This window comes from Mus musculus, chromosome 9 (assembly GCF_000001635.26).
Source record: "Mus musculus strain C57BL/6J chromosome 9, GRCm38.p6 C57BL/6J".
NCBI lineage: Eukaryota > Metazoa > Chordata > Mammalia > Rodentia > Muridae > Mus > Mus musculus.
In genome coordinates, this window is record NC_000075.6 from 14845586 (window position 1) to 14916502 (window position 70917).

The following is a 70917-nucleotide window of genomic DNA, read 5'->3' on the forward strand; positions in this document are numbered from 1 at the left end:
CCACGTGCACTGCGATGTACTGTGCGGGCTTGCCGGTGGCCTGCGCCAGCTGCTGGGTGAGCTCCGACAGAAACCCCTCTGGCACGGAGGCGTGGGGAACATTGGTGTTCACGATGGACATAGGCATGGTGGCGAAGAGACTGCGAGCGTGGACCGGAGGACGGTACAAAGCGCGGTGTGACCCCCTAACATCATTTTTAAAAGGCTTTCCTGGGTTCTTCTGAGGCGGGCCTGCCCCAGATCACCATGAAGCCCACTAAGGTGGGTATATATTTTATTGACTAAGGGGAAGCAGATCTCCAAAACTGGCTTGGATGAATCACACTACTGTAATGACCAGAAGGTGAATGTCCAGGTCTCCCTAAGCAGCCATTTCACCATTAGCTTATTGGTGAGGAAGGACTTTAGAGCCTAGAGTCACTGGGAGCATCCTTTCACAATGCATTTCACTCCCATCAGATAATGATGGAGTATCTATCAGGTGGGCCACTGCAAACGGGATATTCTCTCCTGCTCCTCTCTACTGCTGGTGGGAGAATAAAAGGATACAGCCTTTCTAACAGGAAGTCTAACAAATTACATAAACCTCAGAATATTTCATCTCTGTTACCTGGAATTATGTGTCTTAGATTCTATCCCAGCCTCTAATTTGGACCAGTGGAAAGCAAATGAATGAAACTGGAAGGTAAATGTATGTCTCCACATGAAGTCTAGAAAGATTATATAAAAAGATTACCAAGCATTATTCACTGAAAACTACATTATTCTATAGTATCCCACAAGATTAAAATACTATCCAGCCATTTAAAAGAAGATATTAATTCCTTTTAAGTTTTAATCTTGGAATTAAACTTTTTGAGAAAAACTTGATAAGGCTGAAAATTCTTAAGGATAATATAATCCTGACGCGAAACTGATAAAATTACATTTCCATTTTATAGATAAGCATTAAAAGTACACCAAAATGTTAATGGTAAGATGGCGGAAACAACAAAAATGTGTGCACCTGACTGCAGTTGCCTGAGGAGGACACTAGAGGGTGCCACATCCCGAAGCTGGAGTTAAAGCACGTGGTTGCTGGGAAGTCAACTTGGGTTCTTGGCTGCAAGTGCAGCCATCTCTCCAGCCCTGGGATTATTTTCTTTATGTTCTTTGGTTTTTCTCAGAATCTTTTTTTCCATAAATGCTGTTTATAGCCAGGAGAAAGGCCTTTAATACTCAGACAACAGTAGCTTATGGAGAGGGTTCTAGTTTATTCCAGTGCTTCCTGAAGAACACAGTCTGTTCTGAAGAGGCTTCGCTCTCAGAAAGCGGAAGTGAAGTTAGCTCTGCTGGGCTTCTCTTTTAATAGAGTCTATTAATGTCTCTCATAGTCTTCCATTAAATGTTTAGTAAGAGCTGGCGCTGTGCGAGGCACCAAGCCAAGTTATGGTATAAAAGGCAAAGGCAGGTGCCCGCCCTTAAGAAAGCTGTGAGAGAAGTCACCTAGAATCAGCTATTGCCCCATGTAACAACTGCTGATGAAGAGGGCCAGGCGAATCCAGCCAGGGCGGGGTCCAGGGGGAGAGGGCAGGGTGACTGCAGCCAGGGCGGGGTCCAGGGGGAGAGGGCAGGGTGAATCCAGCCAGGGCGGGGTCCAGGGGGAGAGGGCCAGGCGAATCCAGCCAGGGCGGGGTCCAGGGGGAGAGGGCAGGGTGACTCCAGCCAGGGAGGGGTCCAGGGGGAGAGGGCAGGGTGACTCCAGCCAGGGCGGGGTCCAGGGGGAGAGGGCAAGGTGACTCCAGCTAGGCAGGGGTCCAGGGGGAGAGGGCAGGGTGACTCCAGCCAGGCAGGGGTCCAGGAGCTTTGCAGAAGTCACTTGCTGTTTAGAATTTTTATTTAGCAATTAAGCAACTAGGTGTCATATAAATAGTATGGTTTTTTTTCTCACATAATTTATATTTTTTATTATTCTACCCTTAATCAAAATCTCTGGAAATGTCAGGTGGATTTTTGGAATAGTCGTAACTAGTGGGCCAAAATCTGACTCACATTCTGATCTGTGTGTTTACTGCAGGATGAGCCTTTCTTAACTCCAGCATGTCATCAGGCTTCCCACACCACAGTGGCCGTTTTCAGTCCCACTGTCTGCAAGCAAGACTCTCAAGTGTAATTGCTAGAATTTGTCTTTATCGTAGCATGGATCTTATAAAATAGAAGTCTATGAAATGAAATGGAAATGGAAAAAAAAGATAACTTTTCCTTTCTGGAGCTCAGAATAAATGTTCCCCAAAAGGTATTTTTAAAAGTCTTATTAAAGCATTTTTTCAAAAGCATATGTCAAATGACAGCTATAGCTTCATCTTCAGAATGTGACTGTGCATCTGTCTGTTGGTGCTTCTAGAAGCATCCTTTTAAAAGATTGTATCTTTTAAATTATGTTTGTTCAGTGTGTGTATGTCTGTGAGCCTGTGCAGATGTCTGACTGTGTCTCTGTCTCTCTCTCTCTCTCTGTTTGTGTGTGTGTGTGTGTGTGTGTACAATCCACTGTACATGTGGAGATCAGAGGGAAACTTGTAGGAATCAGAACTCATGGTTGAACTTAGGCAAGTCTTGGGATAGAGAGTAAGCAGTTTTATCCACTGAGCCATCTCCTGGCCCCACCTAGAAACATTTTAAATAAAATTTCAATTCAGTATTAAAAAAAAAAACACTTTAATCACCATTCTTTCTTTATAAGATGCAATATTGCTCAAGTAGCTTAAAATCCTGATAAATTATCCTTTTTCAAGTTCTGAGGGTCTTATTTGAAACAAAGCACACAGCAGGAATAACAGAAGTAGAAAAATAGCTCAATGGCAATTAGCATAAAATTACAGCTGATACTGAATGAGTCAGCATGGAGCTGTGATCCCAGAAACACCCGCTCCAGGTCTGCCTTAGAGGGACTCTCTCTGCTCCATCTGAGATCTAGTGAAAAAATGTCCAAGTGCTTAACTAACAGCAGAATCTTCTAGAAGACAGAGAGGTATGTGCTTTTGAACTTTTGTGTGTGCAAAAGCATGTGTATGTGTATGATATATGTGTTAGGTATATGTATAGGGTTCATGTGTGTGTGAAGTGTGCACATGTATGGTATATGCATACATGTGTGTATATATATGCACATGGAGCCAAAACAGGAAGCCCATATTCTTGTCTGCCACTCTCCTCTCCCCCTTACTCCTTTGAAGCAGTGTCATTCATTGAACCTGTAATTCAATGTTAGTTTCTTTTTTGTTTGGTTTTTGGCTAAACTGGCAGCCAATAATTCCCAGCAATTCTCCTGTCTCCACCCCAACTTCTCATTCTGAGGGGACAGTCCTTCATAGAACTATACATGGCTTTTATGGGTGTTCAGCTATTATTCTGGTTCCCCTGAATATGCAACATGTACTCTTAACTGCTGAGCCCTAATGTCCAGGATCCTACAGGATGGATGAAGTACCAAAAAAAAAAAATTATTATACCCTGGTACTCTGCCTGCCTCAGAACACACTCTCTGCCTGGGATCTGTACTACATGTAAAAGATGGTGTCGGGAATAAGACAATTTCTGACCTGGGAAACCTAACAGTTTAGTGGGAAAAACAGTTATGTAGCCACAACAAGATAAAAACAAGGAAAATGGAATATGAGAGATTAGATCAAGTGTTAGCAAGTACTAACATAGAGGGTGACTTGCAAGCCCTCTATTTGCTGTCCTTAGGGTCTCATAATAGAGGTGTTTAGAGATTCTTTTTAGAAGAGGCCACATTAGAACTGAGTCTTTAAGAAGAGAGGAATTGCTTCCGGTTTCCCTCTATTGCAGGGAGGTGATCCTGTGCCACAGCGCTCTGTACCCAAATACTGCCGGGAGAGAGGAGATCTCCCAGGAGTACAGACACACCTGTGAGCACAGGTAAGACCACCACTTCTGCTCAAATTCATGACCCAAGAGGGACCTGCCTAGAGCCATCAGGACACAGGAACCAAGGAACAGCCGGGAACAGGATCCTTCCAGTGTCTGTCTGCACCCTGTGCCACAGCTCTCCATATCCAAATTCCACCGAGAGAGGGCTGGTCTCCCAGGAGTACACATGGGCTTGCAGGAGAGACAAGCCACAGTCAGAGACAGTAAAACCAGCAAATCCAGAGATAACCAGATGGCAAGAGGCAAGGGCAATGGCAAATACAGGAGTGGATGCTCACAGTCATCTATTGGATGGAACACAGGGCCCCCAATGAAGGAGCTACAGAAAGTACCTAAGGAGCTAAAGGGGTCTGAACAATATGAACTAACCAGTACCCCCTAAAGCTTGTGTCTCCAGTTGCATATGTAGTAGAAGATGGCCTAGTTGGCCATCAATGGGAGGAGAGGCCCTTCGTCTTTCGAAGATTATATGCCCCAGTACAGGGGAATATCAAGGCCAGGAAGTGGGAGTGGGTGGGTTGGGGAGTAGAGTGGGGGGAGGGTATAGGAGACTTTCAGGATAGCATTTGAAATGTAAATGAAGAAAATATCTAAAAAACAAAAAACAATAAAACAAACAAACAAACAAAAAACCCAGCAAGGACAAGAACATAAGCAACAGAAACCAAGGCTACTTGGCATCATCAGAAGCCAGTTTTTTCACCACAGTGATCCCTGGATACCCCAACACACCAGAAAAGCAAAACTCTGATTTAAAGTTACATCCCATGGGGATGATAGAGGGCTGTAAGAAGGGCATAAATAACTCCCTTAAAGAAATACAGGAGAACACAGGTAAATAGCTAGAAGCCCTTAATGATGAAACACAAAAATCCTTTTAAAATTACAGGAAAACACAACCAAACAGTTGAAGGAATTAAACAAAATCATCCAGGATTTAAAAATGGAAATAGAAACAATAAAGAAATCACAAAGGGAGAGAACCCTGAAGATAGAAAACCTAGGAAAGAGATCAGGAGTCATAGATGCAAGCATCACCAACAGAATACAAGAGATAGAAGAGAGAATCTCAGGTGCAGAAGATACCATAGAAAACATTGACATGACAGTCAAAGAAAATGCAAAATGCAAAAAGCTCCTTACCCAAAACATCCAGGAAATCTAAGACACAATGAGAAGATCAAACCTACAGATAATCATTACAGAAGAGAGTGAAGATTCTCAACTTAAAGGGCCAGTAAATATCTTCAACAAAATTATAGAAGAAAACTTCCCTTACCTAAAGAAAGAGATGCCCATAAACATACAAGAAGCTTACAGAACTCTAAATAGATTGGACCAGAAAAGAAATTCTTCCCATCACATAATAGTCAAAACACCAAATGAACAAAACAAAGAATATTAAAAGCAGTAAGGGAAAAAGGTCAAGTAACATATAAAGGCAGACCTATCAGAATTCCTCAAGACTTCTCACCAGAGACTATGAACGATAGAAGATCCTGGACAGATGTTATACAGACACTAAGAGAACACAAATGCCAGCTGAGGCTACTAAACCCAGCAAAACTGGCAACTAAAATAGATGGAGAAACCAAGGTATTCCATGACAAAGCCAAATTTACACAATATCTTTCTGCAAATCCAGCCCTACAAGGGATAATAGATGGAAAACAACAACACAAGGAGGGAAACTACACCCTAGAAAAAGCAAGAAAGTAATCTTTCAACAAACCCAAAAGAAGATAGCCACACAAACATAAAAATAACATAAAAAATAAAAGGAAACAACAATCACTATTTCTTAATATCTCAACATCAATGGACTCAATTCCCCAATAAGAAGACATAGACTAACAGCCTAGATATGTAAAAAAGACACAGTATTTTGCTGAATACAGGAAACACACCTCAGTGTCAAAGACAGACACTACCTCAGAATAAAGGCCTAGAAAACAATTTTCCAAGCAAATGATCCCAAGAAACAAGGGGCAGCAGCCATTCTAATATCGAATAAAATCAACTTTCAACCAAAAGTTACCAAAAAGAATAAGGAAGGACACTTTAAACTCGTCAAAGGAAAAATCTATCAAGATGAACTCTCAATTCTGAACATCTATGCTCCAAATGCAAGGGCACACACATTCATAAAGGAAACTTTACTAAAGCTCAAAGCACACATTGCACCTCACACAAAAATAGTGAGAGACTTCAACACTCCACTCTCAGCATTGGACAGATGATGGAAACACAAACTAAACAGAGACACACTGAAACTAACAGAAGTTATGGACTAGATGGATTTAACAGATTGCTATAGAACATTTCATCCTAAAACAAAAGGATATACATTCTTCTCAGCACCTCATGGTACCTTCTCCAAAATTGACCATATAATTGCCCACAAAACATGCCTCAGCAGATATAAGAAAATAGAAATAATCCCATGCATCCTGTCAGATCACCATGGACCAAGGCTGGTCTTCAATAGCAACAATAACAACAGACACATGGAAGCTGAACAACACCCTACTCAATGATAACTTGGTCAAGAAAGAAATAAATAAAGACTTTAGAATTTAATGAAAATGAAGGCTCAAAATACCCAAACTTATGGGACACAATGAAAGCATTGCTAAGAGGAAAACGCATAGCTCTGAGTGACTACAAAAACAAAAACAAAAACAAATTGGAGAGAGCATACATTAGCGGCTTAACAGCACACCTGAAAGCTCTAGAACAAAAAGAAGCAAATACCCCCAAGAGGAGTAGACAGTAGGAAATAATCAAACTCAGGGCTAAAAATCAACCAAGTAGAAACAAAAAGAAATATACAAAGAATCAACAAAACCAGAAGCCAGTTCTTTGAGAAAATCAACAAGATAGATGAACCTTTAGAAAGACTAACCAGAGGACACAGAGACAATATACAAATTAACAAAATCAGAAATGAAAAGGGAGACTCAACAATGGAAAACGAGGAAATTGAAAAATCATCAGCTCCTACTACAAAAGCCTATACTCAACAAACTGGAAAATCTGGGTAAAATGGACAATTTTCTAGACAGATACCAAATACCTAAATTAAATTGGGATTAGATAAACCATCTAAACAATTCCATAGCCCTTAAAGAAATAGAAGCAGTCATGAAAAGTCTCCCAACCAAAAACAAAACAAAACAAAACAAAAAAAAAAACAAACAAAAAACCAACCAAACAAACAAAAAGCCCAGAACCAGATGGGTTTAGTGCAGAATTCTATCAGACCTTCAAAGAAGGCCTAATACCAATATTCTTTAAACTATTCAACAAAATAGAAACAGAAGGAACACTACCAAATTCATTCTATGAAGCCACAGTTACACTGCATATTCTCCTTTGGAATGGCATGGTTTCTGTCTATCAGGAACCTGTCATAATTTCCTTTCATAGAGGACTTCATAAGAGATTTTTTTCCCCCACCTCTATCATGTTTAATGTTCCAAATAGATTTTAAAAACGCTTGAGTACACATTACTTTTAGCTTCAGAAGACATATGTATATTTAAGAAGCATTTAACTTCTATAAATTATTTTGATGACTTTAAAAAAATGTCAATACTAGCCGGGCATGGTGGCACACGCCTTTAATCCCAGCACTTGGGAGGCAGAGGCAGGCGGATTTCTGAGTTCGAGGCCAGCCTGGTCTACAAAGTGAGTTCCAGGACAGCCAGGGCTATACAGAGAAACCCTGTCTCGGACCCCCCCCCCCAAAAAAAGTCAATACTGAGTTATATATTTTAAAATAAATTTTATTTAATTTAAAAAATTAAAAAAGAAGAGAGGATTTGGGTGGCAGAGGTGGGTCAAATGTGAAACCCTAAGTTAGAATCTCAGAACTCATATGAAGTGACTGGGTTTGATACCCTACCACTGGAGACTTGGAGACAACTGAGTTCTGGGACTCGTCTAACAAACCTAGCCTACTTGGTGAGTTCCAAGTTCCAGAGAAAGACAGCCCTGTCTCAAATCCCAAGGTGAGCAATACCAGAAGAATGACACTCAAAATTATCTTCTGGCCTTCATACATACACTTATATGTATACACACATGCACACACACACACACACACACACACACAGAGAGAGAGAGAGAGAGAGAGAGAGAGAGAAAGAGAGAGAGAGAGGAACAAGATTGTTTCTGGCCCTCAAGTGACAGGAACAGCGATCTTAAGGTAGACATAGCATTTTTCAAGTACATTAAGAAACAGGTGAGATGCAGGTGACCTCAGGTTCTCACTAGGTTAGATGGGAGACAGGGCAGTTATTAAAAAGCAAGAGAGGAATGAGAAAGAACAAGTAGTTTGTGGCTTCTTACTAAGCGTTAGTATTCCACGTGAAAATGGCCAGTTAGCTATCAACGTGAAATAGAAGTCTAGGCTTTGCATAGAGGTGGCCAGTGAGATACAGGTCTCGTGTCTGGTGAGTGACAGAATGTTAAACCAATAGAGGTGGCTGGGATCACCCAAAAGTACATCTGTATCAAGAGAAGCAGATCGTGGAGAATGGTACCCTGGAAACCTGTATTTTACAGACTAATGCTGAGCATGGGGACACATGTATGTGATTCTAAAACCCAGGAGGCAGAGGCAGAGCATCATCACACATGTGAGACCAGTCTGGTGTGTGGAGCAAGCTCCATGCTGGCTGAGACTGCAGAGTGAGAGCCACCCAAAGTGCAATGTTCTAACCACACTGGGTTCTGTTTGGATACCCAAACTATAAATGGGCCTTGGGTACACTTCCTTTTCCTTATGCCAGGCATTCTTATACTCTGGTTTCAGTGTCTTGCTTAGCTTGCCCATGGAATTTGGTTTTAGTTTTCTTGTTGTTATATATTTCTGAGCATTTCTTCAGCAGTACTTGGTATTTAGGGTTTATTTGGTTCCTTTCCAATAATGTCGTCACCTGCGGTGGGTAGTCTTGATTGTTGGCTCGACTGTTAGGAGAGATGCACAGAGAATGAGCAGTGTACACTTATGAGTGTGTCTGGTGAAGGAGTTTTCGGAGAGGACAAAGGCCTGTCCTTCATGTGGGCACAGCTGTCAAGGCTGGGCAACCCAGGTGGGTAAAGCAAGAGGAGGATGGCCGCCAGCAGGTGCAAGCTCCACTCTTCCTGAGTGTGTCTGCTTTGCTGCCATCCACTAGGGACACCAGACTCCAACTTCTTCAGCCTTTCACTGCAGACTCAAACAGCATCTCTCCAAACAGCCCCAGGCCTTCAGCTTCCTGCTGAGCTGTATCATTGGTTTCTGTATTTGGAGGCTTCCAGCTTCTTGTACTAAGCAGCTATTCGGGTTCTTTGTTTCTCCAGCTTGGAGACTTGACTAGCTTCCATCCATGCGGAGCCAATAAATCCCCTGAGGTGGTTCGAATGTGAATGGCTTCCATCAGCTCATATATTTGAATAATTAGTCTCCATTCCTTGGAACTGCTTACGAAGAAATAGGTGTGGCCTTAGAGAAGATGTATCCCTGGAGGCAAGCTTTGAAGTATCAAAAGACCCATGAAATGCTCAGGGTGTTTCTCTGCTTTGTGGTTGTGCATCGTGGATGTGGGCTCCCAGCTATTCCTTTGCTACACCATCCTGGACTTTAACCCTATGAAAATAAAGCTAAATTACACTTTTTTTTAAAATATAAGTTGCCTTGGTCCTAGTATTTTATCACAGCAATAGAAAAACAACTAAGACATTCTCTTTCACACACACACACACACACACACACACACACACACACACAATCTCTCTCTCTCTCTCTCTCTCTCTCTCTCTCTCTCTGTTGATTTTGTCTCTCTAGTGAACTCTAATCCATCAGTGATACAAACCACTTCTTCCCTCTGCCACCATTAGTATGGGATGATCCGGAAATGGAGATACTAGTATTGATGTTGAAGGGACATCATGATGTCCTTGCGGATACTGATATGTGTCTTAGTCAATGTTCTGTTGCTGTGAAGAGACGCCATGACCACAGCAACTCTTATAAAGGAACGCATTTCATTGTGGATTGGTTACAGTTGCAGAGGTTTAGTTCATTATCATCATGGTGGGGACATGGTGCCGGAGAAGCAGCTGAGAGTACTGCATCAAAATCTGCAGGCAGCAGGAAGAGAGAGCCGCTGAGCCTGACATAGGCTTTTGAAACTCCAAAATCCACCCTCAGTGACATACTTCCCCCCATAAGGCCACACCTCCATATGCCCCTCACAACCAAGCACTCAAATATTTGAGCCTATGGGGCCTTCCTATTCAAACCACCACAGTGTAATTCTCAGAAAACTCTCTTTTAATTTTTTTGCTATTTTCAATTTCTACATTTTTTATTTATTATAATTTAGAAACATTTCTTTGAACCCTTGTGTGGCGTTCTATAGGTTTTTGTATCATTTTTATTGAAATATGCTTACAAAGTGATGAACTATGATTCTTCAAGACCACTTGAAATCAACCCTAGGTTCTGTACTTGGGTATGTTTGATTGTAATTTTGACAAGAGACGTAGAATCTAAGGGCTATTTGCACATTCTGACTGCACGTATAGCCTCAGTTTTATTCAGCATGCACAAACAGACTTGGCTCCTTCAGTTATAACAGCTCCTGCCTCTCCATCTTCTCAGTGTGATGGTGACTGGCAGAGAAGCCTCTGAAGGAAGATGGAATAACTCAGCCCTGGTATGGGACTAGGCAAAAGGATACTCTTGCTTTGTTAAAGGCCAGATAGTGCCCAAGTTCAGGGTAAAAAGTGTTGCTGTGCTGGAGATCCCTGAGTGCTCAGAGACTCAGCATAGCTCTGTGCAGACTTTCTACTTAAGAGGAACTGATTGGAACTTCATGCATATTCTTGGGCATGCTTAGTATGACCTATCTCTCTAAAGCACAAGAGTGTAATTTCTACCTGTCAGCACCAAAAATGACTTACCCAGGGGCCTTCTGCTGCTCAAACCCACCTTGGCTAATTATTTGTTACTTATTCTGTCTGATGATCAATCATACAGTGCCTATTCTAACCTGCTAAACTTGTAGGACCTACCAGGTCTATCTGCAGAATTGAACGGAAACCCCTCCACTCACCATTGTTAGGATGTATAGAGCAAACTACCTTGGCAGGTCTGGACCAAGGTATGCTGCAGAGATCAGAGATCATACCATGCAGCACATATAACAAAAGAGATTTATAGAAGGGGAGTACAAGGCTATCTCAGAGTGGGAACATGAAAGAGACAGAGAGACAGAGAGACAGACAGAGAGAGACAGAGACAGAAAGACAGTGAGATAGCAAGAGTGAAAGAACCCAAGAGTAAGAGAGGGCTGTGATAGTGGGACTGTTAAAGGGTACACACATAACATTTGGTGACTGGTGATGCTGTCACGGAGTTGCTAACATTCCTCCTTTTTGTTAATTATAAAAGGTGAGGAAATAGGAAGAGGTAATAGTAAGGCAGGAATGGGGGTGCTGTGCTCTTTAGACGTCTTCCTGCTGTCTTGGGGCATTGACCTCTCTGGGGACCCAAGAAAGCTGGGATGCTGGCCAAGTCCTGGAAGAGCAGGCTATTTCACTTGGTGTCCAGACTCTGTGGGACCATCTGGTGCTAGGGACATTCAGGCAGCAGTTGGAGCAGTTTGTAAGGCTGGACCACCTGGGGCTAGCCTCTTTGAAGCTGTCGAAGATATAGATCTTGAGGGAACACGTGGAACTGGCAGGCTTCTGGAACAGATATGTATCTGGAGCAGAAGACAAAGTTGAGGGGTCTAGGGGGAATTTTTTTTTCTTAGGTGTACATTTGAAAATTTTAGGTCCATGGTTCTGGTAGCCTGGTAAGAGGAGTTCTAAGACCAGGGAAGGGTAGGGAGAGAGATCATACCCTCATGAACAGGAAGTGGGTGGGAAATTTAGGCTGCTGATTGACAGGAACATTTATCTGCAGTCCAATTGACTCACTAGAGGTGGAGTCAAGACGATGCCCTGAAGCTTGTAAGAATGTTTTAAGTGTAGAAAAAGATAAAAAGTTTCAGATATGTTAGTATTACCACTGTTTGTACTATGTATTGAAATACATTAGCAGAAAAGGTGATAAACCCACACCTTTGAGTCATTGTAGAAGCTTGGGGCACAAAATGATTCTGTGTGAAAAGCATGAACACTCTCCCCTCTACCCAGAAGAACGAGGGTCCATAGGTTAGACAGATGTTTTTAGCACAGTGAGAAGCACTTTTAAGTCTATCCTTAGAAGACAACCAAAGGAAACGGAAAATCCTGAACTTGTGACTATACTGGCAGTGAGTGCTTACCAGAGCTAGATTAATAGCTTGTCAGAACTCCACTAATCAGTGTTAAAGTTCTGAACTTTTGAAGTCTTAATGTAACAACCGCACAGAGAGGGAAAGAAATCAGAAAGGTTTTTTTCATTTTTATATACATTAAGACAATTTTTATACCTTTACAGATTGCATTTACATATCGTGGGACATCTCTTTAGACCTTCACAATGTAAGCTGTCATACCCGCAGTCCTTCTACAGACCTGGCCCCTCCTTTCCTATGAAAGCATTTACAGGAGTTACAGGTGGCTGATTACAGAGGGCAGTCGCTCTTATAAACTGAGTTTCTTTAAATAAAGGACTAATGAAAATTACATTAAGCCTGCTTTGTGAGTTTATCTCTTTTTAGACCTAGGAGCAAGGTAAACTGTGTCTAGATCTCATGTTAGCTCTAGGAAAGTGGGGCCTGAGGCTTGGTTTTTCCTTATGAAGAAAACTGAGAAGGCAGACGCCTTGGCTGCTGCTGTGCGCTGACAAGGCTATGCTAGCCTAGTTATCTACACAGTCAGAGATCTGTGGAGGATGAACCTCACCGGAGGAGGCAGGAAGTACAAAGCAGTCAGCTCTTGAATCTATTAAAAATGACAGGCTCACCCGCTGCCTGCCATCAGTCACCCTAGCTTCCTCCATGGACACTGGGGCAGGCCTCCAGGTTCCAGGGCAGCATCAGTCTTTGGCCACCAGGTTCTGAAGACTTGACAGGTTTTCCTGTGGAGCACTGGCCGGAGCACTGGCAAAGCGGAACAGTCAATTCTCCTGTGTCCTATTAGTCCACAGTTTGGACAGGGTCCTGGCAGCTGGTGAGGTGGTTTTTCATCCAGTGGTCAGCTTTGCCGCATTTAAAGCAAGCTCCAGGTTCTGTCCATCATCCTCTTTGGAGATATCCACCAGACATCGTCACCAGAGGTGCAGCAGGCTGCAGGAGCCAGAGAAGCACACAAATGCCCACCTTGAGAGCACAGCAGGCCAGACAGGAGCAGCAAAGAATTGGACTCCAGACTTTGGAACTAAATTCACAAACCAATGGTTGGTATATACCTTAGGACAGTTAGATTAGAGCTTGTTTCAGAGCAGGCACTGCAGGGGAGAACAGGTGTGTGCTGGGTGTGTACACACTGCGGTTGGCCTGTTCCTTTGCTTTTCCGGCTCCTGCTGTGTGGACTTGGACTCCCACTTTGCAACAAACTTACAGATCCATCAACTATAACTTAAAGATAGGTCATTTACAAGTCTGTGAAGGGCGTGGTGGGGAGGCAGGCAAAAGCAACAGAGATTGGAGCAGAGGAAAAAGAAATAGGAAATGGGGGACTTTTTTCTGTCCCCTGACCACTTGCTCAGCAGCATTTGGGTTGATTATCTAAGAGGTTGCTCACCAGGGTCAGATGACACACTAGATGTCTTAAGTCTGGCACTAGATGGAGCGGTCAGTGGCTCTGCAAGAGGCATCCAACAGGGGAACCAGGAGGTGGATAATGCAGTTCCCACGGAGGAATTGGGGCTTGTCTATCAATATAGGTATATACACAAGTAAAAAAGGGGGTCTATGCGAGGGACTGAAAGGGCAGGTGAGGAACAAGAGAGGGAAACCAAAGTTCACGTGACACGAAAGCAGGAAGAACTTTGACCAGAGGAAGGGGACCAGAAAGAGGAGTGATGGGAAGCCAGGATGAGGGTGGCTAAGAGGAAAGGACATATGCATCATGTGTATTCATGACACTCCCATGAAGAAACAAACCCCACTACTGTGTATGCTAACTGTAATTGTTTTAAAATGCAATTTAAAAATTCTCACTGGAGAATGGTGGGTCCAGAGATCCATGGCGGCAAAGCTACTGTTTCCAGAGTAGTGGACACAGAGTGGAGCTCTTTATTTCTTTTGCTTCTTGGATTTGTCAAGTGTTTGAAGGCTGTCAATAAAACAATAGACCTTTACTAAGCCCTCCAGTGAGTCTTAAGGTTTAGATGGAGAGGAAACATCCCAGGAACTACCCGGATCAGGAGCCACCTTACTGTAGGGAATGTGCGGAGGCTACAGTTCAGATGGAAGCCAACGTGGGATCCTCGGACTGCACAGACCCAGCCTTGCAGTGTGACTCCACACGGTCTCTAAGGGTGCTTGCACCTGTCTGCTGGCTTGCTGTACAGAAAGCTGGTGAGCGTGAGGGAGGGGGCTGCTGGAGTCTGGGCTGCAGCCGGGTAGCAGAGCCGGTGTGAGCTGCGCTGGGAACTGCGGTGCTGCGAGAGGGGAGCGGGGCAGCTGGAGCGGAGCGCGTCACGGGAGCGAAGAGACGCTGCACGGCCCTATAGGCGGAGACGCTCTGGCTCCAGCGGGAGCAGAGGTATAAAAGTGCTGCGAGCCGGGCGAGCGCCACCGAGGACCGAGGTGGGTGGCAGTCGGCACCATCAGGCTCCCTTGGCGTTTCGGAGTTTTCTCTGTGGTCCCGACTCTCCGGAGGATCTCGGTTGTCTCCCAAGTCGGAACCTGGCACGGTCCAGGTTCACTCGGAGGTCCGGGCTTCCTCTGTGCCCCGTGCCCCTCGCTCCCAGGCTCCCTCTGTGGTGTGGACTCCTCTAGCCCGGTGCGCTCAGCCCCTCGCACCCAGCCTCCAGGCACAGAGCCCGGCAGGGAGCTCAGCCCTTGTGCCTAGAGCTGCAGTGGCTGGACATGAAGGTTCCTCCTGTCCTGCTTCTCTTTCTTCTGTCCTCAGTGCGAGCTACTGAGCAACCGCAGGTCGTCACTGAGCATCCCAGCATGGAGGCAGCCCTGACCGGGCCCAACGCCTCCTCGCACTTCTGGGCCAACTACACTTTCTCTGACTGGCAGAACTTCGTGGGCAGGAGACGTTATGGGGCCGAGTCCCAGAACCCCACGGTGAAAGCACTGCTCATCGTGGCCTACTCATTCACCATCGTCTTCTCGCTCTTCGGTAATGTCCTGGTCTGTCATGTCATCTTCAAGAACCAGCGCATGCACTCGGCCACCAGCCTCTTCATTGTCAACCTGGCAGTGGCGGACATCATGATCACATTGCTCAACACGCCCTTCACTTTGGTAAGGAAAGGTCCTCCCGGGCTGTCTCTTCTCCTGAAGCATCTTTCTATCCTCGCTCCTTCTGACATTCTCTCTCTTCCAGGTCCTCCCCACCCTAGTCCTTCACCTGTTCTGCTTGGCCACCTCAGCCTTAGTTTGTGTTCCGGTCTAAATCCTGAGTCTCCTTTCTGTCCTGTCACTAATCAACCTTCCTTCCATCTCTCTCTCCCTCTTTCCTTTTTCTTTCATTCCCAAGCCAGAGTTTCTGCAGCTGGCAGCACTAATTCAATGAATCAAATGCCTGCAGTCGGCCCTAACAGACTGACCATTTCGTGTTTACCCTCCTTGCCACAGGTGTTTGGAAGTAGCAAACAGTAAATCAGGTCCCTGAAATGTTAGCAGAGGCTACTATCCTGAGCCTCTCTTCAGCGTGTGAAAAACCCACCTCCCACCCGGAGGGTGCTGCTGCTGGGTCTTTTGAGACAGCAACTGCTAGTTGCTGGAGTTTGAAATGTCTTTCTCTGTGCAAGTGGGCTAAGCTCTGTTCCCTCTGTGGCTTGTGCTGCGAGGGCTGGGACATTTGTGCAGGGGATGCAAGTGACTGCCTCTCTGGGCTTCTGCTATGTGGTGTTTACTGATGTTGTTTCTGTCCCTCAGTGACCAGGGAGCTCATGGATGGTTTGAAATTGAGGGTATGGCTGAGCAATCCAGTGCAGACAGCTCATCTCTACAGTGGAGTCATGCTCTTTTCAACTTAGGGAATAACTTGTTATTAAAGTTATTAGCCAAGCAGAATATCTCTCTATCTCCTATCTTTCCATCCACCCATCCATCCATCCATCCATCCATCCATCCATCCATCCATCCATCATCTATCTACCTCTCACACACAAACAATTGACAGACAAGATGACAGATCACTGTAAGTCCATTGGCCCATGTGAGGTCTTTCCAAATCTTCCATCTTCAAAGAATTCTCATTTTCTCTCCTATTCTTCCTTATAAGAACATCTCACATTTGGCAGATAAGGAAACCAAGGGGTAGAGGTCGTGTCCTTGTCCAAACCCACCTGCAGAATTAAGAGAACTTGATCTTTTCACTCAAGTATACTGTTGTGTCCACAAAGCCTCCAGCGGGATAGGGAATACTCTTGACCCATGTTCTGCTTCCACTGCTCTAAGACACCAACTTATCCTATTGTCCTTCAGCCTATACTAACCTATCAGTGATCATTTGGGGTCCTGTAGGCACTGGTCAGACCTAAGAGTCCCCCTGTGCCTCCTTGATGCTTAGAAAGGCTGCGTCATGACTCTCCGTAGCTCCTCCCTTGGCTTTTCTCAGAGGGTAAAGCTGGGGTGGGTCTTGGCTGTGAGCTGCAAGGCTCCAGGGTCTGGCCTTGTCACTGTTGTTTAGAGCCAGGCTGCAGGGCCAGATACACAACAGACACAAGAAGGGACAAAGAAGCAGAGACAACTGAGAGTTGAATGTCCAAGGGATGTCCTGTGAGAAGGGACTCTCTGCCCTTCCTACAGGACAAACTATAACAGCTAGGCTTTGAACCTGACCCATGGCATCTTCCCAGTCCAAACTCCTTTAAACTTCTATCCATCCATCCATCCATCCATCCATCCATCCATCCATCCATCCATCTAGGGTGTTGCCCTGTGTACACAGGTTGTGAGAACTGGGAGGGAGGGTCTTCAAATCCCTCAGCCTGTTCACGACAGCCTTCCCACTTGGGTGTGGCATTGCCTTTGGCTGCTTGGTGATGGTAACCTGCTCCGGGGCCCCTCTCCCCAGCAACTGTACTCACTGCAGTCAGCATGAAGACGGGCTCTGATCACTGAGATAACAAACAGTGGCTGATGGTTCCCATGACAGAGGCATGCAGACAGTGTAGTGGAGCTGGAAGGAGGCCGACGACCTTCATTGTAACCCCCGGGGGGTGGTGGTGGGGGGAGGCAAGAGCTGGATCTCCTGGGTTGAGATTAGTGCTCAGTACACACAGCACAGAGAGAGCAGGGAGAGCAAAAGAGAGGGGCCCCTGAAGTTCACCTTGTATTGAGGAAGCACGGAGTGGCTGGGGGAAGCTGAGGTGGGTCAGAAAGAGAGGCTGGGCCAGGTATCAGGCCTGGGACCTCCTGCAGCCTCTGTCTGGGTGAGTCTCACTTGCCAGCAGCAGTGTTCCACCGGAACAGCATGAAGGCAAGATCCGGAGAGAAGAGGGGACTTCTGGGAGGTGGTGCTGGCCCATCAGAAGCTTAGGTTTGCTCACTTGCTGAATGTAGGTGCAGGCAGAGGGGTTGAAGATGCCTTTCTCTGTAGCCTCCATGGCTCCTCCGAGCCATAGAAAAAAGCCCTGGATCTTCTTCTCCTTGTGGAGATATAGCCAGACTTGACCCACCTTTCCTGTACACACCAGACAAACACCCCACTCCTTAGTTCTCAACAGGCCCTGATCCAGGGTTGATGGCTTTTATCCCAGTCTCCACATATGTGAGTCTTGCTCCTCTTAAACACCCCCTTGTGCAGTCGTAATGGCAATTTAGAGGCTACGTATGGCATGTTGTACCTGCCCTACATCTGTTTTCTATCATGTATGATTTCTATAACCACATGTGAAATGGGGTGAAGGCTTAGAGACCCTACCGTGGGCATCCGCGCCTATGCTGAGGACAGTGTGCTCTGTGATTCAGCACACGCCGGGAAGATTTCCTTGCTGGGAAGGCTGCGAAGCTTCCTGAGAGGATGCGCCTCAGGTACCAATGAGAGGCAGAACTGTGTCCGTCAAGGCTGGCCCATTCTCTGATCTGTCTCTCACCTTCCTTTCTACTCAGACGACAGCGGGAAATGGCAAAAATCTCGGCTGTAAATCCAGGTAGTTTGAGTCCTTCTGTCCTGCTGGATTGCTGTTTCGTATCTGCTGTCAGTCAGTCCCTTCCTGTGCCCATTTCACTCCCACCTGGTGGCCTATCCTCCCTGGAACAGACATGCCTTGGTCAGAATTGATGCCCCATTTCTCCTGGGCACAAGACATTCCTCACAGGAGCTGCTCCAGGCCTGTGTAGGCATTCAGCCCTATATAGTGCTGAGGGAGGCCCTTGTCTTCCCCAAGGGTCCCATTTCTCCCCACTGTAACTTTCACCTTTCCAGGTTTTTCTGCCCAGGTTGATCAGCTGCAATATTGGCATAGACATGGGGCTGGGGTGTATGTAGTTCAGTAAGAGATCACTTACACACCATGTATGGGCTCTGCGTTGGATCACTTACACACACGCACATGCACACGCACATGCATACGCACATGCCCACGTACACATGCACGTGCACACACACGCACACACCTCTTCTAAGCACAGTGGACATGTTTTCTCACAAGACCATGTTCCATTCAACCAAGAGAGAATATTACTACACTTCAAAATGCCAGCTTCCCATTTCTAAAAATCACATTTTTAACAATTTGCTGGGCAATTTCTCCCATCTTTACAGATTTTATCATAAGCCGTTCCAGGTAGAGATTTTGAAGCCAGTTTCTAAAAATGGGAAACCTGAGGTTAAAGGCGTTTATTGGCTAAGGCTGCATGGCACTAAATAGAGATGGAAATGCCACCCCAGAGCCCGAGTTCTTCCCACGTTCTCCTGATACCTGATGGCCCAGGGCCATGACTGGGGTTTGGTGAACGGAATGGAGAAAAATAGGTTATGCTGGGGAAAACCATGTGGTCCCTGGCAGCTGGAAGATTTCTTGGCTGAGAGAGCTGAAAAGTCTCCTGAAGAGGTATTCTTCAAAGACAATTGAGAGATGGAACTGGTACCAGGCAAGGCCTATTAATTCTGTCTGTTCCCAACGTCTGTATTTTACCCACAGGTCCGCTTTGTGAACAGCACATGGGTGTTTGGGAAGGGCATGTGTCATGTCAGTCGCTTTGCTCAGTACTGTTCTCTACATGTCTCAGCACTGACTCTGACAGCTATCGCAGTGGACCGCCACCAGGTGAGAGCACCTGTCCCCAGCAGCATGCTCCCATCTCCGTCTATGCCTGGCTGGCTGGTGGGAATACTGCCACCACGGTCTGTAGGGAATACTCTCAGGACAGTGACTCATTCAGTCCCGCTGACAGCGTGTGTGCTTGCCTCCTTGTTGATCAATTTGGGCAAGGACACAAGAGATGTTAAACTCTTTGGTAGTTGCAAATGGCTATTTGCATTTTGTTGTTGAAGGGAAGGCTCTCTGCTGGTTCCCATCGCGGAACGTAAGGAATTATTTTGGTAGTAGAAAAGCAAACACAGAAAATCACAGATGGGAATAAAGAAGCAGATGCAGATAACTGCAGGTCAGAGAGGGCTTAGGTGGGACACGGAGAGTCTCTGGCCCAGACAGTGTAGTAGGAACACACACCAGTGTACTGCTAGCAGGAGAGGTGGGCTGTTAGCACAGGAGTGAGCATATGGGGTGTTGCCCCATGGGTGGTAGGCACTCAAAGAGGACCCAAGGTCATCCCTTTTGGAAGAGGCCAACTCTGGGCCCAGGTATATTGCACCCACAAACTCCATAAGCACATATTGCTGAGTGGTTTTCAACCTTCTTAATGTGTGACCCTTTAATGCAGTTTCTCATGTTGTGGTGACCTCCAGCCATAAAATCATGTTGTTGCTACTTCATAACTATAGTGCTGCCAGTGAGCAGTGTCTCAGTTTCTAAGGTCATCAGAACCATGTGTTTTCTGATGGTCGTGACCCACAGGTTGAAAACCTTGAGAACCACCGGATTAGACCATATTAAAAAGTAAGAGTCAGGTTCAGAAATGCGCACGCTTTGCCATGATCATGTGACCAAGAATGATCACATTAGGTCCAGCATGTGTCTAGCTCCAAGATCAAGCTCTTATTGCTAGAGTGTCCTGCACTGTGATGATTTAAACAGACCTACAAAGCAAGTATCCTCCAGATAAAGAACCAATGTTTGCTCTGAGAGGACCCAAGAAGCATGATACGGCCCAATAGAGAACTGGCTCCAAAGACCCACACTCAAAGTCCCCATTCAATGTGAGGAATGGCTTTCAAGTAAAAATAAATGTTCAAAGTGGACAGAGCTGCCAAGGACACAGTGTCCCATGTCACCAGCCACATCTAAGTGCATCTGGTGACAGCTTGAAAAGAGTGTTCCTGAAGGAATTTACACATTGGTTGAGGGATGGACTGCCCAAATTTGAGATCGCTCTATTTCCAAACTGCCTTGATCATGTTAGAATCAGGTCTTCCCATAGCACAGGTATGCCACAACCCGCTGAGGAAAGTTTGCACACAACTGTTCCTTACCTCTGGTTAGTCTCCACCAATTCCATCAGAGATCTGGAGAACCTCTGCCCCAGGAACGAGTCTCACATTATTTAAGCTTCTTAGAAGAGTTGATTGGCTAAAACACAATATCAATTCCAAGACACATTTTGGCTCCATGTCTGCGATATAGGTTCCCTTTGAAGTGCATGGAAATCAGTCTGGGTTGGAATTTAGTAATGGGTTTAGTGGGTGGCATCAAATCAGCCACCCACTCTTCTTGCAGTGGGTGACAAGCGATTGCTCCTTATGGTCAGAACCCTCTATACCGTCCAGGGTCTGGAACTACAGAAGATGGTCAGGCCTCGAGGAGATGGGGGCGAGCTCAGGTCCCCTTCTGTCACCTTTGTACCCTCCTCACTCTGCCCTGCTCTTTTCACTTGCAAGAGGCCTTGGGACTTCCAGGAGTCACAGAGTCTACATGACACCCTCTTCCCACCCCTGGAGGTGAGCTGCTGTGGTAGGGGTGACCTCCATTTAACTCCTTGACTGCCTAGTGCCATGCGGGCATCACCAGGGAAAGTAAAGGGTACACAGCCTTTAATAAACAAGACCTGGGCTCTTACCTGCTTTCACCCTCAGCTGTGAGACCTTCACGTGTTTTCTAGGTCATCATGCATCCACTGAAGCCTCGGATCTCCATCACCAAGGGTGTCATATATATTGCTGTCATCTGGGTCATGGCTACCTTCTTCTCTCTGCCACATGCCATCTGCCAGAAACTGTTTACCTTCAAGTACAGGTGAGAAGTGTTAGTTGGAGTAGCCTGGGGCTCAAGGGAGAGTGTACCATGCTGACCTCCAGAATAGACCTGGCCCACAGTCACTGGGACTAAACAGGAGCCCCCTCTGGATGTGACTCTCGCTGTCGAGCGCACGTGCCTCATGAGCTGTTCTTGCCAGTTCTCATCCTGTCTCGTGGCCCATGCTGAGTCCCTGCATCCTCTTTTCAACCCACCCTTGCTTTCTAGTCCGTTTGCAAGGGCAAGGCAGTAGTTACCAGGTTCTGCCACCAGGGAGTGTGTGCTCACACAGATAACCACTCAGCCCTGTTTAAAATAAGCAAGAATTCCCTGCTCGCAGAACTTAGAAAGAAAATAAGCATGAGTATATGCTTCTGAGGCAGGATTCCCTATCCCCCCACTACCCAGTTTGATCCTTAACATATGCTCCTACCAAATGGTAAACTCCTTCTTTCAAACACTCAGTTAAAAACAACAACAGAACCCACACCTACTTCATAATCGCCTTTCTCCATGGCAGACTGCACAGAAGGAAGAGCGATCTCACTTTGAACTCATGATCTCTCTGAGTCGATCCCTAACTCTGCCTCCACACTGCAAACCTGCAGTACACATTCACCAACAGTGAACCAAGGAGGGAACTTTGAGTGGTTTTGTCATCTTACAGCTTTCCCCTGGGAAACAGCTGCCTCCTCCTTCCGTTTCTAGAAAGAATGTGTAAGGAAGCTAGTAAGGCCTGGACAGGGCTAGAGGCATGTGTACTGTACCACCTGCTCTCCTGACCTTCCATCTGTTTTAATGGTTGCTCTTTGGGGTGAGCACTGATTACAAAGGGGACTCAAGAAAGAGCTGGTTTCCTAAGCAGGGACATCGCTGTTTCATTCCTTCATTGATCCGTTCATTCATCATTCATTCATTCATTCATTCATTGAATATCTGTGGACCCACTGTGTCCAAAAGGTAATGCCAGGTTTAGGGGACACAGAGTCTGGAGTCTTCCTGACCTCTATAAAATGTTCCATGGAGAGTGAAGCATGATGGGATGCTTAGGCTGCATACCAAAAAGGCTGTGACAGATTGCCCAGCCTTAGGTAGGGAGGCCAGCATTCCTCCATAGGACATGGTAATACTGACACCCTCACTCATAGCCAGTCATCTTCCTTCCTCCTCTACCCCCCAACCCCTGGCTCAGTGAGGACATTGTGCGCTCCCTCTGCCTGCCGGACTTCCCGGAGCCAGCTGACCTCTTCTGGAAGTATCTGGACCTGGCCACCTTCATCCTGCTCTACCTACTTCCACTCTTCATTATCTCAGTGGCCTATGCTCGTGTGGCCAAGAAGCTGTGGCTCTGTAACACCATTGGCGACGTGACCACAGAGCAGTACCTCGCCCTGCGACGCAAGAAGAAGACCACCGTGAAGATGCTGGTGCTTGTGGTAGTCCTCTTTGCCCTCTGCTGGTTCCCTCTCAACTGCTATGTCCTCCTCTTGTCCAGCAAGGCCATCCACACCAACAATGCCCTCTACTTTGCCTTCCACTGGTTTGCCATGAGCAGTACTTGTTATAACCCCTTCATCTACTGCTGGCTCAATGAGAACTTTAGGGTTGAGCTTAAGGCATTGCTGAGCATGTGCCAAAGGCCACCCAAGCCGCAGGAAGACAGGCTACCCTCCCCAGTTCCTTCCTTCAGGGTGGCATGGACAGAGAAGAGCCATGGTCGGAGGGCTCCACTACCTAATCACCACTTGCCCTCTTCCCAGATCCAGTCTGGGAAGACAGATCTGTCATCTGTGGAACCCGTTGTGGCCATGAGTTAGGGAAAGCTGGAAGTTGGTGGGGGAGGGTTCTTTCCTCTCACAATTGACCAGACACTAACAGAGTTGGAAAGTAACACAGAAGCAGTGAGATGCTTGGGTTCCTAGGAACCTGTCCAGCCCCATCTGATTTGCAAACTTTCTAGAAGATGCCATGAGGTGGTGTGTGTAGATCTTTGAGCAAGAGCTCTGGAAACCACCTCAGCTTCAACAGAGGCTGGTCCAGTCAACCACCTCCAATTGTGTAGCATCTGCCACCTTGCCCTTCCTACTGCTGAGCAACCACAGGGGGACTTGAGCCATACTATTGGTGGGCCTGCCCCACATGCTCAGAAAAGAACAGGCACAAAGGCTTTCTGAAGTCATTGGAACAGGAATAATCACACAGCTTCAGTGACCTTGGCTCTATCCATGACCAGACAGGACCCATTTTGGCTTCTTAAAAACAAAGAGAAATTAGTATTGCCACTTTGAAAAGTTCAGAAAAGTAAAGAAATGAGTTCAGCCCTCAATTTGTAAAAAAAGGAAAAAAGAAAAAAAAAAGAAAAAGAAAGAAAAAAGCCTGTTAATATGCTGTAAATTTATCTGTAGCTTTGCCTTCTGTGTGTGTACATTTGTACTTTTAAAATCCTGAACTACACGTGTCCATGTAGATTGTAATAATTAGCAAGAAACTGGAATATATCAGAGTATTATTGAATTCCTCCGTAATGAATGGGGCCCCTCAGTAAATGAGAATAGAAGGGAGAGGAGAGGAGAGCAAGGTGAGGGTCAACTCTGTCTTGTAACTAGCGATGGGTGGGGCCTAGCCCCACCCTAAGTGGTTACTACCAAGATGAGCAGCACACAGGAGAGCTGGGTGGTAGGAGCCCTTCCCCTGACCTCCAGAAACAAGAAGGGGTGAACCACTGTTCCTTTTTAATGGACAATGAGAGCCTTGCTTTCCAATAAGCTGGAAATAATTGTGCTTAGACACCTCATCTGCCCAAGCTGTCTAGACAGGGCATTTTTCTGTTGTCTGAATGATGAAAAAAAATTTTTCACACCAGTTCCTGAGAGAAGATTTCCCTGTCTACATCACTTGAGAAATTCATGTGTCATTTTTTCAAAACTTACCGGCTTCTTAAAGCAACTTTAGGCCTTAAGGGCCCCTTTGTCAGAGAAATCTCATTCCAGGTAGCCAGCAATTTCATCACCTTCCATATGGTATTGCTGACTCGCAGCATCACCCATTGACAGATGTGTCAGGCAGAACCGACTCTACACCCAAGCCCAGAGCGGTGGCTGCCATTGTACTAGCTTCAGATTCCCATCTCCTCACAGAGCTGTCATGGAGACAAAGCGTCTTTGTGGAGCTGAGAGGGAAACTGAGGCTTGAGGGAAAAGAGGCTCATCCAAGACTCATTTAGAACTCTCAGTTGGTAACTGAAGCACCAATTGGTTAAGCCTGATTTGGTAACAAACCTAGGGGTTTTCTTAAACTAATCAATCCATGGGAGTGTTAGAAAATTTCCAAAATTAAAAAAAGTCATCTACAGAACAGCAGATTTTTAAAGAAAAATGTCTTGGTGAGGGTAGAAGGAGATTTCCAAATATAAAGTGAGTTTTTGAGGCCACAGCTTCTGCAACTGTCCTGATCTCTGTAATGTCAGCTGGTACCTGTGAGTTGCATCTTTCCTATGGCCAAGGAGAGTCAGCCTGAGGACAGGTAGCTGCAGCACACAGTGTGTCTTCCCCAGAGAACTGTGGAAAGAGCTTCAGTCACACCTCCCTAAGGAGAGCTGAAGATAGTGCCCTGTCACAGAGTAGGCCCTCAGGGCCGCATCTCCTGTTGGTCCCTGTCTGCTCCCTTCCCCATATTCTCTGTATGCATCTGAGCAGATGTAACTGGTAACAGTGACTGTGGTCTTTGTGAAGCCTGAGTTTTTCCAATATGCTCTAAAGTGTGCTTTATTGTAAGTCACTGTAAGCGCAATAAAACCTCTTCTCTGTGTGCAGGCTGTGCTTCTTGGCCTGGTGGCCATGTCACAGATGGTAACCTTTAAACGGGGGATTAGCATGAATCATATGAGGAGGGAACAGAGAATCTCCTTGCGAAGCCCAGGATTTTATCTTAGAAAGTCTCGGTGCAGTGTAGGTGAAGAGAGCGTGGAGAGACCTCCGACTCCTCATCAGGAGCTGCCGTGTGCCCTCCTTGTGTGTCCTCCTTGGTGGTGGTACACTTGTGATGTAGGCTTGAACCCTGAGCTATGCTTGTCCTTGGTGATTTGGGAGGAAACAAAGTTGCTGGAGCCCGGAGGCCTCTCAATAGCAGAATCCCGTAGACACAGCCTCCTCTGCGTGTGCTGTGACTGATGCTGTACCAGGCCTGGAATGCCACCGTAGAGAATAACCTGATGCCATTTCATGCAACTGCTAAAGTCAGTTTTAAAGACAGATGTAAATGAGGGTGATTTGACAAGCCAGAAGAAAATTTGAAAGAAACACAAGAGATGAGAGATGGGAACTCAGGCTTGTGGATATTTCCTCATGTCGTCAATATCAGAGCCTTCACGATCATGACCTCAGCCTCCCTGCCTTCTCTGGATGTCAGTATTTCTCAGAGGAGGAAACCAAGCCTCCGCAAACTTAAATAGTTTTCTAAAAATCACAGTCTAAACTGAAAAATATTACCTAGGAGGTCAAGTTCTGTGACAGCATAAAAAAAAAAATCCTATGTTTTAATTTTAATCCAGTATTCTCCAAATTTTCTTGATGGAAAGGTTTTACTTGGGTGATAAATTATGTTAGCAACCCTAAAAACTAGGGCTTGACTTACATATTTTCCAAAATTCTAGGGTGAGTCTTAATACCGCTACAGATCAGGGGTCAATGAATCAGGAGTTAGGCAGCATGACCAGGCAAAATTATTTACTCATTGCTGTGAGAACTTGGCAACTTGCCAAGGTCAGGAGCCGTCCTGAACCTCAAGGTTCTAGGGATGCTTGGAAAGATACAAATCTACCATTGCCAGTCTGATCATGTTGAGACTTTTCACTAAGACCTCCATGGTGGCGAGAGCCTGTGGAGCACTGGGTGTGTGTATCTATGAAGGTGTTTCCAGAGAGGATTTACTGTGGAAGAAAGATCCACTCTGTTGGTGGATTAGTATAATCCCTTGGATGGGGGAACTGAACTGATTACAGAGAGGAAAGGAGAAAGCTATTGGAGTGCCAGCGTTCCCCCTTCTCTGCTTCCTGGTCGGTCTGCTGAGATGAGACCAAGTAGCTCTCACCACCTTGGAGCAATGTGCTGCCAAGCCTTTGCCACTTTCATGAGCTATATACAAAAACCATGAGCCAAGAGAAAGCCTTCCTTAAATTATTGGTATCAAGTTGTGGGGCAATGGGCTATGCACAGACAGCCTGGTCCAGTCGAGCTGAGGTCTTGAATCCTGTGGGACCCGGTGGGTGGTAATTTCCACCTACATGGGAAGGTAGGAGTTAGATCATGTCTCCTGGACCTCCGGCTCCTGTCGAAGTTATTGCCCCGCCCCCACAGCCCCCACAAGAGAAGCATGTGGCTATGTAGTCACATATACAATGTCCTGAGCTTCTGGCATTCTGGCTAGACTCCTCCCCACAGTTACCTAGCAACAGCAAGATAGTAGCCCACTATAAGAGGGGCTGCTTGGCCCCTCCTCACTCTCTTTAAGCTCTCTTACTCTCTAGCCTTTCTTCTCTCTCTTTCTCTTCCCCCTTCTCTCCTCGTCTCCATGGCCGGCCTCTCCCTCTCTCTTTCTACCTTCTCCCTTCCCCCTGCCTTTCTACAATAAAGCTCTAAAACTATAGACTGTCTCTAATCATGAAGGCCCACTGTGCTTGAACGATGGGATAGGTTTTCTCTTAATGAGCCGTGTCTAACCTCCTGCCAGGAGGCCTTCCTATGCTGCAGCCACAGACGGGACTAAGTACTCTCGCCTGTGTGGGAACCACCCAGCGCCCCCTCTCCCTCTGCCCTCTTCCTTTATCTCCGAGCTGAGTTCCGCCCCCAGGGGCTCCTATTCTGTTCTCAGCTTCTCTGCCATATCCAGCGTGGGATGCTGGAGACTGGGAACCTGGTACCTGGGGCTGCCCCTGTCCACCACTCGCCGTGTGGCGTCCATGGCCTAACACATCCAGATGCCCACCCGGGGCCATGTGGAAAGTGTCCAGCAGTCCTCCCATGTCCGCCCATCCAGAACACAGAAACTCTGGCGGGACATGGGCACTCTCTCCTACTCCCCTATTCCCCACATACCCACAACCCCACATCAGGTATCTGGCAACAGCAAGAAACAAAGTAATTCAGAGCCCACCCTGGCTGGCTGGCACTGAGGGATCTGAGAAAACCAGAAGCAGGCCTGTTTCAGAGCATAGCATGAAGTTAGAAGAAAGACATGCTCTGGGGCTCTGGTGCTGGTGAGAGCAGTTGTCAGCATCTTGTTTTAGCATCTCCATGTACCCTCTATGGCCAACTGTCTCTCTCATTTCAAAGAGCAGTTAGGGAAGAGAGAGAGAAAAAGGTACAAAGCTGAATGCAGTTTTGAAAACACACAAAACAGCCATATTCAACGTACACAAATCCTGGGCTAGGTCTCTCCCAGAGTAGCAGTAAACTGTCTCACAGACTGTGTGCAATCTGCAGCTTCTCAGGGGCAAAGATTTCTCCTTTCTCCTGTTTCCAGCCTAACAGGGACCATTGTCAAATTAGTCAAGAATTTAAGGCACTCGGCTTGCATATGAGGAGGCAGCAAAGACATCACTGACCTGAGACTCACAAATTATCATTGTCGGAAGAAGGATCGGTCTCAGGACAGGATATGTACCATAGCGCTAGATATGGGTTACTCTTCAGGCTTTGGCTTCGGTTTAGGCAGCAGGTTCAAAGGTGTCTAATACATAGTGAAAGAAATTCATCAAATAGCTAACCATAGAGCCAAGAACAGGTCACACCTAGATACCTACTTAGAGGGTGCCATAGACCACGGACTGTGATTAATCCAGTCCTGACCATGTGGCCTGCCTACCACCGAACCTAACAACAAAGGGCTGAACAGAAAGCCAATGAAGACAGGGAGTTAGAGGCTCAGGGCTCCACCTTTTTACCCTGTTCTTTCCAATCAGGTTACACCTACATCTGAATTATTACAATATACAAATCAACCACATTGTTTCTCACAAGGCCCAGAGCTCTTATCAGAAGAGGACCCCGTAAGACTGTGAGAGCCAGAGATGGTACAGTGAAACAGTGTTTCCCACAACAGGACAGTTATAGGAACTCCTCCCAGTGTTTCTAACAATATGTACAGGACCTGCGCAGGATGGAACCTGATGGAATCCCAATATAGAGTTGAATGGAAGTCAGGAAGTCCCACCCCTAGCTAAGGAGCTACTGGCAACTCATAGCTGGCAAGGGAGAGTGAGTTGGTTTTTTAAAAAGGGCATGACTCGGGTTGGTCAACTATGCTTCCTCCAGCGGATGTATATGTACTTTCTAGAAGTACATGGGAAACACAAATTGGATTTGATGGTTATTTTTTTCTTAAGTTAAAGGGAGATGTAGGGAGGTTTGAAATTCTCAAAGAATTAGTAAAACTATTTTAAATAGGCAAGTAGAGCTCATTGCCATAACAACAAGGACAGGACAATTATTTTTTTTCTTCTCAGAACAAATCCTCCTTGCCTGGGGTTGAAGCTTGTCTCTTGTTTGCTTGTCTGTTCTTTTGCTCCACACCTGCAGCATCTGTTCTTGAGTGCTCCTTGCTGCCTTCTCCAGGGTGCGCCCCACTGCTTCCTGGTGTCCCCTGTCCTTGGTCTGTTTCCTTATTTTGAAAAACTCCATCCCCCCAAGAGAAAGTGCTTAGGAGCTCATAGACAAATAAGGTCTGAATATACATATATATTCAGACCTTATTTGTCTGAAAATGCACTTAAATTCATACTTAATCAGTAGTGGGTCTGATTTAGGTAATGGGTTAAAATAATTTTCTCTTACAATTTTGAAAGCATTTGAATTAGTTTTAAATTACTGCTATAACAAATTGCCACAGTCTTAGTGGCTTAAACAACAAAATTGCTCATCTTCTGGTTCTGCAGGGCTGCATGGTCGCACAGTCTGGCACACATGGGGCGAGGGGCTTTCTCTCTCCTTCTGAGTGAGGCCTCCTGGTCTTTGTAGATTCCAGAGGCCACAGGCATGCCTTGGCTCAGGCCTCCTCCCTCACTCCAGGTTGAAGCCAGCTTTTCCCAAGACCACATTCTCCTTGGGCTCTTTCTGAGATCCTGCCTCACCATCTTTTCAGGGTTGTGTGATTGTATTCCACCCACCTAGGTAATCCAAGATGCTCAGAATCTTCAATCCATTTGCAAAGATAACTCACCTCATTTGAACATACTCACGGGGCTTGGACAGTGAAGGACAGGCGTTTTGGGGGATGGTCATTGTCTTAGTCAGGGTTTCTATTCCTGCACAAACATCATGACCAAGAAGCAAGTTGGGGAGGAAAGGGTTTATTCAACTTACAATTCCATACTGCTGTTTATCACCAAAGGAAGTCAGGACTGGAACTCAAGCAGGTCAGAAAGCAGGAGCTGATACAGAGGCCATGGAGGGATGTTCTTTACTGGCTTGTTTTTCACTGGCTTGCTCAGCCTGATCTCTTATAGAACCCAAGACTACCAGCCCAGAGATGGTCCCACTCACAAGGGGTCTTTCTCCCTTGATCATTAATTGAGAAAATGCCTTACAGTTGGATCTCATGGAGGCATTTCCTCAACTGAAGCTCCTTTCTCTATGATAACTCCAGCTGTGTCAAGTTGACACAAAACTAGCCAGTACAGTCATTTTTCTGCCTACAAGGCTGCATTTTCTCCTGCTCCAAAACCTGATGCTTTCCTTTCTCTCTATGTCACTCAACAATATATGTTGGAGCCAGCTTCTGTGCCTCCCCAAGGATGTGTTGTGGCATTGGCTCACGGGTTTTAAGAAAGGAGGGACTCAGGGCCTTCTACCGGGCATGAGCTGCTTTCATGTTTGCAATCTGCCAGCTGTTTAGTATCTCAACTGTGCTTGGCAGCTCAGCAATCCATCCCAGAACACACTCATGGACACACAGTACATGCACAGGAGCCCAGCTCGCCTGATTGCATATTCTCAGAAGTCCAGTCAGCTGGAAGGAATGCTGCTTAGCCTTTGCACCAAGAGTGCCAACACCTCCCCATCCAGCAATGCTGTCCTGATCCTTAATGCCCTCAAAATCCATGAAAGAAGGCAAACTCCAGACCAATTTTCTTGAAAGTATATGGCCTGCTTCTACCTGGGGGATAAATTTGTTTTTATATAGCTTGGGTACATTGTCCCCCAAAGACTGATTTGTGGTGGAAGCTTAGCCCTCTAAGCAGCAATGTCTCCAGGTGACTAGACCACAAGGACTCAGATCTTGTGAGAGATTAAACCATCAGTGTATTCATAAATGAGCAGACTACAGGAGGCAGTAGACACTGCAGAGGTGAGGCCAAGTTGTACAAAGAATGTCACTAGGGGCACAGTCTTGAAGAGTGTAGGCTGTGTCCAGTCCTTCGAACTTGCTCTCGGCCACTCTTCACTCAGGTGATTCCAACAGAGCACCTTTCTCTTTGCTACATTACTGAAGCAGTGACACATTTACCCAACCTGCTATGATTGCCCTGAGCAGAATCAGACTCATGCTCACAGTGGTCCAGTGCTGGGTTTTCTTGCCTTGTTTCTGCTATTTGGTAGAAAGGACTCATTTTCCCATCACTGAGTCTGATCTTGTCCTAGACACATTCCCTCACACTAAGGGTCTCCCCTTCACTTATTGTGGCTACTGAAGTATGTTAAATGACTTTTGTCAGTGGCTGTTACCTCCTTCCAGCCTAGCAAGGCTGGCTGTGACCATCCCCCGCCCGCTTAAGCCGAGCCACCTGCTGTGCTGCTCCTTTGATGTGCCACTACCTGCCTGAGGCCTAACCGGTTCTCTTCCAAGAATCTTCCGGAGTTAGCACCTAACTGAACTGCGATCTTCCTGAGTTCCCACTAAAAGGCTGACCTATCTACTTCAAAGGAACTTTGCTTGGCCAGGGACGGGCCTCCCCTTTTCTTTATAAAGCGTGTTTGCTGACATTAAAATTGAACCTTGAGCAGAGCCTTGTCTTGGTTCCGTCCTTATCTCGCGCAGCCTAGCCCCTCTTCTCTTCCAGGTTTCCAAAATGCCTTTCCAGGCTAGAACCCAGACCTGTGATCTGCTGGCCGGACACAACAAGTAGTCACATGGTTTGGTTTTCTTCTTTATTCGATGGACATGGCATATCATATTCATGGAGCTCTAAGTATGATCTATGGGTGAGGACATGGCCACAAGGACTGAGCCTTGTTGAACATATCTAGTTCTTTTCTTTTTTTATATGCATTGGTATTTTGACTGCATGCATGTCTGTGTGAAGGTGTCAGATCCCTTGGAACTGGAACTACAGACAGTTGTGATCTGCCTTGTGGGTGCTGGGAATTGAACAGGGTCTTCTGGCAGAACAGCCAGTGCTCATTGCCGCTGAGCCATCTCTCCAGCACCCTATACCGAGTTCTTGGTTGGCTTCTCTTACCTTTTTCTTTAAAAGATGTAATTAATGAATATAATATCATTAATAATAATTGTTATCTATAACCAGTGGAATTATGCTGCCTTCGGACACTGAAATTTCTTTGTTTAAAATTGTCAGTTTCCAGCCTCTACTCTGCTCCCTAGAGGTTTCTACTATTGGAATATTTTGAATGGTAAGCCAGGATTTGGGTAACATTTATACTCTGATGTTGGAGCTCAGTCTTTCTGCACTTTTCTATCGTTTGTAATTTCCCTTTCAAATGACTGTTCTGATTGAACACATCTCCCTTTTTTGGCATTACTTCTCTTTTTAATTGGCCTGCTGGGGATAGGTGCTGTAGCCTAGCTTGTTAGGGCTGCTGAGCCTAGGTTCCTACCCTAACAACTCCATCAGCTCTCCAGCTTCAGCCAGCCAAGTGCTGGGAATACAGTCCTTCCCTACCACACCCAGCCCGATAGTTCTCTGCTGTCACTCAGTCTTGTTCTTTATGTAATTGTTCCTTTAGAGGAACAGGCTGAATTCTCAACGCCACCGTGAACTAAGTCCCACCCTTTCCACTTGAGATTTTAAAATAATTTCTATTTTGCCACAAAAAGTCATCATCCGCTAATAAATACATTTTCCTTTAAACTGTTGGAGTATCATAGTAGCTGGATCTTCTCTTCCTCCTCCTCCTCTTCCTCCTCCTCCTTCTTCTCCTTCTCCTCCTCTTCCTCTTTCTCCTCCTCCTCCTTCTTCTAATTGGCATGGGTAGGTCTATCTCAGGGTGGCTTCTGTTGCCTGGCCTTCCTCTAGAGCTGTGGTTCTCTACCTTCCTAATGCTGTGACCTTTTAATACAGTTCCTCATGTTGTGGTAACCCCCACCAACCATAAAAATATTTTTATTGCTACTTCACAATAGTAATTTTCTTCAGTTACAAATGGTAATGTGAACATTCAATCACCAAAGGGGTCACATGGGACCCACGGGTTGAGAACCATAGCTTTAGTGGCACCCATTGTTATCAATGCCCCAATTTCCCTAGCTTTTTACTCATTACTTTAGAAGAACTCCTCTGACCTAGCCCTTCCATTATTCATCCATCTGAATGAATTTTTAAGATTGCTTTCAGCTTAGGCTGTTTGTACTGATAATCATTGTGAATTTGGCTCATATCTAACCATGAGGCTGGTTTTGATTTTAGGTTTCTTGTAGGCTACCTTATTTCCATGCTTGAATCAAGATGTAACAGGAGCTTCCTCCTTACCTCTTCATGCCAGCCAGGATTTAATGATTCCCCCAGGAACGGATCAGTTCCTCAGGCTAGGCAGAATCAGCGGCTCTTCACCATGCCCATATCCCTTCTCCAAGGCAGCCAGCATCAGCCTGCTTCCCTACACGTTCAGCTCTCACAGGCCCACAGCTTTCAGTGGCCTCTGCACTCTCCAAGGTGACAGAGCTTCAACACCAACAGTGCACTCAGTCCTGCCCTTCCCATAGCAGCTCTGGCCCCAATTTCACTGCTCACTACCATTGGCTGCTACAGCACCAGGGTTTTCTTGTTTTGTAATTTTAGACATCTTTTTGTTTTTATAGTAGAGAAATCTATACCACCATACCATGCTTCTTGAAAAAAAAAAGGTATACACACATACATATACATCATATACATATACATCATATACATATACATCATATACATATACATCATATACATATACATCATATACATATACATCATATACATATACATCATATACATATACATCATATACATATACAGTGGTGTAAGGCTTCCTTTTAGCATCTTTTGTGGTGCTGGAATGAAGCACTAAGGTCCATGAACACAACCCTTAAGTATTTTTTTAAAAATAATTATTTATTTATTTTAAGTATATGAGTACACCGTAGCTGTCTTCAGGCATACCAGAAGAGGACATCAGATCCCATTACAGATGGTTGTGAACCACCATGTGGTTGCTGGGAATTGAACTCAGGACCTCTGGAAGAGCAGTCAGTGCTCTTAACTGCTGAGCCATCTCTACAGCCCCAGTATTTTTTAAATCCAGTTTCTCTTATACATTTAACCGTTTAAGAAAAAATGTAGAATTTCATCAACTTAAAAACTTGTTCAAGAGTCACTCTGAACTGAAATCCAAGCAGAAAAGATGTAAGCTGCCAATAGGCCAGACAGGAGAGGGGAGGGGCAAGTTTCAGAGAAACAAACAAACAAACCAAAAGAAAAAGAAAAAGGAAAAAGAAAAGAAAAAAAGAAAAGAAAAGGAAAGAAAGGAAAAGAAAAAGGCCAGTGTGTCCAGGAAATCATGTCCAGGTGTGCCCAGGATTTGGTCAATGTTCAAAATAAAAGAAACAAAAGGGGTGTGAGGAGGAATGCTTGTCTGAGTAAGACTGGCACACAAGCAGCCTGCGATGGTGAAGTACATCATCGCCTAACGGTACAATCAGTCCTTCCCTCCATATCATGTTGTTGGTTGATTTGCTTTTGTGCGGAGAGGACTCTTGGCCACATGGCAGACAAATCTTGTTAAATTAACAACATCCCTCTCTTTAAAGACTTATTGTGGGAGCCGGGCGTGGTGGTGCATGCCTTTAATCCCAGCACTCGGGAGGCAGAGGCAGGCAGGTTTCTGAGTTCGAGGCCAGCCTGGTCTACAAAGTGAGTTCCAGGACAGCTGGGACTACACAGAGAAACCCTGTCTCGAAAAACCAAAAAAAAAAAAAAAAAAAAAAAAAAAAAGACTTATTGTGTATGAGTGTTTTGCTGGCATGTATATTGTCTGTGTCCTGTGTGTGTGCACCTGGGGCCCAGAGAGGTCAGAAGGGGGTAATGGATCCCCTGGAACTGGAGTTATCATTGGTTGTGAACCACCATCTGGGTGCTGGGAACTGAACTCAAGTCCTCTGCAAGAATGTAATTCTAGCTTAGAATGTAGGTTCTCTACCCAGGGTCACAGGAAGATTCTACATTTTGACCAGGAGGAAGTTGTATTCTTTTAATGGGCCTCAACAAAATCCAGGTACCTCTGCCTTTTCAGAGTGCAATTTAAATCCTAAGAAGGATCAAAGCTGGTGTTTATGAGTCTAGTGTGTTAGGGAAACAGGAGATAAAATCCTATACTAAATGGCCTTCAAGTCTATTGTAACATTCCCCACTCAGGCTGAGACACTGAAGTCATTTCAGAACCAGACCTAGAACATGCAGGCCCAGAGCAAGGAGGGAGACAGCCTTACTCTTGCGGGTCTCTGATGAGATTTTTATGGATACACTTTTGTGTACAAATTAACTCTTGCTCCAGACTGGCTCTCCCTGTGGGATTGTGAAAGGCAGCTTGGTTCCCAATTGAGCTCAAAACCCCGAAGACCCTGAAAGGACGGTCCCTGGGCACCAGGCTCCTATCAGTAGTCGTAGGCCCCCATGGATTTTGGACATCAGGTAGAGGATGTGACCTGTAATCATGTAGGCTCAAGACAGATCTCCATTTTAATGAGGTACCTAAAGTCCTAGAGAACTTAGCCAATAAGCTTTTCTTCCCAGACATTCCTCCCTGCAAAAGGTATTTAACCTCAGGCCCGCCCTGAGAAGTGGGGTACAGCTTTACTCATCCACTTTCTGTCATGACAATAAATGCCTTAAAACCATGAATTGCCTCTTTTCATTGGGATATGCCATAGGGAGCCATGGAGAAGGTCTTCACCTATAGAGCTGCTGTCTAATCTCCCATAAAAGCTGCAGGTCTTTCTGTGCTCCCAGTCACGGCTACCACCGAGCCAAGTTCAAGCCTGCCCCCACCATCAAGCCAAGAACTGCCTCCATGGGACCAGCGGAGCTCTTCCCCGCCCCTGGTCTTGGGCTAGAGGCAGCCTGCAGGTTGCCACTCCGTTCTCAGCTCTTCTGTGGCTTCCAGTAGCACCTGGATGTCTGAGAGCCTGCGAACTGACAGCTCCAGCCTCATTGCAGGTCCGGGGACTCCAGAGCCTCAGACTACATGTCCCCACTCCCAGAGAGATGTCCCCGAGCTGCCTTAGGGCCCAACACCTGCCCAGTAACAACGTGGGGTAAATGCGGTCACTTCCTGCGTCCTGACTCCCCCAGTGGCCATGCCCTGCCGCAAAGGGGACGTGGGACCCATAACCCTACATCCCCCACCCCCCATCTCAAGGCTTCCTGGCCCCATATCTCCCCTTTTTGTTTTATAAAGGGGAGATGCAATCACAGGAATCTGCCTCTATATATTGGGAACGGTTTGATATTGAACCAGAACCGGATTGGCAGTGACTTTTGCAATGCTATTTATCTGCTGTTTTAGAAATTTGGTGAGGCATGGTGCCAGGATGGGACCAAGGAGGGGAAGAAGCCAAGCTACCAAAGGGTTTGAGTGCCATGGGGTAGGGCTGTTGGGAGCACGGCATACCTGGAGATCTCACCAGAGATCGTTGAGCATTTGAATGCTTTGTTCTGCCAGCCCAGATTCATTGATATAGACACAGCATTCCTCTCCCAACACAATGCAAGCCCCTCCCTGTTCAGCAGTTAAGTCCAGTTCCTAAGTCAAGAACAGCCCCCTCCCCTCTCTCCCATCCACAGCTAGGGAGATGCTCTGTCACTGGAGGGACTCAAGACTGTCAGTAGTGGAAGCCATAGCCTGATCAAGCTTATCCTGGAAGTCACTGGCCAGATGGAGTGTTTGGACAAGGGCTCCATTGGTACCCAGTGAGATGGTGAGACCCAGTCCAATGAGCAGAGTGATGGAGACCTCCCTGTTCTTTTGGTCACCTCCCAGCTGTAGAGCAAGTTCTTTGGGCATATAGAGATAAGCCTAGGAAACAATCATTATTGGGGTGCAGAAACCTTGAAAAGGTTGTAGGAACTGGCAATGTTATTGCACCAAAGAAGGGGGGAGTTTAACACATACTGGCTTGGTGACAGTGACATTTCAGAAACATGTAGGATGGAGCCTTGAAGAGGGTCCTAAGAGGCAAAAGGAGAAGGATAGATTGAAGAGAGGAATGTTTTCTAATTCTCATGTGGTAAGGGCCCACGGGGTTCCTGAAGTGAGATGTTAATCGGAACAGCTGTCAACTGTGGCCAGGAGAGGGGAGTGCAGAAAAAGCATTGAGAAGAGTTAGGGTGGGTGGTTAGGAAAAGGAGGTTGGCTGTATATTGGATGTGTGGTAGTCAGGAGAGGGTGACCTGGACCTCCTTCTGGGCTCAATTCTCTTCTTGAAGAATGTCTATGTGGGTAAAGACTGACTTGAAGCCAGGGACAAACTGGCAGAAAATATGGAGGTTGGCTATTGGGTATTTGGCATAGCCATTAGGGTAGAACTTACCCACAGCGTCCATTCCCCATCATTCATCCCAGGGATTGATGACGGAAAGTTGAAAATGAGTTTTAAGTTTGGTGAACATGGTGCCACCACAACTGGTGGATTCAACTCAACATTCCCAATGTCTGCAACCCCCCATCTATGAAGCCTCCTGGAAGCAGCCACCTGGGCTGCAGTAAGTCAAGCAGAGGAAAGGGTTGGGGAGAGTGGAGATGGAAGCAGGGTGTAGGGAGACCTTAATCCGGGTCTATTATCCTTTGACTGGGCAGTCCTGGGTTCCTTCCTAGCAAAGAAATCTCCAGGGTAGGTATTGGGAGGGTTAGGAAGAGGCTGGGTGGTGACAGATCAGAAAGCATAGAGGGAAGGGAAACCTGGGGAGGACACATGGCTTGGGCAGTGGCCACCAAGTCATAGACGTCTTTCATGAGATCTTGTTATTCTGAGGGTGGGGTATCTTCTGTCTCCTCAGTCTTCAATCTGCCATTGAGAGGCAGGCCATCTTATTGGTCAGTGGGGTGGTATTAGACATTTCTAGCAAGTATCCAAATAGGCCTAGACTGGTTCTGTGAAAAAATACAAGTAAAACCCCTTCTAGTTGTAAGGAGGGAGTCTGGTCCCTTCCAAATTCCACCCAAGGGATCGTGCTATCCTACTAGGATGGGAGGAGTTATTCCTGGTATGTGGCAATAGAGGGAGACAGGAGGGTGTTTGGAACCTCTGTAAATGTCCAATATATTTAGGGTCATCACACATGGGAATGGCCAAAGTCCTAACTATAAAATCAGAGGAGGGTACTAAGCAGGGCTCTCCCTCTCTGCATCAGGACAGCACAATGCTTTAACAGTTTATTATAAAAGCAAACATTCCCTTACCACTCAGTCCAGCAATTGGACTCCCTGGCATTTACCCAGAAGATTTGCATTTTGTTTCTACAGAAACATGCAAATGAAGTTTATGAAAATGTATTCATGATTGGCAATGATGGGGAGAGGTCTTTCACGGGGTGACTAGTGGAGAAATGGGGCACATCCATGTGCGATGGTGGAATATTATTCAGTGATGAAAAGAAATGAGTTGCTAAGCCAGAAAAGGTCATGGAATGGGTCTGGAGAGGTGACCCAGTGCTTGAGAATACTGGCTGCTTTTGCAGAGGACACTGGTTCCATTTCCAGCATCCACTTGGCAGCTTACAACCAGTAACTGCAGTTCTTGAGGACACTGAGACCCACGGGTCATGTGCACACATGGTACTCACAAATACAGCCAGGCCATACATAAAATAAAGTAATAATTTTTTAAAAGAGGAAAAGACATGGAGGAAAATTTAATGGATATCATTGCATGAAAGAGAGAAACCTGGAAAGGTCAAACAGTATGACTTCAAGAATTTGACATTCTGAAATAGGTCTAGCTATGGAGTCTGTAAAAAGATCAGTGGTTTATATGCATTGTTAGTTAGGAAGGTATAAAAGGAAATGGGCTTTTACGGCAGTGAAGCTATTCCACATGATACTATAGCAGTACATATATATTATATATATGGTTCAAACCCATAGAATGTAGACCAAGAATAAAGCCTAGTGAAAGCTATGGTCTTAAGGAGGGGATGGCATGTCTATGCAGGCTCATCAACTCAGGCAAAAGAACTGTATAGACTGGGATGCTGATGGTGTTGGAGTCTGTGCATGTGTGGGTACAGTTGAGGCATGAAGGATCTTTATATTTTCCTATAATCTAAAATTACTCTGGAAAAGAACATCTAAAAACCTATATATAAACCTAAGCTTACTAATGGCTCTTCCTCAACGTCCTCGGTTTTTTGTTTATTTTTGTTTTTGTTTTTTAACCTGTTTCTCAAACTTTCTTCACTTCCCACTTTTTTTGGGGGGGGTTAAATGGTCTTTGTAAGTGATGTTCAAGTAGCCTGCTCTGGCTGACACAACACCAAACAGCTCAGGCGAGGCCGGAAGTCTCAGTGGAAGCTGTCAGAGCTGATGTCTGATGAGGCCTCTCTTCCTGGCTTTCAGTACTTTCGTCCTCACGTGACCTTTCTTGAATGAGACTGCATCTCCTCCTATGAGGACACTAGCCCTTCCTATTTATGGCTTACCTCATGACTTCATTCAAAATAACTATGTCCCTAAAGCCTCATCACCCAACAGTCACCCTGGAAGTGAGGACTGCAACAAATGAAGTTGTGAGTGTCATAACTCAGCTGAAAGCAATGTGCTTATAAACAATTTGTTGAATGTTTCCCTTCTGTTCAGCATGTTTCCATCACGTGCTTTGAAATTATGTGCAAATGGCTTCTATGCTGACTTCCAAGAAGAAGCCAGTGTATGGTTGGCCAGCCTGACTTAAAATGGGGAATGCCACTAAGGTCTCTAACTTGTAATGTTGACAAGGCATTCAATCTAGGCAGAAAGAAGTCATGAGAGATTTGATGGGATCACTACTGAGTTCTCATTCAGCTTCAATGCACATTTTAAGGAGAAAAAATAATCAAAAAGAAATAAAAATTAAGTTGCATACAGGAAGTATGCCTTTTGAGGAAGTATGATTTGGAGGGCAACCAGGGGGCAGTGTGGAGGTTTGTCAAAGGCTTTGGAGTAGCATTCACAAATGTCAAGGATCTACTGTCTCATGTCAGAGAGACAGGGCAGTGTGTTTTTCCTTCCTTTGAAGGTAAAATAATGAAAAATTCATAATGAAAATTCATTTATGAGTAGTTGGCTCTAGATCCACCCAGCACTAGAAATATCTGAAGGGCATGGACTGTGATGTCACCTTCAAACCATAGCATGTGGGGGGAAAATGCAGGAATACAAAAATCATACACACAGGGAGCCAGCCACCAGGAAAGCATGAGACCACTTTTCACAAATTTTCTGTGAGGGAAAATGATTTTTGGGCAATGAATAATTTGTGTTACTCAAAAATATACATTATTTATAATAATTGTAAATTTATCTTGGAGGTGAACAGTGAGTTTCTGTTGCCAAAGAATTGAGAGAAAAGGGGAGCTGCTTTTGATGAAGATGGAGATGTAAAGATTTAAAATAACACTTTATTTCATTTCTTTAATCTTTTCCAACTAAACTCAATAGGAAACAATGAATTGAAATTATAGCAAGAAGCAATTGTGTTCTTCAGAAAGGAGATCTTTTTAGAACAGTGTGGGATAAAGCTGGAACTGCTTCCTCAGGGAGACTAAATACTCTTTGTCCTTGGAGGAGCACTCTCTGCCCTTGGAGGAGCACTCTCTGTCCTTGGAGGTGCTCTTCTGGGAAGGAGGACTCAGTGGAGAGGCAAAGGCTGGTTGCTTCCTGTGTCTCAGAAGCTAAGAAAGGCAGGAGGTTGCAGGGGTGGGTATCCTAGCTCTGGTAGGGCCAGATAACAGGAGGCTCAACTCTGTCTCAGCCTGTTCCAGCCTATATGCAACCAAATGGTGTTCTCTGAGTCCCAGTGTCATTATCTGCAATCCAGGGTTGCTGAAGGATCAAATAGAGCTGATGAAGTGCTTGCATTATGGCAGTGGTAGTTCTATAAACGGTAGTCTCATTGATAGAAGACCCTTGACTTTGTTCAGAAAAGAAAGTGAGTAAACATTAAAGAAGCCAGCTGTGCCTAGCACTGTTACCCTCCTCCCCCCCCCCCCCCACACACACACACCTCTGCTCGACATTGGTTATTTGGCTTCGTTATTGTGACCCAACACCAGACAAGAAGCAGCTTAATGAAGTAAGGGTTTATTTGGGCTCATGACTTGAGAAGGCAGAGTCCATCTTGGTGAAGGAGGCATGGTACAGGAGCAAAACATTCAACAGTCTCAGAAGGTTGAGATGGCTGGTTACATTGTATCAACAGTCAGAAAGAAGAGAGCAGACAGCACATGGGTGTGGCTATAGGCCCCAGCCCCTCCACACTTCCTCCAACTTGGCCCTGCTTCCAAAAGGTTCCACAAACTTTCTAAAACAGTATCACCAGTTAGGAGACAAGCATTTCACACTCAAAACACAACGGTTTTTCACAAGCCTTGGTGGCTTCTTCTCAGACATCATGCTCTTTGGGAATTCTTGAGTGGCTTTTGTTCTAACTTATGACTTGTGGGTTTAGAGAGAAGCCAAAACAATTAGGGGTTAAGTTCACGCCTGCAGAGCATGCTAGTGTTGTCAAGCTTAGACTCTGACCCAAGATGCAGTGGGCATGGAAGGACACCATCCTTGACTTGATGGCTCAAAATGCTAAGTTCAAATCCCACCTCTTGGCCACATGCTGAGGAGCCAAGATCAGTTTTGATAAAATCCTTCCCATGTCAGAAGCAAAAGTTCCCATGTGGGAGTCCTACTCACCCCTTTCTACCTCCCATTCTGGCCAAGGCCTGCCAAGAATCCCATCCTGAGCAGTAAAAGTATGCCCTGCTGACTGCAGGAGAGGAGAGTTTCTGCATAAGGCTATGTGTTAGGTACTTTGCAGAGTCTCTAGCTGGAGGCTCTTACTAATATGTTGGCTCCCACGCAGACAATCAAGAGTCCTGCACTGGTTCATACGCTCCACCAGGGCCGTACTGTGGTGCAGCTGGTAGATGAGCAGGTTGGTATTGTAAAGAGGCACTCACACAAATCTGAGCATGAGTGTCCCCCTCAGTTTGTACCCATGGAATCTCATTGTTTCACCCGGTAATTGGTGGTGCTCAAACTTGCCTTCCTGTGCAGGTCTTGCAGCCTCCCATTGGCTTACCAGGCTGCATTGAGATAATTCAAAGCCAGACCCCAAAGGCCCTTATTGGACCTCTTGGACTGTTCCATTACCTACGAGAGCCTTGGCATGCCCTGTCTTTGATTCCACTATGGCAGATGGTTGACTTCAATCCCCTAAGTGTTCTGGGTTCCCCCTTCCCTTCCCCGCCAAACCATGATTTCTTCTTCCTTACCACCGAGGTTTTAAGGGTTGGATCAGGATCTCATCCTCACAGTGCAGGCTAGAAACGGTTTTAGTTACTATTCTTGCTGTGTCCAAATCCACAGCAGAAAGCAACTTAGAAAGGCTTTAGCTTAGCTCATGGTTTGAGGGAGCAGTTCACACGATGGGGAAAGTGTACAGCTAGAGCAGCCCTTGGTTGACTTCAGGAGTGTGAGGCTGTTCACACATCTGACCAGGTCCAGAGCAAAGGTAGAAGTCCTAGAGGAGTCATCTGGCGTGCTCCTTTACCCATTGCTGATAGATGTGTGTGTGTGTGTGTGTGTGTGTGTGTGTGTGTGTGTGTGTGGCTTTTTGAAGCAGGGTGTCAACTGGATCTAGGCTTGGGTGATAGCTGAGTTGGCAGCCTGCCAGCTTCCCCATGCCTGTGCCACCAGAGACAGCTCTCCCATTTTGCCCAGGCAACAGGTAAGGTTATCTCTCATGTCTGAGGCAGACGGCAAGTGGCTCTCCTGTGTTCACACCCTCAGGGCCAGCTCTTACACACTGCCTAGGCAAGAGGCAGGGTTAGCTCCTCCATTCTCATGCCCTCTAGACCAGTTCCCCTGCATCTCCGCCACCAGGGCCAGCTCTACTGTGCTGCCCAAGCAAGGTACAGGACTGCTCTCCAGAGAACTGCAGCTGGCGAGGGGCGTGGGTAGCTCTATGTAGCCCTCAGAGGTCAACATGGCCCCAGGTGGCAGCACAGACCAGGGATGTCTATATGGTCTTTGGTGGTAATATGGGCCTTGGACATCAGCACAGTCCCCTGCTGCTGCAGAGCCAGAGACCCAGACGTGACCCTCAGCACCCTCTACTCATTTTACTTCATTCCAAGATCTCATGGCATGGCATAGTGCTGTCCACATTTGAGATGGGTCTTTTTCCATCTGCAAACATGTGCAAAGATCCAGAGATTCAAATCACTAACGCACTGATCCATTTTCTGAAAAGCAGACAGAAAGCACTGGAAGACTTTGCAGGGAACAGTTCCTTCCCGAGACATGCCCCAGCCTGTGAAGTTCAGCCATTCAGCTGAACGAGTCCTGTCTAATACATCATTTCTCCTTAGGCACAGGGCTGATGGGCATGAACGAGTTAATCTCCCATGCAGTGGGCAGCTCTGCTCTTCAGCAGAGTACAGAGCGCACCTGGGAGAGAGTGGTGCTTGTGTGGAGCAATTACTCTGTTTGTGCAGGAAATAGGGAAGACAGAAGGCACCAGGCTGAAATCGCAGTTTGAGTGCTAAGCACGGGGCAGTCAGCCATTTAGCTATTAATGCATTAAACACAGGTACTTACATTGGCCAAGAACAGTGGCAGGAAAAGGCAGGAAAACTGTTAGGTGCAATCGTTTTCCTCAAAGAGCTGATAATTCAGTTCTGGGAAGTTAAGAGATATGAGTACTTGCTACGTGTGTGACAAGCATGGAGAGGAGAGAGGGTTATCCTATCCTGGCAGTGGAAGGCCTCTGAGGCCTGGAGGCCTGGCTTGGCACCTTGCACCCTTCTGTAAAGTTGCAGCTTACTGCACGTGAACTCCCTGGAGAGGGTCACCCTGGCTTCAGACACATGATGCCAGTTCCAGTGGCCCCCAGTCTGCCTGCGCACACCCATGATTGCCTGCCTGTTCACAGTTTCAGGGTTGGACAGCTTGATAAAAACATCACAGAGAACTCAAGAAGGCCCTTCAGTTACTCGATATGCTTTTGTATGTGCAAGTGTGTGAGCACACATGTGCCCACATGTATGTGTTTCTTTGTGTATGCATACGTGTGAATCGTATGAAGGTATATGTGTGTGCGTACATTGTGTGTGCCTAGGTCAGAGGACAACTTCAGTGATGTTCCTCAGGAGCCATCCACCTTGCTCTCTTTTACTGTTTGTTTGAGACAGAGTCTTCCTTCCTCTTGGCTAGACTTGTCATGCACCCCAGGGACCTACCTCCCCAGTGCTGGGATTGCAAATGTGCGCTACCATGCCCAGCCTTTAAAATGGGGGTTTTGGGGATTAAACTCAGGTTCTCACACTTGGAAGGTAAACATTTTACTGACTGAGTTATCTCCCCAGCCCAATACATGGCTTTATTATAACAGGTATGCACAGTATGAGGTGGAAGAGAGAAACATAGTTTCTGTGTCCTTCCCTTGGGAGTCAGGTTGGCACCGGCCTGGCACATCAACCTATTCGCAGGCCGGAAAGCCGCACTGAGCTGCAGTATGAAACCAGCCATGAGGACTTCAGTCTGCTTGCTTGGTGGGCATGATGGTTTAAACCACTGTATTTACCACTGAGTTCCTGTAGGCCCTTTCCTCCTTAGAGCCTCTGGCTGGACCTTCTCATGCCCCATCCTAACACTAGCTTGGGAGCTACCAGTAACCACTTTAAAGCACGAAGAAAGCATTCATCAGGAAATTCCAAGAGTTTTTAGGATCTCTACGGCAGGCTTCAAGCTAAGGAGGAGACAGATATTTCATTCAGCGCATCTTGATATAAAACATCAGCCTGCATTTTGGAAGTTAGATATCCATGGCGATATCAGCATCCCGTGGGACTTTGGGAGGCTCTGTCACCTCTGACTTGAGCCATCTTTTCTTTCTCTGTATAATTGCAGGAAGTGTCATTTCTACCACCAAGGCCATTAAAAACCCAGGCACAGAGCAGACTGCCTGGACAATAGTCATTCAGGAGCAGAAAAGGCCATAAGTTAGGATTCTTGGTTCAAAATTCAATGGCCACCTACCTGAGACACTTTTGCCAGGTCACTTAACCATTCTGGACTGTGATTTCTTACCCATAGACTGAAGAACTGAGACCTGGAAGCCAGTGGGCAATACTGCTTACTGGCCAGCATGATATTGTTCTGAGAGATGGAGAAAACCCAGAGAACCTGGGTTGATCTGGGACTCTAAGCCCTCGGTTTATCGGAGCTACTGTTGGCTGATTTGCTGTTGTTCATTTGAAACTGTGCTGATTGGTACTTTCTATAAGTCTATTGTTCTAACCATTAAATGCTTTCCGTGCCTCTGGGGAAGAGAAGCACACATATGTAGGCACCTCGCACGCTCTGAAGTGAGGCTCTGCAACTTAGGGACCTTAGCTTGGTAACTCTCCATTCACTAATGGGGACCACAATACCAGCCTCTGAGGCTGTGGTTACAATGCATGCTAATGTGTGTTGATAGTTTGTAGACAGAGGTTAATTTACATAAATCTGCTTCTGAGCACAAAGGCTTTGCAATAGGAAAGCATGCTGTGCCTTTCTCTACTCACCTCTCAGTTCACCCAAGGCCAAACAGCTCTTAATGTTGCTTATATAATTACCTTGCTTTGTTCTCTCTTACTTTATGGACCTCCAGAAAGAAAATCATTTGCCCTGTCTGACAGCTTGAGTTTAAAACATGGTAAGTGCCAACGAGTCAGGGATTACTGGAAGAGCAAAGAGGTTATTTTATGGTTATGGAATCATAAACAAGTATGGAAGGAAGAATGGCCCTGCCCTCACCATTGAGAGTCCACCACGTTCTTCCTTGATGAAAATCCACTGTTATGGTAACCGAGTGGCCACTATGGCTCTCTCCTGGTGAGTCTCTACTGCTATGATAACATTCTGACCTCCATAGAATTAGCTCTAAAATCATTTAGGAAATGGGATATACCTGGGGAAAATCTAGAGATCCAGAAGGGATTAGCATCTGGGCTAGAGTGTCAGTCACACCCCTACTTAGAGCACCAGCAAGGGTGCTTATCCAGGAAGAGAGAAATCAGAGTTTCTTTTCATTACCTCTGGCTGGAGAGAGAACCAAGGACATGGGGCCCTTTCTTCTAAGCTGCCTGGCACATTTCAATCTCCATTTTCATCATCACGATGACTACAGAACCTGGTAATCCTACATTCTTGTTAGAGACCCTGAACCTGAGGATCAGCTAAACCACACTCTGATTTCTGACCCAGGGAAGGTGTGGACTGATGAAAATCAGAAGCCACTAACAGTTGCTGATACTTTGTTACCTAGAGTTATCTATGATTTGACTGTTCCCCACCCCCAAACCGCAAGAAATCAGCCGCAACCTAGCAAGAAGTACAGCTTTGTACTTCCAGTTGCAGGTTGGTGATGCCTTGGTCAGTGATGTTGGCTTCCTTACTCTTTGTTCCCATTCAGCCCCCACCCAGAAAGCCAGATCTATCACAGAAGACGCCCCACAGTTCATCACCCTGCCCTCAGCTTCCACAGCAAACTCCCACCTGAGCATGCTAAAGCAATCCCCACAGCTTCCTCTTCTTCTTTAAATGATGAGTCCTTCCACTTCTACCTGACTCTGCATCTCTGCCAATTGGCAAGGAATGCTGGCTGGTAGCCTTGCCATGGCAACATCTGAGCCAACAGCCTTCTTGCTCTCATTTGCCCCCGGGGTTGGGGATGCCTTCTGTTTCTACCCACAGCGTCGGATAGCTTCTTGTTGATCGTTTTAGAGACAGAGCCCTATGAGCCTTCAGAGAGAAAAGAGAAGGGGGCTGTGGAATAAAGAAACCCATCCTTTTTGCTGAACCCTGACACATGGATTCAGAGTGAAACTATGACAGTCTCCTGTGGCAGGCAGTGGCAGACAACACTAGGCTGTAAGCAGAGTGCTGTCTGTAACCACCTTTCTAAGAAACAGCCCCAGAGAAGAAATTAACCTCCGATTGCTCCCCGGTGAGATACAGATGACTCGGCTCCTCCATGCTGCTGGCATCATGGGCAGCTTAGAGTAGAACCTTACTCCCTCTGTCATCTCCAGCATTCTGCTCTCTCAAGGCTGCCATCACATTTCCTAGCAGAGCCATACGTGGTAAAATCAGTTGTCAAGCCATAGATGACAAGCGTGACCCCACAAGGCCCAGCCTGGCATGAGGGAGGGGTTACCCTAAGGGAGGCTCAGGCAGGGGCATCTGGGCTCAGGAAGAGGACTATGAAGGGGTTGGATACACCTCAAGGTCTGGATAATGAACTTCATTCTGTTCCACAGACAAAGCAGATCAGTGGTCCATTAATTAACAAACATCTCTCATCTTCCCTCGGTGTGACTTTGGGGTGTGTATCTGTTACTTTCCTGTTGCTGAGACAAAACATCTGATAAAAGCAAGTTAAGGAGAGAGGGTTCATTTTGGCTCAAGGTTCAAGGGTGCAGTCTATCATGGTGGGGAATATATGGGGCAGGAGTGAGTCTCTTGGTCACATGAGGGTTCCCTTCAGGCCTCTGAATAGCAGGGAAATGAGCCACTAAGGGACAAGAATGAAACTCAGTTCAGCCCAAATTAGGTACTTATGTTGGGACAAATCTTGGAGAGTCTGGTACCAGTTTATTTTAGCCATATTTAAGCACAGCACAATTCTGGAAGTTTCCTGATAACAGTTACCTCAGTCCTTTGAGTACAGCAAAGCTTAAGGCATGTTTACATTTGTAGCTCTTTCATAAAGATGTGTTCTGTGGACTCAGAAACAGTGCTCACAATAAAGGTCTAGGGAGCATGACTGAGGTAAACACAGTGCCAGTGGGTGTCAGGATTGGCCTGGCCCTAAGATAACACAGAGGTCACTTAGGCTGTTGTGAAGTGCCATCATCCATAGGGTTGGCTTCTATGGCCTAGAAGCAACAATCAAGATTTAGGAGGAAAAGATCAGAGATAAACAAACATAGTGTTCTGGGTGATATGGGTAGAGCCTGGTTCAACAGGGAGCAGAGAACTGTAAACTCCATTTTACTCCGAGCATTCCAGGAGAAGAGCCAAGTATCTTCTCCCTTTGGAGAGAGCAGCGGCATGTTTGCGTTTATCTGTGTGCACCGTGACCTTTGCCTTCTGCATGGTCACTGCGTGGTCACATCGCACCACAGGCAGGAGGAGAGGAAGTGACGGCAGCTCCATTTCTCCTTTTTATTCTTTAGTCTGAGACCATACCTTGGATGGTGACATCGACATTCAGGGTGGCTCCTAGGCATGCCCAGAGGTGTGTCTCTTGGGTGATTCTAGATCCTATCGAGTTGATGGCCAATGTGAGGCCTCTCAGGCAGTAAAGATGGATTTTAGTTCTCCATCCCCACCCAGGGGAGGCGAGGAGACAGGCATCGGGTGCTTAGCAAAGTTCATCTAGTTGGCTGACAAAGTGACTTCATTATAGGCAAGATGGTGAGAAGGGTGTGTTTTTGGGACAGTGGTCCTGTTGAAGAGGAAGTGGCATGGTGGCCCCCACTTCCTGACATGCTATTAGCATTACTTGCAGGATAAAAAGAGAAACACCTGCCCCTTATTGCATGGGCCAGTGGCTCTGACCTGTGCATCGTCTGGTTTGCTTGTCCTCTTATCACCTCCTATCCTCTTCTGCAGTCTTGACAAGTACTTTGGATGGTGTGCCATTTTCTAAAACAGAAGGTGTGCAGAGTAGCAGAAATGCTAAGCATGAAACTTCCCAGCATGGAGTAGACTCACCACACACTGGTGTAGGCTCAGGATGCAGAATCTGAGATGGGTGTGGGAAGAAATGGCTACATTTCCTTAGCAGTGCTCTGAGACTGTTGGTGAAGCTCAGTGGTGTAGAAGGTGCCTCTTGCTGCTAGCCTTTTGAGAGCAGATAGGAGAGAGACACTGTGACATCTACTTCCCCACATCATTGTTTTAGGGACCCATGATTTGTCATCAGCATCTCTGTATTCCACTTGACAAGGCAACTCTGTTGCAGAATAGAGCAGACTTCCAAGGGGAGAGAGTAGACAGTAGCCAGAGAGACCACTGCCCCATGGTTTTCCCGAAAGGCTTTGTCCCAGTATTTGACAGTCTAGATTGAGTGTTATATAAAGAAACACCGTGTCTCGTATTTAATAAGAAAGCCTCCTGCTAGCAGGCACATCCAACCTGTACCTCATGGGCTTCATGTACCTAGAGACAGCTATGAATGTGGCCAAACACAAACTCTGAAACTTACTTAAAACATTATGATGTTTATTAGCCTTTTATTTTATAACCTGATCGAGTGGCTTTTTAAAAATAGTTTGTTTTTATTTTTAACTATGTGTATATGTATGTGGTTCTGTACATGTGAGTGCAGTACCTGAGAAGGCCAGAAGAGGGCATTGCTGGAAGTTGCCTGAGGTGATGATGGGAACCAAACTCGGGTATTCTGCCTGAGTGTGAACTTTGTAGGTGACAGTGTTGTGTAATGTTGAGACAAGAGGTTGGCCACGGCTGTGTGCAGGGCTCCTGGAGACAGCTTAGAGAGTTTCCCATTAGTGACTTTTAGGGCCATTCAGGGTGTCACACCTCTTCCTAGGACCAGAGATAAGACTCAAGATCCATTCCTCGGACTAGCAATTATTATTTTTTTCTGCTCCATTCCTTTGAGCATAAGGGTGTGATCCACCCCAGGTCACCCCCCCCCCAAGCCTGCTAACAGCTAACCAACCACCAGACACTCCCATTTTCTTTCGACTTGATCAGACTCAGCTCTTCAGCATCCAGAGCTCTGTTTGATAACAATTCATGGTGCATGCTCTGTGCTACTGAAAGAGGGCTGATTAAAACTGTCACACTAAAAACAGATATGTTGGGAAATAATCTCAGCTTCCCCGAGCTGGGGAATGGGTTCTGAACTTAGAGATTACTTACTAATGAATTAACGAACCCACGGCACCCCACAACTTCCTGTGCTGTTGTGATGCTCTGAGGGCTCCGAGGGAAGGAGGCTACACATGATTTATGCCCACAAAGGATTAGCTGAACTAAGCTATTTGAGCAATGAGCCCCTTCAGAGACCCGGCTTCCTGCAGCTTTTTGCTATAGCACCGGATTCTAGCTTAGGAAAAATTGCTCCTTCCTCCCAAAGCTCACCACTGAATGGAAGTAATCACAGCCTGCTAAGTACTAGTTCATTCTGCATGAAGCAGGCAGAGGGCCTGAGCCCATCAGCTTCACAATCAGCAGCTGTTCCAGAGTGCTCTGACATAGCCTTCATTGCTGTGGGCAGATGCAAAGCTCAGAGGGGCTTTTCTGTTGCTGCTGCCAACTTTTAGGATTCATATAATGTGTTCTTAGCCGGAAAAGAATCCTCTCTGGGTTTTGAATCTCACTCTTTGGTGGAGTTTGGTCCTCTGAAAAGTTCATCCTCCCATATGGTGGAGGAGAGATAAGCATCCTGGGCTGTGAACTTGGAAAGCTAGCCATGAGGATCAGCTGCCCAGACCCCACAGTGTGGCCAGAAAGCCCCTGAGGTTCCAGAGGTTTGAGCATCTAATCTCAGCAGATGGCCGAAGCTTGGTGCTAACTGAGCCAGCATTTTATATCTGAAGCAGTTCATTCTACACATGCATTTAAATGGTTTCTGTCTTTGTCTCCATAGGCAAAGAATGGTTGTCCCACTAACCTGTGCTCAGCCTTGGGCTCTTCTGCCTGTCTTCTGTTCCCTTGCTTCATCTCCGCTAGCACTCCTCATCTACCCCAAGTATACACCCCAGAAAACCAAATAGTTCTCCAGGTGTCTTTACCATATCCATTTCTTCTATTTTGGCTCTTCTTCTCCCTCCCAGAGTCCCCTGTGCTCCCTTTCCTAACAGATGTCTTGTCTATAGTTCTTGAAGTCTCTTTTTTATTGTTTTCTTACATTGTTGCACTACTTTTATTAAAATATCAATTTTCAAGGACAGGAATTCTGTCTGTTTCCTCAATAAGCCATTTAAGGAGACGAGCTGTAGTGAAAAGCCCAGAGAAATGTACTCAGTGTGCATCTCTATGTTGGAAGAAGGGCACAGGGGTCCAGTAACACCTCTGCACCAAATGCACCCTTCATCTTGACTTGAAGTCCAGGTTTAAACAGAGAGCAAGAAGTATGCATGATTATGCTCAAGGAGTCCCACCCATACTTGTCTCAGATGCAGTCTTCCCTGAAGATGATCTGCTAAGGTGTCAGAACTGTGTGACATCTCTTTCCAGGAAACAACATATTCCTCCTCCGGTTGGTCCCAGGCTCCAGCCTGTTCCTTCTCCTAGCCTAATACTCCTAGGGAAAGTTTATCTTATCAAGTAGTCTGATAGACAAAGATAGGCACAGTGTTTCTTTAGAATATCTTCATTCCTGACACACAGATAGCAAGAACTAGAAGAGCAGCTGTTAGCTTCCTTAGTTTTGAATGATTTGTGTGGATGGGCAGGAGGTATGAACACAAGTGTGTGGGTATGTATACGTGTGAGAAGATAAGCAGGCCAGAAAGGGGTTCTGGATTCCTCTGAGCTAGGGCCAAAGATGCTTTTGGGCTCCTGGCTTGTCATGTAGGTGATAGAATACGAACTCTGGCCACCATGATTGTGTGAAATGGAGTCATCTCTCCAGCCACTATCCTAGTTTTTCAATCTATGATTCCAAATGGGACCAAGTGGAAGAAAACAAATATTATTTTACCCAGTCATATGGGACCCAAACTACCTCATTTCCAGCATCCTCTGCCAATAGCACAGATTTCAGGGCAGACCAAAAGCCTTCCTTCTCTGCCTTTGATTCTCTGCCAAAATGCAAGTTGTAATAGGGACAGCCTTCAAACAAAGCATGTCCTGACTAATCGGCCTTCCCTGGGGCCCACTTAAGTGGTCCTCATTTACCTCCACACTCTTACTAAGCAGAGTCTTCCAGTGGACAGCCCCATCCCACATCTAGAAATTCCCAGCAGCATATAAACAAGCATTCACAAAACCAAACCAGCTCTATAAAACACACCCAGCCCTCATTCTTAAGTGTAGACGGATAAGCCGAAGTCACCAGACTTGGAAAACCAGCGGAGTACAGAAAACATCAGAGAGCAGAACAGAGCAACCTTGGGGGATGTGCATCTTTCAGAGACTAGGGACAGCTTTTGAAAAAAAAATTTAATTAGATCTTCGGTGAGACTTAAGAAGATATTACAGCCTCAAAACCCAGAGCAGCAGGCGGTGACAAACAAGGGAATGGGAAACCTCTCCTGGAAATAATTAAAAATGGATTGCTGAAATTAAAAAGATTGGAAGATGAATTCAAGAAACTATCAGGACACAGTGTAGAAAGATAGTCTGTATAGCAGAAAAGAAAAACCAGGTTAAGAGTTAACTTTGTGTGGATAAATGGTTAGGGGTGGGTTCCTCTCAGCCATGGTCTTGGAGTAGAAGACGGTGCTGGCTGGAGCTTTGAGCTAGGCGTCAGAAGTCCTTAGGCCCATGTGTGTTAGTGCTTATCCAGACAATCTGAGAGTCAACAGTTCACTTCTCTCTAGTAAAACCTCCCACTTCTCTATCCCAAAGTGGAGAGGGGCAGGAATCAGTCTCTCTAGCCATACGAGCTCTCCCAGCTTTACCAGCCTCATCTCACCCTTGCTTCCTTCCTTATTGACTACAGTTCTGCCTCATTCCACCCTGGGCCAGGCTGTTCAGTACAAGCACTGGAGCTGGGGAACAGCTGGAGATGGGGTGGGTCAGCTGGACACGAAGGTCAGCTGGAGCTGGGGGGAGGGTCAACTGGAGCGGTGGGTCAGCTGGAGATGGGGGCTAGCTGGAAATGGGGGTTGGTTGTAGCTGGGATAAGCTGGACATGAGGGTCAGCTTGAGATGAGAGTTGCCAAAGACTGGGTGTGTAGGCTAAGGATGTGCAGTCACATGGAACTTTGGGGTCTGCTGGAGATGGGAGTTAGATTTTGCTGGTTTCAAACATATCTTGGCCATGTTCTAGTCTGAAAAGTGAAGATAAAGGCTATGCATCAGTGCTTTCACGAGACTCCAATGGAAAACCTGACCTGTTACATACTTAGAGACCTTCCTGTGCATCCAGTGGTTGATAGAACCTGACTGCTTAACAGAACTAGTCTTGTTTTCTTCACCTCAGTTCTAACTCTACTTTGGTGAGTTTTACACTTATAACACTTTAAAATCATTAAAGTCTTGACTGCATGAGCAAGACACCCTCAGTTTCTCCATGGTTCTCCATTCTGAAGAGAAAGATGGGGGTGGGAGTGTCCCTGTATTATATGTTGGCTAGCTTCAAACTTAGTCAGCCTTCTGCCTCAGACTCCATGGTGTGTGTCACCATGTCTGGCTTCCTGTAGGTAATTTTGAAGGTGTATGTATTAGTTCATTTATAAGCCATGGGCAGCTCTGTTCTTTGGGGTCTCTGTGTCTCAAAGGGCTTTGAGAACATATTTTTTTGTTCTCCACTGAAATTCAAGCCTTGCTTCTCTGAAACTCTTTCAGGACCCATCTAGCTGGCCCTTTTCTTCTAGATATCCTATACAGGAGTTTGTCCTTGTTATTTCTGACAGCTGTCCCCTGCTCCAGATTCTGAGCACCACACTTGGCTTTGCGACAGAGACAGAGTTCGTGTCAAGAGAGAATCAGCATTCTTGAGAAAATACCTGCTGTGTCCTCTTGTCACAAGAAAGTGTGACAGGGAAGCCATCATCTAGCATTGGGAGGGGTTAGCTTCTGACTCTGGGAGGTTCCTAGCACACAGATCAACACCGTGGATCTACTCATAGGGAATACTTGAGGCAGTGGCCCTTCTACAAGCTAATGCTATACTTCTGTTTCAGGCTTTTGGATGTGATCTAGCAAGTGGGGCTCCCTGGGTCCCCCCTTCTTTGTTTGTAAATTAAATCATCTGGTCCAACACCTCATTTCTCTCAGTGGAAAAGAAAATCAAAGCAATCTTGACATGAAGATCAAAAGAATTGTCAAGAGTTACAGAGCAGTGGAAAGGCTTTGGGGATTTAGCTGAGTGGTAAAACATGCGCCTAGCAAGCATAAGACCAGGGTCAGTTCTCAACACGGGGGTGGGGGGTTGGGTGTATTAGAAAGTAGAAAAAAGCAGCTTAGAAGTCAAGGGTCCAAAATTCAAGACCAGCACGTCATGACTGTGGATATGGTTCAGTTGTTAGGGTACTTGCCTAGCAGGTTAGCTCCCTAGCACAGCCCGAGACCAGGGGCGATGGCATATGTGGATAAGCCCAGAACTGGAAGGTGGACGGAAGAAGATGAGGTTTAAGGTCATCCTTGAGTTCCAGGGCCAACCTGGGATTCATGAGAGTCTTTCTCAAGAAAAGAGAAGGGGAGAGAAGAAAGGAAGGGACACACACACACACACACACACACACACAGTGTATAAGAGAAAAACATTCCAAATGACAAATAAATATTAACAATTCTCATACCCCTTAATAGTCAAGGAAATTAAAATCTTAATGAAGGCAAGGCAGCTCTCTCGATGCATCTTGGATTGGTGCTCATGGGACTAGACCAGAATGACACATGGAGAGTAGAGTTTCCTAGCCTTTTATTGAAGGTACCATGATAGGACATGTCGCTTGGCTGTCAGCATTGTCTCTGTCACAAAAGAGATGGCTGTGGACAGAAGAAGCGCCGGAGTCCTATAGTAGTGCCCATTTGTAAAGGCAGGAGAAATGAGGCACCGTAGACTGCTGGGTACCAGCTGCCATCCAGACCAGTGGAGATGGAGCCAAGCATGGAGGGGACCCTGGGAGGCATGAGAAATTCAGGTGCCAGCCTGCCCCCAACATGAATAGCCTGAGGATGGAGATGGCCATGGCCCAGAAGGATCAGGAAATGTGGGTTGGAGAGGGAAGCAGGGATCAGGGATGGAACAACAGGCACAGAGAGAAGGCTGGGAGGGTGTAAGAGAGCTGTGGGGCTAAGGCAGAGCCGGCAAAGTGGAGGGCCACTTCCACGTTGGGGTTGCTAAGGGTGGGCTCAAACCACTTCTGCAGACACCGCCCACTGTTCCTGCGCTCGGGACTGGCCTTGAATGTGTTGTTCCAGATCTTCTCACACAGGTCATCCGGGGTGGGGAAGTGATACGAAAAAGGGAGGCAGGGCTCATGTGCGGGGCAGTGTTTCTTCTCTGTGGGGATTGAGAACGGGCTCCTAACTTTCCACTGTCCCTTCCCTTCTGAGCCCCGTGCAGCCTCACCCAGTCTGAGGGCCACAAGTGCGTAGTTAATCCACTCACCCTCACTCCAGTCCCAGCCATGGAGCCAGTTGGATTTACAAGTCAAAGATGAGTGGCAGGCTCGCCACCAGTCCTCACAATCCTCCTGGCACAGCGGCACGCCCCAAACCCGCTGCTCTTCCTGCCCGTTTGGGACCACCTGGATGCAGAAGAGAGGGGCATATTTTAATTCTTTACAATGTAAGTATTATTTCTTCTCTCCGCGTGCACGTGTTTACATTCTGTAAATGCAGGCGAATGTGTGTGCGTGCACGCATGCTAGCACCCATGCCTCTCTCTGCAGAGCCCAGGGAACAACCTCAAGTATTGGTCTTCAGGCACCATCCACATTGGTTCGGATTTTCTCTTTGGCCTAGACCTGACCAAGCAGGCTAGGCTGGCTGGCAAGCAAGCTCCTGGGACCCACCTGTCTCTGCCTCTGCAGTGCTGGGATTATAGCAACATACCTCCACATCTGGCTTTTTTTTTTTTTTTAAATAAGGATTGAACTAAGGTCCTCATGCATAGTGATAAGCACTTCACTGACTAAGCTATCTCTCAGCCCTAGGCATCATCATCGGCATCATCATCATCATCATCAATTATTGGATAAATGAGAACCGTGAGGCAGAGCAGCTCATTGGTCCCAGGCCTTACAGTTAGTAAGTACAGGAGATAGAATTCACACTCAGATTCATCTCATTCCACCCTGCCTTATCCTACTGGCCCTCATCAGACAGTGTCTGTCATGTTATCATGCAGGGACAGAGGCATTTTAGCTTCCTTTTCATCCCTGTCTCCAGCAGAGACCTCTGGCTCTGCTCTTATCCCTAGAGGGGCAGCATCTCCTGTTCCTACTTGCCTCCTGTAGATGCCAGCCTAGGATTGAATGGAAGGGTGTTGCATGAGTCTGCCTCCTGTCTCCTATGTCCTCACCGGCTGGATCCAAGGCCCCAGGTTGGGGGAACACTCATGGAAGCAGATGGCCTGGATGAAGTGCTTGCGACAGGCCGGGGTCAGCAGTCCACAGTGCATCATGCTGAAGTTAAAGAGCAAGGGCTCCTCAAGGTGGGCTTCCCAACTTGTGGAACGTGTGCAGCAGGCATTGTCCTCCCAAGGCCTGCACTGAGGTGGGGGCAGAAGGGCGTCAGGAGAGGGGATATGAGCACCTCTCTAGAGGAGGAACTCTAGTATCTGAAGAATGAGGCGCACCTGACCATTGACCTCCCTCCCCTCTGCCTTCTTGCCACAAAGTATAGCTTCCAGGTGTCTGCTCCAGGGGGTGGGGGTGGGGCAATAAATCCAGGAAAGCAAATAGAAAGATTCAGGAACCTGGGTGGTTATCACGGGTGGGAGGAGCTTCTCGTTGGAATGTTCCTCCTCCCACAGCCTTTAGGAAACTGACAAGGAGACAAATTAAGGTCTGTCTCGCCAGCGCATGTTGGCAGGGAGGCTTGCTCTGACCCACGGTTAGCTAGCATAGCCTCTGGGATCACCACATGACCTGTTTCCCAAGCGGCCAGAACAGCTTAGTGGCAAAGCCCTAGATGGACCCCAAATTAAGGATCTAAATGATTAGGGGTGGTGGGGTACAGAGACCACCTGGTCTGTATTTCTTCTCAAATAATCCTAAGAAGCTGCCCTAGCCCCTGGGCCAGCGCTGCTCTGTACCTCCTGGTAGAGTTCGTCTTCTGGGCCAGGTTCTTGCTTGTGGCGCTTGGAATTCATGCAGACGCTGAGCAGTTTGTCCCCTGCCAAGGTGGGTAGGACTGCCCACAACCCCAAGAGGATCTGCCACCACTGTGCCATGACCTGCCACAGAGAGAAGCCCATGGTAAAGAGAACCTAGTCTTCTGAAAGACCAGGAAGGTAACACCCACCCCACTCCTGCCAACCACCAGGCACTGAAGAGGGAGGAGGGGCTCCAAGGCTTCCTTAGGTTGCTGAAATATTCTGGCTGCTCCTAGAACCTTCTGTGTAGAGCAGCATCACAGAATGTAGAGTAAGACTTGGATCTGGCACTCATTACAAACCATTGCAGGAATGTAGAAAGCAAACTGACCAACAGGGGAAAAGAGAAGAAAAAGAAAAACAAACAAACAAACAAACAGCAGCTCTGAAGAGGAGGCCAGGCAAGGAATGGATCTAAGCTGCTCACTTAGATACAGTTTGCTAGTTTGGTAATAATATGGATTCGAAGTTTAGAGCTTTAATCCCAGCCCACAGCCAGCCTCTTGGCCAAGTAACCAATTCCCAGTAAACAGATTCTCCTTATGGCAAAAGAACATGGTGGGGTGGGATGTCAAAGCCAGCTTTATCCATCACATGCCAACCCTAGTTCTATTCCCTAGGAAGGGTCCACACCAGCTCCTCAGAGTAGTTCATCCCCACCCTGACCCTTCAACCAATGAGCTTTCCTTAGCTCATTTCAACCAACCCCAGTCTATCTCAGAGACACCCTATGTGTCAGGCTGTAACAGACAGCCTAAGACCCCTGCTGGCCTCTCAGGGCTAGGGGCTGAGGAGACTTCCACCTTTAAGCCCTCATCCTAGCACAGGAACACGAAGGCTGGCTTGTACCTTGGTGTTTGCTGATACATTTCCAGTTCTCTTCTGGGTTGTACTGGCAATGGGGGGCGGTGGTGGAGAGGCTGGACAGAGAGATCGCCCCTCTGCTAGAACAAGGGCAAACCCGGCTTCAGGAGGGCTCCAGTCAGTCCTCACTGCCAGGACTTCATGGGTCTTACGTCACCTAGGCTTGCTGGGAGCCTGCCCTACACATCAGCAGTTTAGCCGGAGTAGTAGTCTACCTCAGGATGTCTGAGATGTGACTTAGAGACCCAGACTCTTCTGCAGAACCCATCCTGAACTCCAAACCCAAGACTGTTCTTCCACAGAGCCAGCTCCAAGTTTGCACAAAGAACAACTATTCTGAAAGACCGGGAAGGTAAGATGAAGAGAGGAAAGACACCAGCCCCCTCAGCATTGTCTTCAGATGTACCTTCAAGGCAGGGCCCTCCTGTTGCTCCTCCTGATGCCAAAGAGGTGAGCGGGCTGAGGGCGCTCCACCCACTGCCCTTTTATCAGCCTTCAGCTTCTATGAGCTACAGGTGTGGAGAGCCGCCAGTAGCTAGACCTGAGTAGCCTGCCTCCAAGAGAGAGAGAGAAACAAGACCTTGTGGTACCAGAGATCCCTGAAGTGGGTGGCAAGTTCAACTCTCAGCACTGCTTCTAACCTGTGAGAACTTGGAAATAACTTAGATTCTATCAGTCTGTTGCTCTGTAATGAGAGCTGTTGGCAGAATCTGTCCGGCGGGGTGGGGGGTGGGGGTGGGGTGAGAGGGATCATGAAAAGTTCACAGCCCAGGGATGTCTTAACAGTCCTTCATCTTTTGTTCTCAGAAGCTTCCTCGGGTCCCTTCCTCTGCTCAGACCCCTGGGGCCTCTGAGTAACAGAATCCTCCCACAGCATCCGGGTCTAGCTTAGCAGCACGCAGGTGCACAGACAGGCAGCTTGGCCAGCCAAGAATTTAAGCAACAATCAAAGCTGAAACAAAAGCCGCCCCTCAGGGCCACCAGGGGCAGCCTGCATTTGCACCCTGTGCCTGGTCTGATCGCTGCTCCAAAGGTCCCATTGGAGGTGATGCCCATAACTTTGCTTGTCTTTTATGTTCTGTCTCCAAAGGAAAAGTAGCCAAAAATCACTGAAATTTCATACAAAAAGTAGTAAATAAATAAAAACATTCCTTGTGATTTCCACCAAGGAAGACAAAGTACAGCACACGGTGTTCAGCTGCCAGTCAATGTACAAAGCACATTGATTTTGTGCAGGGAAAATAGCAGTTTCCATGCGTGGGTATGGAGTACTGAACATCCACGAGGACTAGTCACGGGGCTGGAGGCTAGGGCACTGGTACACAGTCTGGCTTACTGCCTGCAAGAATACCCCAAATGAGCACTCTCTTTTGTAGGGGATACTGAGGCTCGGACAGAGGTTGATGGAGCTAGAATCTGAGAAAGGCTTGTTTGACTCCATATTTAATGCTTATGAACCAGGTGAGGGGGATGCCCCCAGGACTGAGGGGTAGAAACTATCCAGATCTTTAAAAAAATTAAACGTCACAGTCAGACTTTGGGGGTGGGGGTGTGTTGGCTTTTCCGGAACAGAGCAGTAATGGTTATCAGCCCAACTTGCATGTCTGGTCTTCAACAGAGCTGAGACTCATTTCCTGAAGCCAGAGGCCAAATGGAAAGGCATTTCTGCTTCGAGGGTCTCTTTTGTATCGGTGTCCACAGGGACAGCAGAGGCAGGTACTCACGTCTGTCCTGTATAGACACCCAGGGAGCAACAAGTCTTGACAAGTAAGCGTTTTGGAACTGAACATTAAATTTAAAATGACTGTGGATGTGGCAAGAGCAAGAATCCAAAAATGAGTCACACGAGTCATTACTGGAATGGAAAAATGTCCTCCACAAGGAGGGAGAGAGATAAGGAGGACTCTCTTAGCCACCTCCAGGACAGAGCTATAGGAATTGTGTCAAAATTGCAGCCAGCATGGATGCAGGTGCAGTGGGGGAGGGGTGATTGCAGAGAGCTCCAGGCCAAGCATCTGTCCCTAGAGAAGTGCTGTGAGGCCCTTGAACAGAGCTCATTTTGCCTTATTTTGTCCCAGTCTTCCAGAGAAATCTGTTTTCCGATTGAAGGCTGCTAAATCAGGGCTGGCTGTGGATGGAGCCACTCAAGCAGCCGAAAACAGCAACAGATTAAAGACCAGGGGAAGAGGGGCAGGCAGTTAAAGGCATTCTGAAGGGGGAGGGAGGGGCAGTGAATGGGGTGACCTGAAGTGACAGGGATGCTGGATGGTGATGCCTGTCCTGTCTTCCCACCGTTTGGGTTATCAGGTCATCCAAAGCAATGCATTTGAAGACAAACAAAAAACAAAAAAGCTAGGACACCCCAGGGTATCTGAAGTCTGCAGCCAGTGCCAAGGCCTGACAGGAACTCTTCTTCTCAAGTATCCTCCTTACCCCCTGAATAATTAAACTCCCTTGCAAGTTTGTAGCTCTGGCAGAGGGCAGCGTGCCTCTCACTCTGGATGGTTCAATCTAATGTGAGGTGTTGTTGGCTTAAGCTCCTGTTCTTCCTGCAGCAGGGGTAGTGCTCAGAGACTCCAACCAGGCTCCCTGGTTCCCTCCAAGGCAATATCCATGCAACAGTCAAAACGGTAAAACTTCCCAGGGCGTTACTCTAACATCTGCCAACATCGGGAAAGTTGAGAGAACTTCACAGTGGATACTCATCTCCAATTTGATTTTATACGTTCTGTTTTGTGTTTTATGTTAGTTTGAGCCAACCATCCATCTCTTTCTTGAGGAATCTGTCCCCTGAGCTTCTCAAAGCAGGAAATCAGTGCACTTCCAAGTAATTCAAACACATCGTTAGCCAGATAATATCTGTCATGATTTAAAAAAAAAATCCAGAATGATCCTTTAAAAACATAAAGATGGTTGCCAGATGTTCACATTTAAAATCTTTGTATACATTTAAGTAACTGTTCATGGTTTGTGGGCTTAAATTGTTTTAATTTCATGTACATTGCTGTTTAGTATGTCTATGTGAGGGTGTCACATCTCTGGAACAGGAGTTTTAGACAGTTGTGAGCTGCCATGTGGATGCTGGGAATTGAACCCAGGTCCTCTGGAAGAGCAGCCAGTGCTCTTAACCACTGACCATATCTCCAGGTCCTCACAGGCCCTATTTAATCTAGTATCCATTTATTTCTCTGTTCTAATCTGAGGTCCATTTTTTCCTATTCTGAATTAATTGTTTGTGTGTGTGTGTGTGATGGAGTGGGCATTTGTGCCATAGACTATGTATCCAGTCAGAGGACAACTTTATAAAATCACTTCTCTCCTTTCACCTACCCTTGCTTTCACAGACAGAACTCAGCTCCTTCCTTTTGCGTGCACTGCAGAGCATTTGACTCTCGAAAATCTGTAACTGCCCTGCTCCCAAAACGTGGCTCCTTGGCAAGGTTTACTCTCTCACAGTCCACTCGCCCTCAGCCTCAGTGTCTAGGGACTCCTACTCGGTTCTGGTTCCCAGAAGGGACTGCTTGCCCCTGCCCACGAGGGATGAAGCTCCTTGGTGTGGGGAGATGCTCTCTTGGGTCTGATGTTATAGCTTTGTTCCCACCGCTGCCTTTTGCCCCATGAGCACCTGTCAGTCTCCCTCAGCCTCCCTTCTGTACACAGTTCAGGCAGACACATGCCCGAGCAAGAGTCTCATGTTATGTGCCTTTAGAAAGCAGCAACACTGGTCCAGACAGCTCCCCAGTTTACTATGACCTAGCCCACCTCTCTTCTATTCTCTCCCTTTCTTTCCCATCCTCCTCCTCTCAGACATCTTTCTCCCATCTTTAAAAGTATTTCTTGTCTCCTCCCATTCTCTTATCCTTTTCCTTATATAATTCAAACCATGAGAGAACTTATTTTGAAAGGACAACATAAACCCTATTTTTCTCCATTTAAGGATCAGATCTGATTTTAAAAAGAAGGCCACAGGCACCAGCTCCATGAACAGACCATAAGTCCCAGAAACAATGTCATAAGACACCAGGTCTAGGAACAGACCATAAAATCCAGAACAAGATATAAAACCCCCTTCCAAAGAACAGCCCAGGAATAGCCACAAGAATGGGAAAATATCTTAGAATGGGCCATCTGCACTGGATAGCCCTATCTCAGCCAATGGTTAAACATTTATGACATAGGAATGCAGGCCATTGACTCCAGACCACTTGTGACACCCTAGCACCCACCAATGAGATTTTGGATTTCCCAGTCCCTCTAGAGAGTTCCCCTGGTTCCCTATAAGAAGGCTTGCGTGCCTTTGTTTGGGGTCCCCATTTCATAAAATGGTTGACCCCCACATGCTGGTTGTTTCTGCAGAATAAATGCTCTCTGTTTTTGCGTTCTATCTGAGTCTTCCTTTAGCGATTTTCAGACCCTGACATTTACTTAAAAACAAGCATGTTTTGCAGTACCAAGGACTGAATTGGGAGCCTTGCACAAGCTCCCGCACTGAGCTGTGCCATAGCCTCTTTTCTTTGTCTCCCTCTTGCTTCTCTGATCTCTCTTCCTCCCTTTCCTTCTCTGCTCCCATTCTTGTCTCTCCCTCACCCCTCTAATTCATCACAACTGCTCTCTCTCACTCCCCCTTTCTCTCTCTCTCCTCCCCCTCCTCCACCCCTCCCATTTTCCTCTTGCAATTTTCCTCCCTCGCCCCCACAAGCTCATTCTCTGATGGTGGCTGAGAATTTCTGGGTGTCAGTGCTGGGCCTCTCATCACCACTTGAAAAAGGCCCGCTTTTTAGGTCTAATCACAAAACGGAAATGAGTGTGAAGCCTACCAGGTACTGGAGAGCATCCAAGTACAGGGACGACAGATAGAAAACATCAAAGTTGTAATGGAAAGACTGAAAATTAGACACACGTTCTCTTCCTTCCGTTCACAGCCACAGAGTATGACAGTAGGTTTATATGGTGTTGCAGTATGCAGTCTGCCCCTGCATCCTGCCCTGGAAATACCCTTTGACCCCACACCTCTCACATGTCCCTGCATTCTTTTGCTCTCTTAGCCATGCTTCTAACACCCTGTATGTGTTCTCCACGGCTCCTCTACCAGGGCCTCTCAGATTCTTCCTACCATTCCATGTGATCCACTCTTGTTGAATTTGCCAGCCACCTCCATGTGTTAGATCCGATGGGCAAAGCCTGTGAGCTCACTTGCCTCTCCATAGCTTGTGACTAAGGTAATGCCCCTGCCTCCATCTGATTCTCAGGTTCTCCATTCTTGTCTTCTGCCCACATCTCAGTGTTTTTATTCCTTGAGTACCTATTTCCCCCATGAACCTGCTCTTGAGCCTTGTCCCAGCGCTGCTTCCTTTGTCTCTGGGCCTCTGACCTCCAGCATGGTTTCCTTGATTGTCTGTGTGTGGGTCCTTAAAAAGCACTCTCCAAATCAAAACAACCCTGAGATTCCACCTCACAACAGTCAGAATGGCTAAGATCAAAAATTCAGTTGACAGCAGATGCTGGCAAGGATGTGGAGAAAGAGGAACACTCCTCCATTGTTGGTGGGATTGCAAGCTTGTACAACCACTCTGGAAATCAGTCAGGCAGTTCCTTAGAAAATTGGACATAGTACTACCGGAGGATCCCGCAATACCTCTCCTGGGCATATATCCAGAAGATGTTCCAAATGGTAATAAGGACACATGCTCCACTATGTTCATAGCAGCCTTATTTATAATAGCCAGAAGCTGGAAAGAACCCAGATGCCCCTCAACAGAGGAATGGATACAGAAAATGTGGTACATCTACACAATGGAGTACTACTCAGCTATTAAAAAGAATGAATTTATGAAATTCCTAGGCAAATGGATGGACCTGGAGGGCATCATCCTGAGTGAGGTAACACATTCACAAAGGAACTCACATAATATGTACTCACTGATAAGTGGATAATAGCCCAAAACTTAGGATACCCAAGATATAAGATACAATTTGCTAAACGCATGAAAATCTAGAAGAATGAAGACCAAAGTGTGGACACTGTGCCCCTTCTTAGAATTGGGAACAAAACACCCATGGAAGGAGTTACAGAGACAAAGTTTGGAGCTGTGACAAAAGAATGGACCATCTAGAGACTGCCATATCCAGGGATCCACCCCATAATCAGCTTCCAAACGCTGACACCATTGCATACACTAGCAAGATTTTGCTGAAAGGACCCAGATAGAGCTGTCTCTTGTGAGACTATGCCGGGGCCTAGCAAACACAGAAGTGGATGCTCACAGTCAGCTATTGGATGGATCACAGGGCTCCCAATGGAGGAGCTAGAGAAAGTACCCAAGGAGCTAAAGGGATCTGCAACCCTATAGGTGGAACAACATTATGAACAAACCAGTACCCCAGAGCTCTTGACTCTAGCTGCATATGTATCAAAAGATGGCCTAGTCGGCCATAACTGGAAAGAGAGGCCCATTGGACACACAATCTTTATATGCCCCAGTACAGGGGAACGCCAGGGCCAAAAAAATGGGAATGGGTGGGTAGGGAAGTGGTGGGGGGAGAGGGTATGGGGGACTTTTGGGATAGCATTGGAAATGTAATTGAGGAAAATACGTAATAAAAAAAAAAAAGCACTCTCCATTCCTGGCCTGTGTTCCTAGACCTCCTGTAACACTTCACTCTTCTCCCAGCTTCTCCCACCTGCTGCTCTCTGTTCCCTCTCGGTTCTGCTTTCTCATGTTGATTAATGGGACCCCTTCCCCATAGTCCCCTGGGCCAGAAGTCTATAGTTACTGTAGACTTCTCTCCGTCTCCTACCGCATGCAAGTGCTTTAACATAACATACAAGCCTCTTTGTGGTCCAGCCACTGGTTACTATGGAAACCTCCCCTTCCTTCTCATCTTCATCCTATGTGCTTATCACGCTGCTCTCTGAATGAACCACCATTCTCTGCCCTTGCACCTGCAGGTCTGTCTGTCCTGAAGACCTGACCCTGCTTCTTCACCAGCTGTTTGCCCTGCAGGGTTCCATTCTGGTGCCATTCTCTTTAGACAGCCTCTCTTTGTCTGTCCCTAGAGCAGACTTTCTCCACGGCCACCCTGATTTGGAACTTTGTTTTAACATTGCTTTTGATAGTGTGTCTTCAGCATGTTTACGATGCTATTCTTCACACTCTGAGTCCCTTGAAGGGGTATACTTTGTCCTTCTGTTCCCAGCCTCTAGCATAGTTTGTGGTGCATAGAAGGGGCTTTAAATGTTTCAACAAATGAGTTAATGCAAAGGGCTTAGTGTGACAGTCCACAGGGCTTCAGCCCAAGTCTGCGGCCAATGTTCTTTCCACACAGGTTAATTTTCAGCAAAGGTTCTGCTGTGTCAGCCTGGTATACTCAAAACTAAAGTGTCTTTGGACAATGCAGTAACCCATCAATGGTGCTATTGAAACATTTTCCCAAGTTCCATCCTTGATCCTTTCCCTAATGACTTTCAAACTGTCCTAAACATGTAAACTTAGACTGGGAGGATTCTGAATGGTTCCAACATATGCAGCCCCATTTAGACTTGGCCTCCCAGAACCTAATTCTTAGTACCCCCATACCCTGTCTCTACTCACCCTCCCCAGGGACCTGAGCTATTCTTGGTGTTAGCTTTAGACCCAAAGCCACAGCCGTGTCCTGGTGTCTGAATAAAGGATCCTACACTCTAGCTAAGTGTGTTGCTTTTGATGCCCGCAGCCCCCTTTGCTTGCATTGCACTGGATTTTCACTTGTATGATTTCCTTTCACATGGGAAATCCCACCCTTGTCCTGGATGTACCCACAACAATCTTTTCAGTTGGTTCCTCATTTCCAGGACTCAATTGGGGAGACCTGCATCTGAGTTAGGTGTCCTTCCTGAACTCCTGTGGCCCACAATGTTACCGTTATCATGAACCTACCTACCACACTGCTCTTGTATAGGCACAAGTGGACGTGTTCCCTTCTGGAGCCCAGGCTCCTGGGAAGTAGTCAGCTTGCCTAGCAGCTTCACATGTAGGAACACAGTGGGTATTTGTTAACTAAACAAAAGATTATTTTTGTACAAAAGACCCTATGATTCATTTTTTTTGTATTTTTTGGTTTGTTTTTGTTTTTGTTTTTTTAACCAAGAAGCTATCAGTAAAAATTCTCAGAAAGTCAAATTTTTATATTTGGCAACAGTATTTGGTGTATGTGCACATGTGCATGTGAATATGTGTCCAGAACCGGGAGACTTAATAGATCCCATTAGAGACGGTTGTGAGTCACCATGTGGTTGCTGGGAATTGAACTCAGGACCTCTGGAAGATCAGTCAGTGCTCTTAACTGCTGAGCCATCTCTCCATGTCTTTATGTCTCTGCTATACATTGAAAATGACTGGGAAACTTCACAATGTATTTTGTAGTTTAAAGGAATAAAATGATAAAGAATAATCACAGAATTTGCATTTGTTTGTTTGTTTGTTGTGTATATGCACATGCACACATGCCACAGCCTGAGTGTGGAGGTCAGAGGACAACTTGCAGGGAGTCAGTTCTTGCTTTATATCATGCAGCATCCAGGGATTAAACTCAGCTTATCAGGTTTGGTGGGAAGCAAAGATGATGGATAGCCAGAGATGAACTCCCCCAGAGACTGTGGATAAATGACCCTGTAGTGTGATCATTAAGTAGTTTCCATTCCTAGAACAATGAGTCTTATGATCCTCAATCCTGCAGTGACCTCTTTCAAGACCCAAAACTCTTGAACAGCTTTTTGTTTTTATGAGATTTACAGTGCCATGAAATATGAATGGTAATGAATATTCAATGACTCCAGTTTACAGAGCTAGACTTTTCACTTGCTGAGTGCCCCTTATATTTGAGTTAAGAATTTTGTGTTTCTGCTCATGCCAGTGGGATGTCTAGTTACCAAGGATACTGGGCATAAGAGGATCCACTGAGTCATCTCACTGAACTGTTCTTGAAGACAAAGCATGGCACATATCCGTAGCTATGTGGGAAGTCTTTCACCTTCTAAATTCCCAGGCATGAAGGTCTGTTTTTGAATCTGGAATTTGTCTAATGAAATCATCTCTACAAATGGGTAAATACGTCCTTCAGAAGGAATAGGCTGTGGTTATCAGAAGACCTTTGACTTATTCAAGTTAGGCACAAAGGGAAGATGACCGAGATATCCAAGTGTCTGTCCAGTTCTACGTTTTGTAGCAAATCTTGGACGTGTCTCATGTCCTTGCCCATCTGCTCTCTGGAGATAAAGATAAGGTCATATGTCAATGGTGTGTGATGTGTATCACATAGTATTGATTGATGGATGGATGAATGGGCATGTGAACAACCCTGCACACTATGTCATGCTAACTGAAAATATTTTGTAGTTATTTTTATTTGGATATTAAGTGTGGCTTAAGGAGAAGTGCACTCTGATGATTTATGATTCTATTTGTCTAGACTTTTGTTCCATTTTAAAATAAGACAGTATTGTAGATGTTACAGTGAGACATTTTGTGTGTTGTTAAATCATGGATGGTGGACTGGCTATTTGGTTCAAATCTATCTGTAAAATTCATGCTCTCTAAATTTTGCATTAAATGAGGCAGAGCAAAGTGCATTGAATTCTCCTTTAAAACTTATGATAATTCTTTTTTTCTTTTTTTCATTAGATATTTTCTTCATTTACATTTCAAATGTTATCCCCAAAGTCCCCTATACCCTGCTCCCCAACCCACCCACTCCTGCTTCCTGGCCCTGGCATTCCCCTGTACTGGGGCATATGATCTTCACAATACCAAGGGCCTCTTCTCCCATTGATGGCTGACTAGGCCATCCTCTGCTACATATAAAACCAGAGACACAGCTCTGAGGGGTACTTGTTAGTTCATATCATTGTTCCTCCTATAGCGTTGCAGACCCCTTTAGCTCCTTGGGTACTTTCTCTAGCTCCTCCATTGGGGGCCCTGTGTTCCACCAGTAGATGGCTATGAGCATCCATTTCTGTATTTGCCAGGCATTGGCATAAACTCACGCAAGAGCGCTATATCCGGGTCCTGTCAGCAAAATCTTGCTGGCATATGCAATAGTGTCTGGGTTTGGTGGCTGATTATGGGATGGATCCCCAGGTGGGATAGTCTCTGGATGGTCCATCCTTTCATCTTAGCTCCAAACTTTGTCTCTGTAACTCCTTCCATGGGCACTTTTTTCCCCATTCTAAGAAGGAAAGAAGTATCCACACTTTGGCCTTCCTTCTTCTTGAGTTTCATGTGTTTTGCAAATTGGGGTACAGAGCTAAACAAAGAATTTTCAACTGAGGAATACCGAATGGCTGAGAAGCACCTGAAAAAATGTTCAATATCCTTAATCATCAGGGAAATGCAAATCAAAACAACCCTGAGATTCCACCTCACAACAGTCAGAATGGCTAAGATCAAAAATTCAGGTGACAGCAGATGCTGGCGAGGATGTGGAGAAAGAGGAACACTTTTTTCATCCATTGTTGGTGGGATTGCAAGCTTGTACAACCACTCTGGAAATCAGTCTGGTGGTTCCTCAGAAAATTGGACATAGTACTACCAGAGGATCCCATAATACCTCTCCTGGACATATATCCAGAAGATGCCCCAACTGGTAATAAGGACACATGCTCCATTATATTCATAGCAGCCTTATTTATAATAGCCAGAAGCTGGAAAGAACCCAGATGCCCCTCAACAGAGGAATGGATACAGAAAATGTGGTACATTTACACAATGGAGTAGTACTCAGCTATTAAAAGCAATGAATTCATGAAATTCTTAGGCAAATGGATGCATCTGGAGGATATCATCCTGAGTGAGGTAACCCAATCACAAAGGAACACACATGGCATATACTCACTGATAAGCGGATATTAGCCCAAAAACTTAGAAAATCCAAGATACAATTTGATTATTCTTTTATTTTGGAGATTACATCATTCTTGTCTTCTTCTTCTTCCTTCCTCTAAACCTTTCCATATATAACCTCTTGCTTTTTTAAAATTCAGTCTCTTTTTCATTATTGTTATATACATACATATTTATACATATATCTGTATAGATAGCTATAGATATTCCTACATATATAAGTATAACCTGCTTAGTCTGTATAGTGTTACCTGTGTGTATGTTTTTAGGGTTGGCCATTTGTTATTAGATAACCATGCTTTTTCCTGAGATACAGTCTCATAGCAAAGTCCTTGGGTTCTTGCTCCACCTTCTACAATGACCCCTGAGCCTTCGGTGCAGCAGGTATGTTATAGATATAGCCAATGTGGCTGGGCTCCACAACTCTGCATTTTGGTTGTTTGTGGTTTTCTGTAATGGTCTCTGTTGTGAAGAGAAGTTTCTTTGATGTGGAATGAGGATTGCACTGACCTATGGATATAAGGACAAATATTCCTAATAAAGTTAGGGATTATACTGGTTTTAAAAAATAGTAATTGTAGATTCCCATCTAAGATCCATGACTTCACCAGCCCTGGGTGGTTGGCTAGCTTCCTAGTAGTACCAAGCAAAATTTCCCTCCTGTTGAGTGGTTCTTAAGTCCAATTAGAGAGCTGGTGGTTACCACCAACGTATGTGTGCCACTACTGCACGCTTAGGGCTATCATGTCATGTGATCATTGTCATGGTTCGTAAGTGTTATAGCTACACAGGAGTGTTCATTGCTTCCCTTCTTTGTAATCTTGCATTGCAACTTCTGATACCTTGAAAGTTAGTCTTTAGGGAGGCGGCTTTCAGGTAATGTCTGGCTGAGGGCTGATTGGCACTGTGTCTGAAGTGCATGTTGTCATCAAGAGGGACTTCTCTTCCACCTCTGAGAAACCACTAAGAGCAGAAGAAACAGCCTGTCATGTTTGTGGAGTCTCTTGGATGACCCTGAACAACTCAAAATGAGATCTTCTCATGCCTGGGGTTGGGAGTTTTGTTAGATGGTTCTTGCCTCTTGGATAAAACGTTGTTAGTTCAGATGGAAAGGTTTCATTTACTCTATATATGTGTATTTATGCACTGAATACATCTGTTATAGGTATTTTTAGGTAGATAGTTAATAATATGATTCCTTAGGACTTTCTCAGACTTCCTTACAGTTACTTCATCCCCTTCCCTCCTTCTGTATTTATTTCCACCACCTCCTGAATTATAGCCTAGCTGATTTTCTAAACTCATCAAAAAGCAATGTAGTAAGCTAAGAATTCACAAGTAAGCAGAATTAAAAAGAAATCTAAAAATCCAAGGTAGAGAAGTTCTTGGATAGCCAGGAAGACCTGGAATAAAGTGCCAAATAGTCTCCAAATTATTGAAAGGATTCCCAGCAGTACAAGATTACCAAATGTAGTTTTACCAAGTTTACTATTGATGCACATGGCTCCTGAACAAGAGGAAACCCAATTTCTGGTCATGTTTATAATATCTGATCTCCATGATATTATATCTGATATTTTGCAGCAAAGAGTGGAATGGAGTGGTTCATTCCTGCCATTGCATCATGCATTTCCTGCAATTAATATCCTATAATTCTTCTCTTTGAATATTCTTTTCTGTTCTCTATTAAGAATACAGTCAGTTTGAAGAAAGTTCTTGCATATATCCACTGAGGTATGTAAAGCAAGAGTTCTGTTCATCAGTGTACCATGGGAAACTAAGTACCTGATGTATGTTGTACGCAGGTTCACACCATCCCTAGGCCACCCTCTGACAGGTAGTGCCTGCCATGATCTTTAAGAAACTCATTGCCAATGCTGGTACCAGATCCAAGGTGCTGCTCTCTGGTGCAGCTCAGAAAGCTTATTAAGCCTTGGGTTGAGCATAGTTCAGTGGCAGAATATATGAGACCCTAGGTTCGGTGCTTATAAAAGTCTTATAATCTACCAAGAACTGCTATGTGGTGGACTCTGGGCCAAATATGCCATATAGGCTGTCATACCCTAACTCTAGAAGCCACCACCCAAATATGGTCAAAAGGAAACTCGGTTTAAAATGCATGTGGTCTTGCTCTGCTCTTTCTTATGTACTCACTGGAGAATATTTACTGAAGATCAAGTCAACAAAGTATTAGTTCATTTCTATAACTCAAAAGTTTGGGAAAGTCCCGCCCTCACTATATCCTGAGGATCCAGAGTGTGATACTTGATGTTCACAGACTCTCCAGGTTCCTACAGGAAAGAAGGTTGATAGCCAATG

The 70917-nt window shown here is 46.0% G+C and overlaps 2 protein-coding genes and 2 pseudogenes across 14 annotated transcripts; 1 reads left to right on the forward strand and 3 right to left on the reverse strand.

Moving 5' to 3' along the window:
- Gm16379 (predicted pseudogene 16379) overlaps positions 1-184 on the reverse strand; it is a 526-nt pseudogene extending 342 nt beyond the window's left edge.
- On the forward strand, positions 14295-25204 carry Gpr83 (G protein-coupled receptor 83). Of its 4 annotated transcripts, none has more exons than XM_030244058.1 (5): positions 14295-15335; positions 19187-19312; positions 20932-21102; positions 21264-21397; positions 22590-25204. In XM_030244058.1, exons 1-5 carry the CDS (start codon positions 14949-14951, stop codon positions 23212-23214), a joined length of 1443 nt encoding a protein of 480 aa, XP_030099918.1. In that variant the 5' UTR covers positions 14295-14948; the 3' UTR covers positions 23215-25204. The 4 variants fall into 4 exon arrangements, with proteins under 4 accessions (XP_030099918.1, XP_006510080.1, NP_034417.1 ...); XM_006510017.3 differs by having other exon boundaries at positions 21043-21102; NM_010287.3 differs by lacking the exon at positions 20932-21102 and having other exon boundaries at positions 14625-15335.
- Positions 25205-40228: 15024 nt separating this feature from the next.
- Positions 40229-58366, reverse strand: Izumo1r (IZUMO1 receptor, JUNO). Of its 10 annotated transcripts, none has more exons than NM_176807.5 (5): positions 58128-58182; positions 56798-56938; positions 56063-56251; positions 55148-55286; positions 40230-40759 (listed from the first exon to the last, which is right to left on the reverse strand). In NM_176807.5, exons 2-5 carry the CDS (start codon positions 56933-56935, stop codon positions 40707-40709), a joined length of 519 nt encoding a protein of 172 aa, NP_789777.1. In that variant the 5' UTR covers positions 56936-56938; positions 58128-58182; the 3' UTR covers positions 40230-40706. The 10 variants fall into 10 exon arrangements, with proteins under 10 accessions (XP_017168992.1, NP_789777.1, XP_017168993.1 ...); XM_006510531.3 differs by lacking the exon at positions 40230-40759 and adding an exon at positions 57707-57798 and having other exon boundaries at positions 54438-55286; positions 58128-58342; NM_022888.3 differs by lacking the exon at positions 40230-40759 and adding an exon at positions 54438-55039.
- On the reverse strand, positions 69887-70436 carry Gm18789 (predicted gene, 18789; annotated as a pseudogene).

Excerpts from the sequence above, each read along its gene's own strand:
- Gpr83 (XM_030244058.1), top strand. The coding sequence starts at position 14,949 with ATGAAGGTTCCTCCTGTCCTGCTTCTCTTTCTTCTGTCCTCAGTGCGA. Across the intron at positions 15,336-19,186 it reads TCAACACGCCCTTCACTTTG|GTCCGCTTTGTGAACAGCAC; the intron begins GTAAGGAAAGGT and ends TTTTACCCACAG. Across the intron at positions 21,398-22,589 it reads CTGTTTACCTTCAAGTACAG|TGAGGACATTGTGCGCTCCC; the intron begins GTGAGAAGTGTT and ends CCCCTGGCTCAG.
- Izumo1r (XM_017313501.2), bottom strand. The coding sequence starts at position 56,959 with ATGGGCTTCTCTCTGTGGCAGGTCATGGCACAGTGGTGGCAGATCCTC. Across the intron at positions 56,252-56,797 it reads AAGACGAACTCTACCAGGAG|TGCAGGCCTTGGGAGGACAA; the intron begins GTACAGAGCAGC and ends CCCCCACCTCAG. Across the intron at positions 55,287-56,062 it reads TGGGGCCTTGGATCCAGCCG|GTGGTCCCAAACGGGCAGGA; the intron begins GTGAGGACATAG and ends TTCTGCATCCAG.